Source organism: Barbus barbus, assembly GCF_936440315.1.
Source record: "Barbus barbus genome assembly, chromosome: 42".
Lineage (NCBI taxonomy): Eukaryota > Metazoa > Chordata > Actinopteri > Cypriniformes > Cyprinidae > Barbus > Barbus barbus.
In genome coordinates, this window is record NC_136720.1 from 11,534,504 (window position 1) to 11,606,592 (window position 72,089).

At 36.8% G+C, this 72,089-nt stretch overlaps 3 protein-coding genes across 4 annotated transcripts; 1 reads left to right on the top strand and 2 right to left on the bottom strand.

Annotated features, from left to right (window-relative positions):
- Window positions 1–1,883: 1,883 nt before the first annotated feature.
- Window positions 1,884–46,178, top strand: LOC306861236 (protein lin-7 homolog A-like; the record flags this gene model as incomplete). 2 transcript variants are annotated; one of them, XM_079403393.1, is made up of 6 exons in its annotated part: window positions 1,884–1,985; window positions 19,070–19,188; window positions 29,909–29,980; window positions 37,936–38,145; window positions 40,119–40,334; window positions 43,805–46,178. In XM_079403393.1, 5 exons carry the CDS (start codon window positions 1,946–1,948, stop codon window positions 40,332–40,334), a joined length of 657 nt encoding a protein of 218 aa, XP_079259519.1. In that variant the 3' UTR covers window positions 43,805–46,178. The 2 variants fall into 2 exon arrangements, with proteins under 2 accessions (XP_079259519.1, XP_079259518.1); XM_079403392.1 differs by having other exon boundaries at window positions 1,946–1,985; window positions 40,119–40,330; window positions 43,805–45,775.
- A 3,550-nt stretch (window positions 46,179–49,728) lies between these two features.
- Window positions 49,729–52,034, bottom strand: LOC306861596 (myogenic factor 5-like; the record flags this gene model as incomplete). Its single annotated transcript, XM_079403966.1, has 3 exons — window positions 49,729–49,922; window positions 50,014–50,089; window positions 51,582–52,034. 3 exons carry the CDS (start codon window positions 52,032–52,034, stop codon window positions 49,729–49,731), a joined length of 723 nt encoding a protein of 240 aa, XP_079260092.1.
- A 4,796-nt stretch (window positions 52,035–56,830) lies between these two features.
- On the bottom strand, window positions 56,831–58,782 carry LOC306861917 (myogenic factor 6). Its single transcript, XM_079404403.1, has 3 exons — window positions 58,258–58,782; window positions 58,006–58,099; window positions 56,831–57,440 (listed from the first exon to the last, which is right to left on the bottom strand). The coding sequence occupies exons 1-3, from the start codon at window positions 58,765–58,767 to the stop codon at window positions 57,325–57,327; spliced, it is 720 nt and encodes a 239-aa protein (XP_079260529.1). The 5' UTR covers window positions 58,768–58,782; the 3' UTR covers window positions 56,831–57,324.
- Window positions 58,783–72,089: the final 13,307 nt, after the last annotated feature.

Sequence of the window (72,089 nt, forward strand, 5' to 3'; positions counted from 1 at the left end):
GGTCTTAAAAAGTCTTAAATTTGATCTTAAAAATCCAGCAGTAATAATTTTTTACAATTATGCCAGATTATGATTACAGTAAAACCTGAAAATGACAAATAAACTCTTAAAAAGAGAAGATTTGCAATAAGTATTGTCACTTATTTATTTAAAATATATATATCTGCAGCAAAATGTGTGTGCATGTATGTCTGTGTATGTTGTGTGTGTGTGTGTGTGTGTGTGTGTGTGTGTGTGTGTGTGTGTGTGTGTGTGTGTAAATATGCTTATAGAGTATTAACATACTAGTTAAATCATTTAATGTCTCTCTGAGCCTATTCTCCATTTTGGATGTGTTTAACTGTCAGCCATACATCCAGGTTGGCCAAGACCACCTTAAGTGCTTATTGCTGCTTGCAGCTATATTTATGAATTAGATTTATTAATGTGTAACAAATAGAATGAATACATTTGATTTATTGATTTGCACAACGTTCTACAAGCATTAGAAATGAATCTTTTTGAAAGTCAGATTTAAATTTGCACATTTAATGTTATTTGAGTCAAAATCTGATTTTTGTCAATCATTAAAATTGAATTTACATGTCATTTTAATTTAAACATAATTTCTACTACAGAATGCAAATATATTATTCCACATTCAACTAGTTTATATTTAATTTACATCAAATTTGCATTTAAATTTTAAATGTCTATAATTTTATATGAAGATTGATGAGTAACAGAATTAAAAACTTTATATTTCTGATTATTTATATGTTTGATGAGCCTTAGATTTTAAACATATGAATGATGCATTGTTATTATGTATTGTTCAACAACCATTAAAATATATTTTAAATGTCCAATTTAACCAATGATCCATTCGATAAGAGTTACAACTTATTAATTTGAAGGTTTTATTTATCCAAGAAGGTCTGATCTACACTGCTCATTTAACAAGACTACATTTTAGGTAGATTTTAAACATTGGATTTATTTCTGGTTCAATAAGCATTTCAAAATTATATTTTAACTGTCTGGTTTACTTGTCAATCATTAGAAATTTTAAATTCTAATTAAACTAATGAAACTCTTTATTTAAACATTACTTCTGCTTTTAAATAACTTATTCCACATTCAACAAAGGTTAGAAATGCACATTCATTGCCAATTTGTTCATATTCTAAATGAAATGTCATTTGAAACATCCGAACATTACAGTCAAACCAAAAATTATTCAGACACTAGATATCATTTTTGATATCTTTTTAGGGGTGCAGGACACTAGTTAATTTATGTGTGAGAATAGCAAAATAAAGTAAACTGTGACATATTATACCCACAAATTCTTAATACAGTGGACTGCCAGTAAAAACGATAAAGATTTGGGACCATAAATTATTCAGACACCATGCTTTGCTTAAGTGTTTTTCTTAAATTGCTAATGCGACCTTTTCACACCACAGACTGAATCAAATTAAGCATTGCTTAGTAACTGTTTGACCTTAAGTAGTATTAATTGTGTAGCTACTCAAATTTAACATCTGACAGCTCAGCCAATTTAATTACATACCTTTATCTGACATTATCAAGATGAATTTGTACTGACACAGTTCTTGCCAAATTTGATTACCATTTTCTAAACTATGTGAAGACATGTTGAAGGTGTCTGAATGAATGTATTGTTCAACAGTATTGTTTAAATATCTGATTTAACCAATGCTGCTCAAGCATTCTACGTTCAACAAGCTTACGCAAATTTGCAACTCAATTCTAAACAGACATCTCCATCTGATTCAAAATCGTCCACTACACCAGCAGCGAGTGGTAAATAATCCCGTCCCCCTCCCAACCACTCCCATCATCCGCACAGGCTCCAATCCGCGCTCGCTCGCGCTTTCTCTCTCCAGTGCGCGCTGATGCCGCAGCTCCAGTCTCTCTCCCTGATAATAACAGCACAGCCATGGCGACAGTGACAGTCCAAACGCTCACCCTGGAGCGAGGTGAGTACTGCAAACGCACGTTCATTCAGTCCTCGCTGCTGAAGCGAAGCTTGTGCGCAATTCGTTTGTCGGATTTTTTTGCATTGTTGGACTTGGCTCATGGGCTGTTGATGTTTTGGTGATGTTGCCTTCTCGGCTCGGCTTGATGGTGATGATGACGGTGATGCACAGAACACGCTCTGTGCTTCAGGATCCATTAGTGTGTGTGTGTGATGTTCATTGTGAATTCGGTTTATTTTAATAAAGCACTTTAGGCACTCGTTTCATACATACACTGCGCAGTGTGTTTTCTTTATTTTGTCCTTATTTCACTTTACAGAACTTCCCCGCGTGCGAAAGGCTGAGTTGTTTATATAGGCTACTTCAATCAAATAAAACGAAGCGCTTGAATAATCTACTGCACGCGCGATGCTTCCTACATTACAGCTGAAAGAAGAAATATCATGTGGATAAAAGCTTGCCTTGTGGTTGTAACCTTGTCGTGTCTTTGTTTATTATCTGACCTGTCAGAACAGCCTGAGTGCAACAATGTGGGCCGATATGCGTTTAAACAGCCAACAAATGAATTGCGTTTCATTTATGCACCAGGTCAAATAGTAGCCTAAGGAAACTCAAACCATTTAAAGCGTCCCCCAAGCAAAGCGACGGAGAGATATTTTTAGAGAAATGAGACACCTCTGGCATGTGCGCGCGACGCGCTGTGGATATGTGGAAACTGTATATTGCTTCAAAACTAGTAGCGATGTCCGATTGGTGAACGAATTGTTGTTTCGAGTCGGATCTTTACAACGAATCAACTGAACCGACTCACAAACACTGTCTGAACGATTCGTTCGGTTCTCGAAATATCTCCCTGACTCGTTAAACCGAGAACCAACGAGTGAACTGATAATAAGAGCATTTAGAACTTAAGACAAAATGTAACAAATCAAACATACCGCTTATGAATTGATTGTACGACAGAGAAGTTGTTTTAATAAACAGCTTTTTGTTGAAAAACGCAACTTTTTTAACTTTTTAAGAGAAACAAGTGTACTAGTGTATTGTACATGTAAATGGTATATAACAATATTTATAAACCGAATCTAGCTTGCCTACATAAACGACATGACGCAGAAGAATCACTTAAATAGTTTTTGGTGAAACTGGTTCTTTAAACAAACTCTTTGAAAGAACCAGTTCAGGAAAAGCAGTCTCTCTTCCCATGACTAAAACTAGGCGTATTATAATTAAAGATACTGTTTGAACTACAAGCAATACAACCATGACTTTGACAATCCATTCATGTAGACCATTAATAAGACTGTTGTAGGTTTGTCACGTCACTCAATATGCTTTGATTTGTTTGCAGTGTACATTGTCCAACGTAATAGATCATATAATTGGAGCTAACAGGAGTCCATTGCATTGTTGTATTGCATCAAAATGTGTTCTTATGATTTGTATTTTCTCGTAGATTTAATTTGGACAAAGCAGGGCCCAGTAAACACATCTTTACACTGCTGGGTCTATGGGGGGTTAGCTACCCAATAATTTTGCCCTACGGCCCGGGGAGCACACTTTTGAAAACAACCACCTGCATTTTACACTAGAAAACCAAAGGGGGCCCGGTAGTTCTTATTCATTTATATTATTTAAACAAAACCTCCAAAAGCAATTAAATTTAAGTGGAAACAGATTTATTTTGATGACATATTTTGAGCATTGCCAGAAACCCAAAGTAATTACGCTTAATGATGGCACATTTAAACAGACAGATTTATGACAGCAGAAATCCAAAACACCACAGGCCTCACATTATTCAACATCTCTTGCAATAAGCCTGCTATGCTTGAGGTTATACAAGCATAGTGAGGAGCTTGAATTGTAGCTATAATTTGATCACGGACTAAATAACCTTGTGTGTCCCTTCATTTTGAGTGCAGCCGGTTAACTGAAGGTTGTGAGATTTTCCTGCAATTGTATTTAAATAACAGATGCTCAAAAATAAGAACCACTCGCTGTGAGAGCGTTCATTGAGTAATCCAGGACACGTGGAGGGGTCACTTATGTACAGTATAGAAATGCTAATCTAGCGAACTAAAATCAATAAGATACTTTCTCAACATGTGTAGAGCATCGACTCACAGTCCCATAAGAAACTCTATCCTAAATTATAGATAAGGATGGAATGCTTGCGTTTGGAAAACAGAACTGCACTAGACTTCCTCAGAAGGAGAGATTGAAATTAGGGAATATAGGGATTTTGGAGTTGTAAAACCTGAGGATGACTACTGACCGACCAGGGTGCTGCTCTGGCTTGCTTCACTCCAAGGATGGAAGGGTCATATTAGGCGCTCCACAAATTTTCCTGGTGGGTCGGTCCACTTGTGGGCCAACTGTTGAAACAAATTTAGATATAAAGCAAAAGCATATAAAATTGAGAAAAAAAAGTATTGATGAATTTTTAAAATACTGCTGCATCCTAATATGCCTATTCCTGACTATATCAACCTTTTTACTGAACGTGGAAGTGGAACGATGCTTTACATTTCTGGTCTCTTGTGTTTTTTCTAAGCCAATACTATAACGTTAAACCTATAAAAATGGTTTTAAAGAGCACATGGCGCCTTAGTTTCATTACTTTACAGTGTCGCAATGACCATCTTTTTGCAGTAACTCACCTGTCATAGTTTAATGAGTGGGAAGATGACATGAAGCGACCGGTTTTTAGCTGCATTGAAAACAGAGGAGCGCACATATCCGACATACAGCACCCAAGCGGGACGAAGTTCGTGGGATTGTATCCACAAACTAAGAGCACACATTATTTTAACATTTTATTTTATTATCTCACACAAAGTATTTGAATTTAAGCGGTGCAATCCATGCTCATTTTCTTTTGTCATCGTTTATGCAAGGCATACAGCGCCAAACACGGACGGTTTTGCTGGTACGCAAAATAATTAAATTAAAGGAATTACTTAAGCTTATCTTATTTATAATTACTTAGTTATATTGAAAAAGTTTCAGTTTAATTAATTCAGTTGACATTTTTACCCCGTTTTAACATGGATTTCTATGGAGACAGGAAGATGAGAGCACCCAAACGGAAGTTTGAATCCATCATGGCGGCGTTCATCGGTTACTTAGGAAAAAAGCGGATAGTATGTGAAAAACAGTATGGTAAAAGAGTAGCATGTGCAAATTCATAGATTTGAACAACAGTAGGTGAAAAGCACCTGGATGACCTACTACTTCCGCCAAGGTTTTGGAGTGTGCATTTGGTGGACACTTTACCCCGTGAAGCCACGGGAGAGGAGTTATGAATGGAAGTAAAGTTACACTCTCAAATGACAATGCCAACATGGCGGATGTAGTTAGTACGTCTGATTTACATTCTTACTATACACACATTCACACCCTATAGAACATACTTTTTTAAAGGTTGCAGAGCAGGTTCTTTAACAAAAGTAGTACCTACTCAGACAGTATGCAATTTTTCATGCAGCTTACCTCTTCCATAGTTTTTTCTGACCTTGTGGTTTTCAGAAAACCAATTAATTATGGCACACCATGGGAGAATAAACATTTCAGGAGTTCCTGTATTCCGTACACACATTGAACAATGATTTGGGGGAATCATTGCTGTGTTTAAATGCAGAAATCACTCCTAAAACAATGAGTCTTCTTGGACAAAGCCCTCAGGTTATGCTAATACTGGGGTACAAATCAAATCAGTAAAATCACAAATATATATGCGATCAAATGTGCCTCCAATTCCTAGTCTATTGAAAATGTCAATATAATTATGTGGGATGCAAACATGGTTCTCTGTGATTAGCATTGCTTGACATATTCCTCTCAAACAATTGTTCAATTTAATAGATTTTCCTATGCAATGTAAAAGCATTATTTTTTTAACTAGATAACGCAGAAGGTGATTGTTTTATTAGGCTAACACTGGGCTGTTTTTATGGTCACGTTCCATCTTTGCTTCATAATACTAATGCATTAAACTTGCACAAAATGAATTTATTTGTTTTCAAGATCTTGGAAGACTCGTGTCATATTGATTTTTGTTTTTTTTGAAGTCCTCTTTTTCTATTCAGAAAGACAAAATTCATTCGAGTACTTTGCTAAATTAAACATGAAGGGTTCCTCTTTGACATCCTTGAATTTGAACAAATTTCTTTTGGAAGATTTTCAGAGAATATCGACCCGAAACAATATCAAGACAGTCATGAAAGCTATTCACTGGTACAAAAGCTTTGAAGACCATTGCCAACTATAGGATGGTTATATAACTTGTATAATGTACCATTGAATTATATTGCATAAAATAGCAGTGATATAATCTTTCCTCTAGGCAAAAGCGTTTCTGAACATTTTCTGTCCACTTTAGTCTGTCCATTCGAAGATAAAAGCCCAGACCAGCCTGAGAATGAGATCAAGGGATCATATCTAAGTCTATTTTTATCCGAACAAGACCGTCTGTATCACCAGTAATTGTGTGTATGAAAAAGAGAGTCTAGAAAGACAGACAGTGGTATCAGTCAGACATCAGGGGACAAACGCTCTGTGAGGTCATTTGTGCAGAACTTGCATAGCTTGCCGTCTGAGCTATTACACTGCGAGGTGATTTATGCGCCCTTTGCAGTCGGGAATGTCACAGTTGGGCCAATTACTGATAATTCACAGGGTTTGATAAAGTGAGGTCCTGGGATATGAGCCGGACACCAGAGAAGGGTAGTGCTTTAGCTCCTGCTGTTTTGGCAGGCCTGCTGTCCGGAGACTAGCGTTTTCCTCAGGCTTGCCTGACCCGTAAAGGATGGCCATCTGAATCTGGAAAGCAGCAGATGGCTAGCACTCTCTCAGGCAATTCATTCTGGCATGTAAAATGGTGAAGACAATGCAATCCTCAGGAAAACAGTTCTGTTAGAACTGTATGAAACATAGTGTAGCTGTGTCTTGGCTGACCGTGATGTCAGTCTTGAAGCTCGTTTAGAAACCAAAAATTGTAATGTTATGAATGGCAAATTTTGCTCTGCCTCTGAAACAACTGTCCTTTTTTGAGCACTTATACCACAGGGTTGTTGAATGCTTGAATCTGATTGGTTGAAGAACATGTGTGTGCAATTGTTTTTCAGGAAAAGGATGGCTAAAGGAGTAAATCTTGACCCCATTATAGTTCCATATCACTGCACCAAATGATTTCAGTTACTTCAAAGGTTCTTAAAACACACAACAGCCGACTGCTAGAATCTGATCCACTTTTTTTCTGTTTTGATTACACTCAGATGTCACAATACAAAAATAAACAATGTCGCTACTTTTGTTTCTTCGCAATTTGTAGTTAAGAGCATTTTATGGAACACACGTTTCAATCAATTCCTCATAAAGAAAAGTCTGGCTCTACATTATTTTGTTGTGTAACTTGTTTCACTTGGAAATGTGTCAAATTGCAGTGGTAAAGTGCCAGTTGCCATGCTAACTTAAAACCAAACTATTCTATATACAGTATAATCCTAGATAAACCTGTGTTTCTACAAACTTCAGATTTTCTTGTTTGGTACAACTATTTTTTTTCTTCCATGTTACACTGCGTTCCATTTAAAGTAACAAAATGACATGTAAAAAATAACATTTTGGCTCCTATTAGCTTTGCAGGTGTTCAGTTGTCAACAAGGATGTCTCCTGGCATACTGCACCCATAAACGATGCTGTGCAATGCTAACATTTGCAGGTGTATGGAGATTAGCAGAGAAGTTCATTTAGCTTGTTTTACGCAGCTGTCTATGTAAATTTGCTAAACAGGCTTTATTTTTATGTACTGTAAAGTGGGAACGGTGGATCATTGATATAATTAACTGTGAATCTCTATGTGCCACCACGTTCTTGTGATGTCATACACCTGCATATCAGTGGATCAGAGTTGCAGATTGAGGTTGGAAACTGCTGGAGTAAGACTCTCAGAGTTGAATGGAACATTAGTATTATTATTACTGTGATATTTACCCATGAGACCCTCAACTCTGTGCAGCTAGGTTACATGTGCAAATGATATTGCACTGTATAGACAGAGAAGATTATATGAAAGCAGGGAAATACTCATTCAAATACTATGCACACAATGCCCAGTCACACCCTCAACTGTGTCTTCAACACAGAAAAATCATTTGCTATGGACTCAGTCCTCGATATTGAATTGTGGGCTGGCGATGTGTACGCTTGCCACAATCTTGCCACAGAGATTGATGTCCTTGTTATTAAATCCTGTCTAGAAAAGGAAACCTCAACAGTGCTGAGAGATATGAGTTTTAGTCTCACTTGAAAGACAACACTGAGTTCTCTGCAGAGATCTGGTCAATCCTCTAGACAAACAGCATCTCGCTGCACTTGATTTGCAGTGTTGAGGTTTCTTTGTCCGTTGTAGGTATTAGATTGTGTTTACCAGTATTTATTTATCAGCCTTTCCTCTACCTTTGAAATTACTATAGCATTATACCATTTTTATTATTTAAAAGATTGATTTTTGTTTAAAAACTAGCAGGTTTTTGTCTAATGCATGCAGTATACATATACCAAGATGAATTTATATTCACTTGTCCGTGGTTATCAAGCTAATGGGTTCATATAACTATAAAGTAATTAATAATCATGCAAATTAATTCTTGAAGACTGCACTGTGAATATTGAATATAAATTGGAATGCAAAACCTGGTCTGCTGTCAGCCACATTGAAATTCAAATCCTCACAATGAATTATAGTGGGGAGTGTAAAAGGGTCCCTAGAGTAAAGTGTTATTTCTCTTTCAAAGCTCATGAGACCTAACAGAGTTCTCAGTTGTGTTTCATTGTATTTTACAATTTAAAGCAGTGGTCGGCAACAGGCGGCCCGTGGGCTAAAAGTGTCCCGCCAGCAATAATATCTGGCCTACGCCCGCAGCCAGATTATTTTGATATTGGCTGGTTCTGAAATAGATCTGTCATGACAGCAACAGTTAGCCTACTCACAACCAGAGTAGGCTATGTGAGCGGAGCAATGTGATTTTGAATGGAGCGATGAGCAGATTTTTTAAAAGTCGGAGCTTTTGGTTTTCACTCGCTCCAATAGCGCTCCACCACCGCTCCATCACGAGTACAATTCATGCCAATGACCCGGCCGTAATATAACTGCATATTTAGCAAGAATTCACAAGTTTAAAATATTTGGCTAGCTTGATAGAGAAGGATCACTCAAATCAAAAAGAATGTGAATGACGGCATTGGACATGAGTGGGAAGTTATAATAGTTCTCAAGGAATTTGTTTGTTCCTTCTAGATATTGAATATTTTGAGCTGAAAGCATGATTTAAACAACTACTACAACACTTATTCACACGCAATCACTCTCTCAATAATGCATTTAATCAAATGTAATCTTTCATCTGTATCTGATTTCGAATGAGCAGAAATCTGTAAGAAATGCATCGATGCGTAGGTAAAATAACTGACGAAAACATACTATTTTCATCACAAAAAAAAAAACAATTTCACTGCAAAAATCAGCAATTATGCCTTTTAATGCTGACAACCATGTAATTAGCTTGTCATGTGGTAGGAAAAAAGTTTGCCCACTAGTGTTCCAATAAGCCATGTTGAAACAATCTTTTATTTATAAAATTTTTAAATATAGGCCTATGAACAGAACTGTGATACTGAAATACTTAAGCCACGGAGCGAAGGCAGAGCGGTGTTTCTGATTTCAGTGAGCGCGGAGTGGAGCGGGAAATGGAGCGGAGTTATTAAATGCTCTGCCTGTCACCGCCACACAAATGTGACATTTTGTTAATGACTGTCCTACCACAAGATTTAACACCAAGTAACAGCTCACAGTTACAATACACTGTAACAGTATGTCACAGGCAATTCTAGTTGCATTTTTCATCCATTAATTTCTTAAATTATCCTTTGACTATGTTCTGGCCCGCCATCTATGCAAAACTTACTTGCCGACCCCTGATTTAAAGGGTTAAATTAATTTTGTCAGTAATCACTTACCCCCATGTCGTTCCAAACCTGTAAAAGCTTCGTTGGTCTTCGGAACACAATTTAAGATATTTAAGATTTAAGAGGCTTGTGTCTGTCCCATTGACTGCCAAACAATTAACACGGTCAAGGTCCAGAAAAGTATGAAAGACATCGTCAAAATAGTCCATCTGCCATCAGTGGTTCAACCGTAATTTTACAAAGCTACGAGAATACCCCCCCCCCCCCCCCCCCAATCATTCGGGGGTGCAAATCTGCCTTAAAATCGGCCATAAAATCTTCAACTGTGTGGCCAGCCTAAGACCAGCAAACAAGCTTGTATGGTTTTTTTCAGCAGGGCTAAAAGTACATTTATTTCTCGGGAAGAATGATGAAATCTCTGGCGTTTGATTGGCAAATCTGAACACAGTTTGCCAATCTGTGTCTTTTCTCAGGAAACTATCTCAGAAGGAGATAGTTTCCTGATAGATAGTTTCTTTTCTCAGGAAACTATCTTAGAAGGAGCCTCCATTTGTTGTCCATGAGATGGAGCTGTCTTGGAAAAACAAGTCAAGTTTGTGACACAACAAGTCAAACATAAATCATTAAATCACCCCTTAAAACAGAAAAACTGTGTTCGCAGTGAGAAGTTTGAGATGTCTCACAAATTATTTAATACTTTGTTAACACTGTTGCTGAGTTTTTATTCTTTTGTCAGGTAAACTCAACAAAATGTATCTAAACTTGCCATGATAGAATAACCTAGTTCACTGGTAAAGAGAATCTAACCATGATTCCTGTGAAAACTGGACAAATATCAAAATAATGCTCTCAAAACGTCACATTATTAATTCCTTTTAAAGCATTTTCTGTTGATGTAAAGCAGTCTTCCCTTTCTAAGAAACATACATACTCCCAAAACAGATGAAGCACAGGAAAGAAACAGAAGCCATTCACCTTATTAGATGTAAGTATACCATCAGAATGATTCTGAAACTGATATTGCAAAATAAAAAAAAACAAGAAAATGTTTCTTTAGCGGCTAAAAACTATAGATGCTAGAGAAGCTTTTTTCTTCAGTACATGGTCTAAATACTATAGTTGATTTAAGTGGTTTTTCACTATGTGGTCTGAATCCACAGTGTGTTTGTGGAGAAAATGGGATCATGTTGTCCCCTGCACCATTAGCAGCAATGCTGAAGGCTACAGTGGTTTGAATGGAGAGCCGGGCCACATACACATTCTGTACACAAGGCTGAATGCTTTCTATCTCTGCGCTATCTTTGTCCCCCCCCCCATGCTTACTCACACAGCCATGTGGGCAGGCATCCCCATGTGGGTTTACATTTAAAGGCGCAAAATTATGCAATCACTCTGGCTTTTTTCTTGTTGGAAGACCGCACGTTACGAGAAGAGATACATAATAGTGTACTCTTCCACTCCATTGCCAACGCATTTGCAGCCCCCTCCGCTGTACTTACCAGTCTCCATGGTAATGTAGTTGAATGTACCAATCACAAACCTGGAGTGTGCACACCAGGCCCTTTAAATGTCCTGTTTGTGAGCCAGCGCTAGTAAACGTAACATAAATCCCAGGTTAGATCGACACAGGGCCTTTAGCTGCCACCATGCAAATCCGAATCCCACAAATTTAGCTCTTGAAATAACAATGTGTGCTATGATGTTTCCTTTCCCTGCTAAATTATGCCATGCATCACTCAGATGTGTGAGGAAAGACTTTATTTGGATGAGACCTGTACTAATAAACCAAGCCTAGTTTGGCTGCTCACTGAAAGCCTGAAAAAAACTCGAGGCGCCATGGAGAATTAATCCTATCTGTAAAGCGGTGCATGATGTGGCAGCTTGAAATGCTTTTAGAGGCTTTTTTCATCTTATAACTTTGTTAATGGATGAATATATCTTCGAAATGTTGTTTTGCATTCCCTCAAAGATATAGTCATTAACAATTTCCACGAATGCATTAACCAGTCCATTTATTTTGTATAAATAACTTTGCCCACTAAATGACATTATGGTGATTGACCTTTAGACAGTTAATAAGGCATTAGACATAATTTCCTTCCCTGAGGTTATAGAGTTTCAGCTCAATATTGTTAAAGGTGATGTAAGTGATCTGCTAACTTCCCCTACAATTAGATAAGCCCTTCAACCACACACCCTCTCTCTTAAGGCACTCCATTCCAGCAAACCAATATCTGTAAAAGGTGTTTTCTGAGTAACTAAAAAGGGGTGGGCCGCTTCCTTATACCATTTTTTAGGTTTACAGAGGTAATGATATCAGAAAGTAGGGATATGCAAGATGCTTGCAGTGCCATCAAATATGCGATTAAAAGAAACTTTGGGAACAATTACAATGAGATATGACCACTATTTTGCCAAAGCGGTTTATGTCTCCACTTTTCTGTGATACTGTTAAATTTAAAGGATTTTGTTGTGGAGTAAGGGGAGCTAAACAGGGTACATAGTGTTTATAATGTTTGTAAATGTTTCATTATATTTACTGGTATTTAATATACATATAAATTAATGTAATTGTTTGCAATTACAAGGTTAACAGGTGGTTTTGGATTAATATCCATATCTCTTTCATGAGATTATTTCCTCTTTTTCACCAGGTTACGTTTCTCCATGTCGCAAGGCTTCAAAACCACAATGTTTTTAGGGGCGTGATATTCAAATGACGATGGTTGTCAGCCACCACATTTATCAACGTACAATCATCAGCACAATGAGATTGGTGTCATATGAATGTTTCATGAATCACACCTGAATGCTGTCGTAAGTTGATTTGTGCGTGCAGATCTGCGCTCATTTCTACGTTAAATTGATGCATGAGGCCTACAGTCTTTACAGTGGCATGCACTATATAAAGGTCCTTCAAATTTCAGAAAACACAACATACTTTGAACATTTTTCAAAATGTTTTATATCGACTAAGAGCTTTTTGGTAAGATGTTTCATCAGCTGAGCAACTGGAATGTTTCAAACAACTCTACTTCTATCCGTCACAGCCTCGATGGATACAAAAAGCACGTTACAGCAAATTAACGAGGACTTTTTTTTTCCAATTAAAAATGAGCGACAAATAGGCTATTCATACAGAATATATTCTTGTGTTTATAAACTTGAGTGGAACCACTGATAAATAAAAAGAATGCAAGGGTTCAAGACCTTGCTGAAAAAAACAGTGATGCACAGTGCAGTGGTCAAAGACTCAAGTCTTGTGCATGTTTACATAGAAAAACCGAAAGAAAAACTGCAGTGGTTCTTCTAAATAAACAGACATGATTTTGGACATTTCTAATCGTTATGATAATGTTACAATTTCATTTTTACTTGGCAAATACTCCTCTAGAGAGCTGACTTCTAGATCAATACATCATACAGAAGTATTTATCGAAACAGTAACAGATCATGTTAAATTACATTCATTGCCAAAATATTCCATAACATCATAATCAGCACATCTGTGCACAACCTATCCCCTAACTGTCCCTACCACATTTTAATACAAAGTGACACCCATAGAAAGATCATGATAAACAGGAAGGAAGTTCTTAGGTAATGTGACACAACACATTTGTGCCATTTCAAAGTTGATCTTTAAAGCAGCTTAAATACAAAGACTTTCTAAAATAATGAGCAAGAGAGACCACCGAGACAGAAACATCTGAATCAAGACACAAGAGAAGTATGAGTCACAGAGAGAGACAGGAAGTGAGAAGCAGCAGAAGATCATCCGTGGTCATCCTCTGACCTCCCGGTGATGAGACATAAATGTGAAAAGGAGTGTTCACACAGTTTCCTGTGCTGGCTGAAAGGACACCAGCATGTTCAAGATGGCTCATTACCCCATACACGACTCCAGACCATCCTCACGGCAGAATCCGCCGGTAATGATGGAGCTTCAGCAGAGGATTAATGAAGTAACGGTTGTCACATGCTGTGGCGCTGCCTGTACATATGCGGATCTGTGAAAGTTGCCACAGGACAAGACTGCAAAGGTCACCTTCAATAATCTGATGTACTCTGCACTCTGTAGTTGGGAAAACAGAGCGAACAGGCTTACAGCTTGCATATTTTGCAACCCAGGCTCAGTGGAACATATCGTTCTACAAAATGATATTATGTTGCTTCTTGCACATTTCGCAAAAGATTGAAAGCGAAATGTTCAGTGAGCAGCACTAATAGTATATTTGATTTTATCTGAATGCGAATCTGGCAACCTTTTATTAGATTGGTTGTTAAGTCTCACAGCAGTTCAGAAATGTAATTTCCAGTGGGCGATGCTAAAGGTTAATGCTCTATAAAGTTGGAAAATAATGTATCACCTATTAAAACCAAACTGATAGTGTTAATTAAAGCAAATGTGAGTAAAAAAAAACACATTAGCAGAGTCATCCATGTAATTTTAGCTTGCTTCTACAAGTCTTTAAGCTCTTTTATCATGACTCTTGCTTCACAGGACTCATACCCGAGTGTACCAGGTGAGCTACCGAGCAATTTTACCACATCGGAACAGCCATATGAAGCTGGTCATGTGATCCAAACTTAAAAAATGTATTAGCTTACAAATCATGCACTATGATAAAAGTGTTTTGAGGTCATAGCATAGTACTGTGAAAGAAACCACACAAATTAATCGTTAATCTGCCCCTGTAATCATAATTTGTGTGGAATGGAAAAAAATAATTACTTTAGTGTTCATTTCAGCTGCAGTGAATGGTATATAAGTTTTGCACATTGTTCCAATGAGCCTGTGTTTGTGAATTGAGCTTTAGATCCATGGCATGGCCAGAGATCTCGAAGTTGGCAGATTTTGGTGAAATAGTGCGGAACTTTATTCTGAACGTATGCTCTAATTACAATAGTATTATGAAGTCTACTATTGATCCTATGGCTCTGTCCCTAAACCTATAGAGCAGCTTCTTAAAGCATCATATGCACAACAGAAAGTCTGTTACAAAAAGTTGTATATTATTCTACTGCCTTCTGTTGCCTTGCATAAGTGTCCATCCTATAATGCACTTAAGGTGAGCTGGACATAGAACATGAAATAAAAGGAAGAGTGGAATTCACTTCCAAGGTGTGGCAAAATGGCACAGGAACCACTGGACAGTGCAGTGCAACATTAAATCAGTGGGTGTGATCCACTGAACGTATCCATTTAGTTTTGAGTGTAACCTGCACCAAGTGGGAAATGTACCGCAACCATTTTGAATTGATCATAGACAATGCTTTGTGACGGTAATGTTATAGGTGATCTGTGATTATTCCCAATTCAATTTCCAATTATTCCCAATTCAAGTCCTTTCCCAGTCCCATTTTCTGCTCTTATAAAATATATTTTTCTGGAAGCCGTGACACACTTTTTTCAAGATTCTTTGATGAATAGAAAGTTCAAAAGAAAAAAATATACACGAAACATATATACACACACACATCTGAAACAAAAAGAATGCAACACGTGTAGTTTAGCTATGAGTATTCTAGTTTGAATTCATTCAAATTGAACTTGTCTCTTCATCACTCTACTTAGTTGCTGCAGGAACTATGATTGGTTCATGCCTTCATTACATGCAGAATTGTCTATTACAACTGCATTCTTTATGGCACATCATCCAAAGTCCTGAATATAAACTCCAGAACATCCACTCGGCTGCATGTCTGCTATCATGACCACGTCCCCACTGTCCTTCAAAAGCTTCACTGGCTCCCAGTCTCACAATAGATATCTTTCAAAGAACTTTTCTTCATGCACTAAGCCCTCCATACAAAGACTCCTTCCTCAAAACTCAAGGTCCTTCAGAACTGTTATTGGATTTATTGTATTGCATTTGCCATTTTTATCTCTTGTAAAGCATCACTGAGTACCTTGAAAAGCTATATAAATAAACTGCATTATTAGAAATGTATTAAAAAGTTTGTTTTGTTTTTCTCATTATTTCCAAATCATACTATTCCCATAGCTATGCTTGGGTGGATCAAAATGTATTATTTATTATTTACTCATTCTTGTCTCAATCCAAAATTATATGCTATTACTGTTATTTTTTCCATGCAACATAAAAAAATGGTTTTTTGAAGATATCAGGCATTTCGTTTCTATACACTTGACTGCTTCAGATCTTGCAATCTCACAACTTGGGAATCAACTTCGGCCAGTTGCATAAACACAGCTATTACAGTAGCCAAGGAATAATCAGTCTTACTTTCAATCTCAGTAGACCAATTTGAGTTTTTATGCAACTTATTTTAAGTTATTACAAGTCTCTTTTTTTATTATTTTTTTATTTAAAAAAAAGCCAGTGTTATTTTAGTATTATTTATTGAAGAATTAAAGTATTTATTAATATTTTTTTTATTTTTTTTATTTTAATTTTACTTTTAGTATTTTTTTCTAGCTTTTATTCGTTTTTATGTATATTTAGCTTTTATTTATTTTTATAAATATTATACTTATATTTATTATACTTAAAGAGAAAATCTTTTTGTATTTTATCTTTTATTTTATTTTAACTTTATTTCAATTAATACAAATTATTTTCAATAGTTTTAGTTTACAATGACACTGATCTAAGCATGCAAGAGGCCCCAATTTATGCCCTCGTCTGTGTTAATTTTTCATCAAAAAGGATCAGTCATCAATTTTTACTGACGTGCGCTGGCAACAGAGTGATTAATGTCATGCTGACATTCTTCTGACAGCTCTGTGCCAGAGCCAAGTGGAACATGCCAGGACACTGCTCAGTTATGGATCTAGCTGTCAGGTTTTGATAGAATCTTAACTGCTTTAATAACAGAAGAGCTTTAATTTGGATCCATCGTTTTATCAGCAAAGCTTTCAAATTCAGTGCAATGGGACATATTAATGAAATGTGCCAAATGTGCCAAAACCGCTCATTTGAGGTTTCAAGATTAGTGCAAAAGGTTTCAAGTCTCCTCTCAATGTGACTGACAGAAAGGCCCTCAAACTCCAAGAGATTTTGCTCAGATTGTTGCATCTGTTGTTGTCCCATGAGCCCACAGGCTGTAATAGCTTTTGTGTCTGCTCTTCTAGTCTCGCTGGGTTCGGTTTTATTAGTTCCTGTCAGGGTCTGGCCCACTTTGCTTTGCTGTCTGTGTTCAAACAAAGTTATTATCTAATGAAGGCTACTATGGGACAGAAAGACCCTTGTTTTTGACAATTTGTGAGACAGGTTTGCAGCATTTGTCTAATTTTTCCCCCAAACAGTTGCACATTATGTAAAATGGGTATAATTTTTCATGGTCCAAAGATGAACGAGCACAATTAGCCACATGCCTGCCTAGCACAAAAAACAAATCACCGCGAGTCCTACAGAGCACTAAATATGACCAGAGGCTCAACCATCAGTAACACTCCGATCTTTAGCAACAGGGGTGTGTAAAACTACATACTAGACCTTAAGATATTTATCATATATATACGCTTTTATCATAGTCCTTACAAAAAAAATAAAAAATGATTAGGCCTATGCTAGCAATGTTCACAGCAGGTATTCACAGCATTTGAAGTCAATAATTGACAATCATTTTCTCTAATTTATTGTCAAAGGTTGTGGATTTTTTTTTAGAAAGGTGATTCTTTGATGGTTGTAGCAGTTTAGTTTTAAAGGGGGATGAATTTAAATAAAGTTTTCAGATAAAGTTTTACTGCAGGCAGCCTAACGGCTACTATTAGAGTAGCTGTCAAAATAAAATATAGCATGCTAAAAGTGTAGGGGAAAATGTCTCTAAATCCATCCATCTTAACCACTGCTTGAAGAAAAAGTAAAGCTAAAAAAGAAAACTTATTTAACTTGACTAATCAATCACTCAACTAATCAATCCTTAGCAGAGTTTAGCTAATTAGCATCAGCAGTTAGCCTGTGCTGGGAGATGCCATACAGTAAAAATACCATTATGGGGACATAAAAACTTATTTTACTCCACTGACTCTAAGTTCCAGTATTAGCTGCTAATAAACTTAGCTTGACACTAAATATTGCTAAGAGTAATAGTAGGTTCTATTATGGTTACAAAATGGTTATATGTACACCAAAGTGCATTTTAGTTATTGTCCTTTAAATTAAATGGCAACATCACAACAAAATAACAATAAAAAATCTAAAAGTAGGGTATTGGGGTAAAAAGTGCCTCTACTGCAGGGGCTAAAGGGACAATAATTTATGTGATCATAAATAGCTGACTGATGTTTCCATTTGTTGACATGACATGGTTAGATTAAAAAGGTCAATATCAATTATTAAAAGGATAGTTCACCCAAAAATGAAAACTACCCCATGATTTACTGATCAAGCTATCCTTTGTGTATATGACTTTCTTCTTTCAGACGAGTACATTCGGAGTTATATTAAAAAATGTCATGGCTCTTCCAAGCTTTATAATGGCAGTGAATGGCTGTTGATATTCAATAAGTCCAATAAAGTGCATCCATCCAAGATAAAAAGTACTGCACACGGCTCCAGAGTGTTAATAAGGCCTATTGAAGCGAAATCGATGCTTTTTTGTAAGAAAAATATCCATATTTAAAACTTTATATACCGTAATCTCTAACTTCCGCTAACTGTCATACTCTTGTTCACGAGAGAGTGGTTTTCCAGCAGATGACGTAGGACGTACGTAGGATTACAGCTGTGCAAATACAGTACATCTACTGACTGAATGTGCCAGTCGAACTGCAGTTGAGGTGAATGAGAATGCTCTCTCTAAGTATATTATAACTTCTTGATTAGACAGACTGGATCACATATACCCTGACACTGAAGACACTGAAGGCCCCAGTGAATGTGTGCCCTGTAGGTCTGCTGAACAGAGGAGCTACAGCAGTGTGATGTGTCTTTTGCTTCATGTAAAGAGAGCACTGATTGCTTTCAGTGGCCCCTCTGGCCTTCAGCGAGTCTATTTCCATTATCCTAGCAATCGATTCGCTGCAGCTCCACCATCTCTCTGCCCTTTACTGCAAACTTTACTCTCTCTCTTTCTCTGAATCACATAGTTACTCCTCTGTTACTCAAACACATCTGTGTTTTCTTTCTCTCTTTCCATCTCAGATGTTGCCAGGGCGATTGAGCTGCTGGAAAAATTACAGGAGTCAGGTGACGTTCCGGGTCACAAGCTGCAGTCCCTGAAGAAGGTTCTACAGAGTGAGTTCTGCACGGCCATTAGAGAGGTGAGACCTACATTATGCATTGCCGTCACCTCTAGAGTTTACCACCATAAAGACATCCTCATAGTTATATCACAGGAATAGTTTGCACAAAAATGAAAGTTCTGTCATTGTGAACTCACATCTTACTCGTTATTTTCTGTGGAATATAAGAAAAGATATTTAGCAAAATGTCCAGGCTGCTATTTTCTTATGTTTATAAAAAAATATCCAAGTCTTCTGAAGCCAAACCTTAATTTTGTCCAAGGTACAGCCTGAAATTTGGAATACCTTATTCTGATCGGACAATTGTGGAAATCTATGGGCTTTTTCTGCTCACATACTGAAACTTCAACTGAAACATTAACTTTAAAATTAATCAATTGTGTGTGTGTGGATATGTCAAAGTTGTTGCTCTTAACTAAAAATAAAACTATAAAAATAATTTTCATTAATTGAAATAAATTTGAATAGCTGAATAGAACTGAAAAAAAATTATTTTTACTAAAATGTAAAATTGTATTTTTTTAAATACAGTAAATTTAAGTCGCTTTGGATAAAAGCTTCTGCTAAATGAATAAATGTAAATGTAATCTGAATTACTAAAAATGAAATAAATCTAAACAGAAGTATTAAAAAACAGCATATTAATTAGCTACGAAAAAACTTAAATACTGTATACTGTTTTTATCCTTAATATGTATTGTAATATATATATATATATTATATTTTGTACTTAATATATAATAATAACGCTAAATAATTTTATTATAAATTACACCATGATTCATGGGATAAGTAGATCATTAAAGTATTTAAGTATAGACTTTCCTTTTTCCTGCTTTTCATCATTTCTTCACCTCAATGTTGTAATGTTGTGATTCTTGAATCTAATTAGTTTGCTTCATTGTGCTTAGAACTTAAAAACTGCCTATGGAGAAAATGAATGGGGAAGTCCTTCCAGAATCAAGGACAGTAAAAAAAAACAGGCAGCCACTTTTGCATTTTATTGCAGATGAAGCATCTGAGCATCAGAGGCTGTGGTAGCTATAGTAGCAATTAAATTATGAAATTAGTATCATCAATTATAGGATGGAATCTCAGCGTCATCTGAGTCTGACAGTTGTGACAGACGTGCGTTGTCCCCGTCTGTCAGGCAGAGATAGTGGCGACTGGTGCCTGTTTTACTCAGCTCCTCCTGTAAACTTGCAGAAATACAATTATTCAGAGAATGAGGTAGACCTGGGCCACCGAGGTTTTAAGTGAAGCACCAGGGCAACATCCTCACCACTTTAAGAAGTCTCCTTCATTCATTTCCATGCTCAACCACCGGAACCGCACTAGTAAACAACTACAAAACAACTACTTTATCTCACAGACAGACACATTTAAGTACTATGGCCTGAGCAGGGTACAGTTTTATCGTGAGAAATGCCTTTTCCCATTTAGTATTGTATGTATGAGCTGTACAACACAGGGCGAGAAAAGAAACCCATTATGTTAATTTGTTTGTTTATTTAATTAATTATTACAAGGATGATTATATGCTGCCTTTTAGTATGACACCACAGCTGTGCTTTCTGTCACTAGTGAACTGAGCACATATAATCATGAGCTTGTTTATTTTGAAACAGTATGGGAGGTTTGTGACCAGCTAAACAACAAAACGAAAAACAATGAAAAATATATTCACAAAACAAATATTTAGGACATCAATTTTATTTATGTATTGAAATTTTTGCCACTACTGTCAATGTCAGGTGAATTGAGAAAATGATACTTGATTTGGCATTTTTATTTTAACACAAGTGAAAAACCACTGTAAGACAAAGAGTTCACACAAAGTGAACAGTAGAAGTGAAATATGGCATTACTTTGCATACAAAACAGATGACAAAGGTGAACGAACTGACCTTAGTGCACCTGTATGAAAGCGTTGCTATAAATCATGTGTTGATACAGGAAGCAACACATCAAAACTTTTTAAGCATTTGCCACTTGCTCATCCTGATCTTTTCAGAGAATTAAGAGATCAACAGGTGGGTGCATCATTCATAAATTCAGATTTAATTTGAACTCTTTTTTACAACTGATCTACAACTATGTTCCCGGTAGGTTTTTTGTTACATTTTGAGACATTTTGTTTACATTATGTGTTTGCACTGAAACGATTTGAATATATTTTCATTGTATTACTTCAGTTATATATATTGTTTTCTCCAACATCAAAATGTAACCTATGTTCCCTGTAGGTTTTTTGTTACAGTTTGATACAAAGGTATTAAGATATGAATCTGTTTTTATTATTATTATTTTAATAAAATTGTTTTCCATTCACTTATCTTTTGAAGCTGGCTGTTTGTCACCTATGGTATCGATTTAGTATCGATACCGATGTATTACATTCTGGTATCGTACCGAAGCCAAAATTATGGTATCGAGCCATCCCTAGTGGGTAAAATGCATCAGATGGTCCATAAACGGTTTGCTTAAGTGCAGTATGTGGCTGAGATTAATGTGGCTATATCTATGCATGAGGAAATGTGCCAAAACCGGACGTGGAACATCTGTAGAGACTTGCCTCAGACTGTATATGAGATTCAGCTTATAGGTAGCAGATGACACAACAGATGAATCGTTAATTACAGTTTCATTTTGTAGCAAAGTTTCTCATCAATCAAAGAGAACATTAGTGTGTTAAAAAAATTGGTAGGACATCAAATCACACTCCCAGCATCCATCAGGTCGAGTTTCACCGAGCCGCACATGGATGCCCTATGAGCTCATTTCATGGTCTGGCAATTGCTCGAGGTATCATATGGCGCAATCTGTCTCTTACATTCCCGTAATGAGGGTGTGAAAGGACACTCGCGTGTCACAACGTCAACTCAATTTACAGCGCCAAAAACAAGGCTCGCGTGGTAGGGACAATGTCAGTATGACAAAATATGCCACAAAAATGTCCTCAACCACAAAATCTAAATAACAGAAAAATTAGATGCCACAAACACGGAGCACATCGAGATCAGTAACTATGGTGCCTAATGACAAGAGGTCTCACTCCGGTCTATTCAGATGAGTCATCAGGCTCACTTAGCCATGTGAAATCATTGCCAAAATGAGAACAACTAAAGACAGTGTCCAAAACATACCCTCTCAAAATCACTTGTGCGTCATCTCTCATGTGTCATCAAAACGCTCGTCAAGAAATGTTTCAGATTCAGTATAACTTTAGCTACAGTGCCCTCCATAAGTACTGTAACAGTAAAGACAAAATTGCTCTGCTGGCTGTGGAGTCAAGACATTTGCAAATATGATTAAAAGATGAATATGAGACAAAACTACAGAATGTCACATTTTATTATTATCGTTTCAACACATACATGTTTTACCAAATAAAAAGAACAGCACTTTTAGAGTTCATCCCACTCATTGATGTGAGCATAAGTATTGGGACAGTTGAACATAAGGCAGATATAAAAGATTAAAAGCTATAATTTAGTTGCAGATCCCTTGCGCACAATCACAGCAGTGAGTCTGTGACCCATAGACATCACCAGACTCTTGGTCTCATCCTTTGAAATACTTTTCCCAGCCTTTAATGCAGCCAATTCCAATTGTTGCTTGTTTTGGGGAGTTTCTGCCTTTACTCTCCTCTCCAGCTGGTGAAATTCATGTTCAATCGGATTTAAATCTGGAGATTGACTTGAGCAATCTAAGACTTTCCATTTCTTTGCCCTTATAAATTCCTTGACTGAACTGGCGTGGTGTTTTGGGTCATTGTCCTGATGCAATATGAAGCACTTCCCAATGAATCTGGTGGCATTTTCTTGAATATTGGTAGGCAAGATGGTTTTGTACCCTTCCAAATTCATTCTGCTACTGTTTAAGTCATCAGTAAAGTTGAGAGGGCCTCAACTTAGATAAAGGCTCATCTTTGTCTCATCGGTCCATAAACACAGTTCCAAAACTCTTCTGGCTCACCTTTGTGCTTTTTTACTTTAATCTTGCCTTTCTATTTTTGGTGCTGGTCAGAGGTTTGCATCTTGCTGTGTAGCATCTGTAATTCTGTGTCAAAGTCTCCTGAGGACAGTAGATTGTCAGAGCATCACCCCAGCTTTCTGGAAGTTGTTGGTGATTTTACAGACATGTCTTTTAGGATTAATTTTCACAGCTTTTATGATTTGTCTGTCATCAACTACTGTTGTATACTCAGCCGATCAGGTCATTGTTGGTTGCTGGTGGTTTCCAAACTCTTGATTTCTCCATGCCCTTTGTTTTTGCTAGAGCTCTAACTGACTTCCTCTTTTCTTTTAGCATCCAAATTGCTTGCTTTTCTCTCAAAGTCAGCTCCCTCATCTTCATCCTGGTTTGTGTGTGTCATCATCGAATGCAAGATTCAGAATACAGAAGTAATGGATATAACTGATACGACACATTCCCTGCTTTTAATATCTGAAGAATTAATGCAACAGGACACAGCTGATCACATAGAAAGATCTGTGAGGCAACTGCTCCAATACTTATGCTCACATCAGATAGAGCGATGAAACTCTAAAAGTGCTGAACTTCTTAGCTGGTAAAACATCTATGTGTTGAATCACCCAATAATAAAATGTGACATTCTGTAGTTTTGTCTCATATTCATCTTTTAATCATATTTGTAAATGTCTTGACTCCACAGCCAACAGAGCAATTTTGTCTTTACTGTTCCAATACTTTTGGAGGGCACTGTATATGATCAGCATGCTGCTGATTACCACAGGAAATATTTTTACACTTAAAAAGTGTGTTTACAGTAAAGTGATATGTGACGTTTATATGTTTCTGTCTGAAAATATGACAGTATATATTTTTTCTATCCACTATTAGGGAAAAAACTACTGTCAGGATTTACTGAAGACAGTGAAAAATTAGCGATGGCCAGTTATTATTGCGGCTGACTTTATTGCATATGCATTTGTAGGGGTTTCCCTTTCAGATGCAAAATTTATGGGAGGAGAGGATTTAAATGAATCATGCAACGTGATTTGCTAATGTTTGCGGTAGTCAATTTACTGGAATTTGCAGCATTATTTAACGCCCCAAAAAAGCATGTCTCAATCAGTTTGTGCCTGTGTTGTTGATTACATGTGCATGATTATCATCGGCTCTGCTTGTTTGTGACCCTATGCTCATTTGCGCTGCTCTTGGATTGTGTTGGTCATTATGGATATAAGCTGGCTCTATTTCACCCGCAGAACATTATTCGCTCATTGGTGCTTTTATGAGATTGCGCTCTCATGCTAATTTGCCCTGTTTAGTAAATCTGACCCTTAATGTTAGATATATATTAGCCTGAATTCAATTCTCATTTATAACTTCAAAAGACCTTAATTGTGATTCCTTTAAAATATGCATAATTTTTTTTATAAAGCTCATAATCATTTTTGCAGTCAGTAAAGCTAGTATGTGTTCTGCACATCAACACATATCTTATCAAAACTATTTCTTTTCATTTTTAAGTTATATACTTTTAGACAAGGTTTAAACCAGAAACCATGATTTTCAATTAGACCAATAGAAAAATACACTTTGACACAATTTGGCACATAATTTCACTGTATTTCACTTTTCACAATAAATATAAAAAAAAAATCTTCACATAATTATAAATGCAGATGTTTTTATTTGTATAAATATTACAGCTGTCAATAGAATAAAATAAATGCAATTAATCTTATGGAAAATTGAAAATGAAAAATGTGATCAAATATTGTGTTAAACATTTATTGAATACAATAAATATATGATATATATGAATATGATACATATAATTTAATATTTTAAAATTATAAGTGTGTAAAAATAATAATCTTAACCACATGTAATATACAATATAAAAAGTGAACTTAGACATAAATTAAAATGATTAATTTCCCGCCAAGTTTCTAGAAGACCCTCTAGTACACCTGCTTGCCCCCCTGATCTAAGGGCCAAATGTAAATTATTTTCTGTGGTAATCAAAGTTGTGAATAAGGCTTAATTAAACCTTGAACATTTATTTAAAACAAATATCAACCAAATGCTTTTTTACCTATTCAAGACCACTGTCAGTCCTATATATTGATCCAGTCCTAATCGCCTGCTAAGAGAAAATTAGATATTTTCATTCTTTCTGGTATCTGATCACGTTGTGGTACTGTAATGCATTTTTCAATGTCAGAAAAACAACTGGCCTGACCTACAATGATCTCTTCCAGCAACGAGAATGCAGATGTTTTTATGTTGTGAGAATGATATCCCACAGTCCAGTCTGTCAGAGAGAGCATCACAACCACAGACATGTGTATGATTTCATATGCAGCTCTCAGAGGAATACAACAACAGAGCCATTATCAACAGAGAGCTTAGTCAATCAATGCCTACGCCGCTGCTACGGGGTCAGAGATGCCAGCCTCTGTCCTTATTAATTGTGTGTGTTTATGTGGAATAGCCTCTTTGTGCTTGGTGGGATGGATCTGCAAATGAGAAGCTCTGCTGTGAATCAGGCTTCACTTAACTGCTTGACTGACTCTCAGCAGTGAGAGAAGATGGAAAGATTTAACAGAGAGGAGGGAGAACATGGTTTCAAATGAGAACAACTGAAATCATATTTCTCTTTAAAGACAGGGCACCATGGTTACACAAAGTACCTCACTGCGGCCTGTGGGTGGGTTTTTCCATCGGCGAGAGTAGTGAGAAGTCAGAGTGATACACCTGTCTGTGTTTGTGTTTGTGTGTGTGTGTGTCGAACTCACTGGAGGTAAAACAGATCTGGGTTAATAGAAGCCAAGTGAACACCCAGCTGAGAGGAAACAGAGTGATCCCTCGAGACATGGGAGACAGGAAGACAGAGAAACAAGGACTGAGCTGAGACATGATTGTAGGTAGACACAGAAAAACTGGAAGAACGACACTGTACATCTCACAAAGAACATTATTTTCATGACAATTCAGTATATTTTTTTTTTTTTTTTTACCACAAATTCTCATGTCAAAATGTGTCAAAATGACATTTTCATTATTAAAATCACCATAATAAGAGCAAATACTACCATGAGGTATGAGGTACTTAATGTAATATATCATAAATGTTTCCAATTTTGATTTTATTTGCATTGTGATGATGAGAATTGGTGGGCCAATGACATGAAAATAATGTCACAAGTAATGATAAGTCAATAGACCTCCTATAAGTGCACATTTTCTATTGTCAGATGTGATTTTTGTGGAATTTGATGTAAATATTCTCTAAAAGAAAGTATTGTTTCATTTTATTTTGCATCTACTCTATTAAATTATTTCATACTCTACCATTCAAATGTTTTTCAATGTATCTGAAAGAACCATTAATTTGATTAAAAAATACAGTAAAAGCAGTAATATTTTGAATATACAGTATATATATAAAAAAGTGGTTTAATAAAACCCCAACCCTTGCTGCCTTCCTCATAAATCAAATTACCAACCACAAATATAATGCCTTCAATAAATCATGGCATAGAATAGTTCCCAAGCTTTTCTTAATCTCGGATCACAAATAGATGTTGATGAGCAACAATCGGCTGGATTATCAGCATCAGAAACAGTATCAGAAAAAGAAAGTATGGTTTTAAGAGTTATTAGATCAAAACTAAAATAAATCTGATTTGCACTTCAAGCACTAGCTGTTTTTGTACAGAGCGTATAAATTACATGCTGAAATAGCCTGACCTTTTTTGATATTCATGCATTTCTAAGACGCAATTGCAAAACACACAATCCCCCATCTGTTGGGACACACACGTATGGCTTCTGAAAGATTTACTAAGGTCCTAAATCTATTGATTTGTTCTGTCTGGTTGCATTGATCCTTCACACATCTATTGAAGTTCAGTCATTAAAGGTTAACTAATTCAAGTTTCTTCATTGGCACTAAACATAATAAGCAGCTAAAAAAGGATGGAACTATAGAAGATTATGATTGAATAACATGATTGGTTGTTCCATGATGAAGAAAGTCATACATGTTCGAAGTTATTGATGACAGACTTTTCATTTTTAGGAGAACTATTCCTTTTACATGAGCAAACATTACTACACTTGGTGCAGAGGCTTCAAGAGGTTTCCCAAACATGCTGTATTTTTAAAAAGACGACAAGTCAGACATAAAAAAATAACAACTGAGGTAAATAAATAAGGTGTACAACATGCTGTGCTGAAAACTATTATAGTGCAGCTTTCAGTGTGAAACATATTTGACATGTAGAATGTCACCTCTCAGTAACATACTCTATTTTTTAATTGTAGACACTTAGCAGCCTCTTTTATTTTTCTCAAGCAATTCTAAAGGCCATCTGATAGTTCTTGCCTGTTGAGAAGATTTAAAGTGTGTTTTAAAGTCAGTCGGCAGAGCAACAGACATAGAAAGAGAAGGTTTTTTATCACACTAATCTCTCAGTAGGAGGTTAGTAAAACAGCTAAAGATTCTGCCCAAGGTGCAGGAGGACAGATTAAAGAGAAACTTGTTATTTAGGGGAGAGAGAACGAAAGAGAGCTGGAGCTTCCTGTAGCACCAGCTGCGTTTCAGAAGCGCTGGTTAATGAGATAAACATAGGTTCTTCAAATCCTCAAAGGACCTCAAGCTAATAGTCTCATCCCTGGGTGGTGTGAATGCAGATATGGGCTCTGTACACGCACCTGCTTGTGAAAATATAGAATCGGTGATGAAAGACATGTTGCATTTTAGAATGGAGTCTGTGGCTCGAGCTGAATTAAGCTCTCTTTACAAACTATAAAAAAGTGTAAAGGTAGAAATTGGATAAAGCATAAATCTAAAAGTAATTTATGCCAGAATGACAAACAAACTTGGTCATTTAGACCAGTGACGCTTTAGCTTTTTTTTAAATTCTCATTGTCGCCATATATTTGAACACCACACTGCAGCCATTTCTTATTCTAGAAAAAAATTAGTGCAAGTACATAAACACAGGAGATCTCAGGCATTTTTTTGTACCATTAAATGTGCCATTAAAGGACTAGTTCACCCAAAAATGGAAATGAAATTAAAAGATTCAATTTCAGGCCATTAAAGATTTAGATGAGTTTGTTTCTTCATCAGAAAAGATTTTAGCATTTCAACACTTGTTCAACAATGGATCCTCTCTAGTGAATGGGGGCCGTCAGAATGAGTTCAAACAGCTGATAAAAACATCACAATAATCCACACTCCAGTCCAATCAATCATCTAACATCTTGGGATATGAAAAGCTGTGTATAGATAAGAAACAACCCCATCATAATCTATAAAATAATGCTTCATCTAGTCGAAAAAGTCCATCCCTTGTTGTCCTCTCACATCAAAATCCACAGACGTATTTTAGACGTTTGATCAGTGTATATTTCTCTCCTGATTTTCACTGGAGAATGCTATATTATTAATAGAGGACTCATATTTTAGCCAGACGCCATAGTTTGAAGTAAAAATGCCTTAAAAGGGATAGTTCATCCAAAAATTTTGTAATCATTTTTTCACCCTCATGTCGTTCCAAACCTGTATGAGTTTGTGAAACTTAAAAGAAGATATTTAGAAAAATGCTGGTAATCAAACAGTTGATGGTCCCCATTGACTTCCATAGTATTTATTTCCCTACTACGGAAGTCAGTGGGGACAGACAACTGCTTTTTTCTCCCAAATTCTTCAAAATATCTTCTTTTATGTTCAACATAAGAAAGAAACTTACACAGCTTTGGACATGAGGGTCAGTAAATGATGACAAAATGTTCAATTTTGGGTGAACTATTCCTTTAATCATGAATTTGTTTATAACAAACACACTTCACTGGAGTGTGGATAATTGTGGTTTATTGTGCTACTTTTATCTTTTTTATCACTGTGGAGGATTCATTGGTGAACAAGTGATGTAATGCTGAATTTCTCCAAATCTGTTCCAAAAGAAAAAAAAACTAATTCATCTACAGTATATCTTGGATGAGGTTGAGTAAATTTTCAGAAAATGTTTATTTTGGGGTGAACTACTACTTTGTGTTCACATTTACCTTTGTATGGCGAAATGGAGTCATCTCAATAAGAATCCACAAGTTAAGGAATTTTGTTTTAGGGCTGATGAAAAAGTTCCCCATGCCAGATTTAAGTTTCCTGCACATGAAATTCACTGCTTATACAAGTATAAAGCTGCTTGATTTAGAAGTTACCTCTGAGCAAGCGGTGCTTCATACATCGCTACAGTGGACCTTCTTTGCAAACAAAACTTCACCAAAGTTTTGCTAATATGACCTTTAAACCAGATTCTTTCAGGTAGATCATTCAGGTAGCTAGACCGTATAACTGTTTCTTTTCCAAGATAGATGTTGACCTAAAAGAAAAAAACTGACCATAGGAAAAGTAACTTCACCCTATTGCCCACTATAGCACTGTGGCCACATTGAGAATGCAACATGTTCTTGTTTTGCACATTATGGCATTCTAACGAATTTCACTTCAATGTGTTAAATCAAGCTTTGTTTTAGGCTTTTATCTTAGAGCAAGGTAAAATATTGAACCATTTCCTTACAAATGGGTGCTGTTTTGCTTTTTAATTACATAAATGCCACTGAATCACCAGTTTATCTGCAATCTATTACATATTCTACAAATAAACCTGGCTGACTTGAATTTGTAATGCCTACTATTGCAGAAATGTAGAAGAACTGAAACAGATTTTTTGTTCTCTTTTTTTAATAGGTCTATCAATATATGCATGAAACAATAACAGTGAATGGCTGTCCAGAGTATCAAGCACGTGCCACAGCAAAGGTAGGTCTGACTTCATTCATTTTAAAAAATCACCTACCCTAATGCCTCTATATTACACATATAATTATATATATATAAGCTAGACTAATAATAAAAACCCTTTTCTGTCATCTAATGAGCAATAAGATGAAACCGTATTCGGTTACTATCGTAACCTCGGTTTCCTGAGATATGGGAACGAGTACTGTATCTGTAAGATGCTTATATGGGAAAAACTATTTTTTCCTCTTCAACTGAAGCCTTTTCAATCACGCAGTGAAACTGCACATCCATTGGTTCGTGCAATGCTATAAAATCGAACCAATGGCTCAGCGGAGGCACTGAGCGAGCCTATGGCTTGCCTATGTGGCCCATCCAGTACTGGCTGAAGCAGAGGGTTCCATCTGCGGCTTGGCGTCACGGTCGCCATCGATCACGGTGGACCGGGCCTGTGTATCAGCCCTGACCTGTTGGAAGGACCCCCTCTGGCTGAATCTGAGATGCGGCGGCGAAGCTTATGTAGCCAGAGGCCCCACCCATTCTGGCAGGCTATAGCGGGCTGCATAGCCATAGGCTCGCTCAGCACATTTTATAGCACTACACGAACCAATGGACGTGCAGTTTCACTGCGTGATTGAAAAGGCTTCAGTTGAAGAGGAAAAAATAGCTTTTCCCATACAAGCATCTTAAAGACGCAGTACGAGTGGAATATCGAAAGGGAACTATTACATAAGAACATTTTCAAATGTGTTTCTCCGCAAACTGCCTTGATTTGATAAACACAGTAAGCAATTAGCCAGACCTGCATGCAAACACTTGCCAGTTGCTCTTCAGACACTGTTACTGAAACAGCATTCATTTAGATTCATACTGTGTGAAGAGTGCACTCTTGTGAGAAAGAGAGGAGACATAAAAATGAGAGGGGGAGGGGGGAATAGAATTGCTGAGTACTGGATGAGCAGAAATGCCTTGCTGAATCTTTAGTGGGAGAATTTCAGCCACACTAGAAAACTAGTTTCTTTTGGGATGTGTCACAATCCCCAATCAAATGTGGTAATTTTCTATCAGTCTATCTATCAGTCACTGCAGCTTGCAGATATTTCAGTTTGACTTTAATTATATTTTGAGGAATAGACACTTTGCACACCTGAATGGTTGCAGGCAGGTGCGTTTGACAGATAATGAATAAAAGAATAGGCCAAAGCTTGCAAATAACTCTCTTAATTCAATGCTTTAAAACTTTCTCACATACAAGAGTTATATATATAATATATATATATAATTTTATAACTTATTTTATATTTAGTTATATATAAAATAAGATATAGTAATATAATATATATATATATATATATATATAGATATAATCACACATGTAAGTTATTTTTATATACACTACCGTAAGATAAAAAAAAAATGTTTTCAAAAGAAATCTCTTCTGTTCAGCCTAGTAAAAAATAAATATACTAAAGTGTATTTGAAATACATTTATTTCATGCTAAGTATACTACAAATACATTTACATATTTATGTACTTAATCAAAATACCCTGCAATTCTACTGTTAGTATACTAAACTGGTATACTTAAATTCTGCTAAATTGTAACAACTAATGTTGTGCTTAAGATACTTTATCTGGGTAGAAGTAGTGCTGAAGTCCAACTAAAGAAGTATATTTGGGCCCAATCCCATTTCTACCCCTTAGCCCTTTCCCCTCTGTTTTGTGCGTTCACGTGAAGGGGTAGGGGTGTCTCGATTCTCTTTTGGTTGGAGGGGTAGGGGTAAGGGAAAGGGCCAGATAACCCTTCAAACAAAGATTTTTCGGGACCACACTTCAAACGAAGGGGTATGACAATTATGGACATTAACCGGCTACAGCGCCAACATGGCTGTCCAAGAGAACAAAAAGACATAAATTTAAGCATTTTTGGCATTAATAATGATTTTAATAAAAAGTAATAATTTGTTTTATGTTACATTCAATCGTTTGTACATATTTGTGGTCATGTTATTCAAAGAGCTGTTTGCAAAAAATTGCTAAAGTTTGCTAACGTCATATCATTACTGACTGCATGATAGTGCCACAACATGTTTTCATGTCTGATCGGGGGCGATAACCACCATAGACACTGAGGGGGCTACTCCCCCAATTAGAAATCACTAAACCTTTTTCTCAAATATGGCCAAATTGAGAGAGAGAGAGAGAGAGAGAGAGAGAGAGAGAGAGAGAGATGAAAGTTGGAAAATATAATGTAGCGATTCAGTATGTAAACTGTTATTAATAAAAGTCGTGGGGCAGCGTTGATAAGTTTATTTGCTCCTGGATGTGTGAGCTGCGCGATATATGTGTGTGTATATGTATGTATGTGTGTGTATGTAAATATAGAACGGTAAGGCTCTAATGCACACCAGCACACCAGTATAGGTGTATGTATTGTAGGAGCTAGATGACGTATGATGACGTGTAACGGTATAGTAGTGGTGTCCCAATTCTTATTTTCAACGCTACTCCTTGACACTCTCTTTCAAGGGACAAGGGGAAGGGGTAGGCATAGGGGTAGGGGTAGGTGAAGGAGTATAAAATAGAATTGGGATTGGGCCTTGATTGTGGAACTATTGCTAGTACGCTTCAGGTTCACTTGAAATATCTTGCATTTAAAGACCAATATTACTCATCATACAAGCCTCATCAATAGTGTCATTAAAACACATTTTAGGCTTAATATTAAGAAATGTGCATTATGCACAGTTAGTACTTTAATTAAAGTTTAATTATAACTTTTATACGATATGTCAGTGAATATGTTAATACATTTGAACTATATTTAGTAAGAAATAAATTAATTTGAACTATATTGCTTTTTTACTTGGACACAAAGGCTGTCAAAGTATCAAAAAAACAATTTCACTTTTAAAACGTGTTTTGAGACTCCTGTTCTGTTTCATTCTTGCTCCGTTGTTTGAATAAAATATTAAAATAATCTTGACCCTGATTGGACAATCCTGAAACTAGCCTAATTATAGAGGGCTCTTAAAGACTGATTAGTCGACTAGTCATTCAAGCAACCCACCTACTGCTTGATTATGAAACTATGTACTTAGTCACATCCCTACATCACAAACAGGGACATGCACCAATCGGCCAAATGTGAGAGCCCTGTCAGTTAAAGGCCACACTGCCGTCCTGAGAGTTCCACCCACCATCTCTCTCCGCGTGGGTGCACAGACCAGCAGACTCGTGCACAGTTACACTGTTAGACACAAAGAACAAAGAAAGACAGAAAGCACGCTTGAATGCTATACAAAGGATGCTGAGCGGTCCCTTGCAATACCTTTTTTAAATAGCTCAATCGGCCGCACGTGTGGGTGGTGTTGTAATTGTGTTTTGATCCCAATTAGGCTTGAGTTTATTGTAATAGTCTATTAATTATGCAAATCCAAGTGAAGACTTTCCTAGTTATTGATGGTGTCCTTTGCATTTCAATATCTGGAATGTTAAAATGTCTCCTGACATACGCTAATAATTGTGTTTTAAGTGGTCATATTATAAGAAATCAAAGGTAACACTTTAGTATAGGGGAACAATTCTCACTATTAACTAGTTGCTTATTAGCATGCATATTATTAACATAATGGCTGTTTATTAGTATTTATAAAGCACATATTCTGCATGACTATATTCTACATCCCTAATCCTACCCAATACCTAAACTTAAAAACTACCTTACAAACTAAGCAGCAAATTAGGAGTTTATTGAGGCAAAAGTCATAGTTAATAGTTTGTTAAAGTGAGAACTGGACCTTAAAATAAAGTGTGACCAAATAAAATGTTCAAAACCTAGACCAAAAAGACCATTGTTGAACATGGTCATTGAACCATTTTTACACATCAAGCATGCCTATTCAGTGATCAGTAACTTTGCCCACCCAGTCACAGCAAAGTGCTAAGGAGGAAGCAGGATAGATACTATTCATTAAAGCCAGGAGAAGATGTTTTTATTCCAGTTGGTATATAAGTAAGAATAATGTGCCCTTCAAGTGCAGTTGGAAATATCATAATTTCGAATTACACACATGAATGACCAAAGAAAGTCGTACAAGTGGGAAACTCAGCATTCTAGATGACACATGAGTTGCCTAGTTGTGATGTTGAAAGGGGTGTGTGGAAACACTGATCTAAAATACACATAGTATCATATATCTATAATATATTTATTAGTGTTGTCAAAAGTATCGACTGCGATACCATTCGGTACTGAAATTTTTAAAATGTCCATTTCCCGCAAACATTTGAGCGCTGTTGAGCAGATTGTTAAACAGCGCTGATTGGTCATTGTGTTCATGTGCTCAACAGATACGTCTGTGATTGGCTTCAATGATCATCGCTTCACACTTTTCACCAAGCGTGACCAATCAGTGCTGTTTAAGAATCAGCTCAACAGTGCTCAGATCTTTACGGGAAATAGACATTTTTAGAATTTCAGTACCGAATGGTATCGTGGACGATACTTTTGACAACACTACTATATATAGGGGTCAGTGAGTGGAAAGCAGATCTGTAGTAAATTGTAATGAATAATTTAGCAAGTTATTTGAATTTTCCAGGTGCACTTGAGGGCACCATGAGAGTAAGATGTGTGGAGAAACATTGTGCTGTTCCTGGCTCTGCATAATGTGTCGAGTGATTGACTAAATCTTATTTTTAAAAAGTAGAAGTAATGATGTTATTGCATAATTTAACAATTTCATCATGAAATTGGCAGATGCTTAACAATGTCACACTTCGTTCCAGCCCACTTAAGGATCTACTCAAATTTTGAGCACATTTTACTAAAAAACATGTTGGAAATCTTACATTCATTCCTCTAGGACATTCTTTAAAGCTTGTGTTAGCGAACATCAGTAAGCAATGAGGGTGGAGCTTATCGAAGGGTCAACTATGAGTTTTTGAGCACAAAACATTCTTGACTAACATTATAAGTGGGCCTCAGGGGGAAAATCAAATGAAAAACAAATTTATGACCTTAATATTTAATTAGGCCCTCATCCTATCATCGCAGAAGGACAAATTTTAGAGGTGACTTATATTTTGGCATTAACGGTTTTATGATCTAAAATGACTTTCCTCTGTCTAATCTCTTGATTGGTTGGCAATTCATGCACAGCATACGCTTTCGGAAATTTTTATGATTTTTTTTATGAGTCTTTGTCATTGATTCAGTGTTATAATACATTTTTAATGATACTTGCTGCTTTTTAGACACTGGTGCAGTTATCGTCTGTGACATATAGGCTTTTGGCTTCAACATAATGAAAACAAAGCAATCATTTTAACTAACAGTTTGACTCATTCGAGTGGTGTTGTAATAATATGGAACTATACTATGGCAATGACAATTATACAGAAAACAGCAGTACTTAGTGTAATTAGTATGCTCAGCAAGCAGGTCTCGCTAGATGAGCAGAATTAGCATATCAATTAAAGTTCTAATGCAGGATGTAAATTACAAAAGTCTTAGAGTGCCTCATAGCACCTCGCTTGGTCACTTTGAAAAGTTACTGCAGGTTTCAGAAAGCATACTGGACTCAAATCACTAGCAAAAGGGCAATTAGCATGTGTGAGCAGCTTGCATCTGCATGCCGTTGGGACAGTTTTCAATCGACAGCACATAAATAGGATGAAGAACAGCTTTAAAAGCCCCAGTCATGCTTTGGGATCCCCTGCAGCAAGTGTCAATGAGCTCCAGTTGGCTATTCCGGCATGAATTGTTTCCATACGCCAAGTGCATTGCTGATGTAAATGTTAAAATCCAATATTCATTACCATTGAACATTCTTTGTGAAGACTGTGTAATTATTTAAGATGCAATTTGTAAGACATACAATGAGCTTGAATGGGCCATTGCTCAGAATAATGTGAGTACTACTGGATCATCTGATGTCCTACAATTCTTTCAGGTGGTATTAAATGGATAGTTCACCCAAATTACAATTGTGTCATTTTTACTTACCCTTGTGTCAACCCATATGTTGTTATTTTTCTGTGGAAAATAAGAGGAGAAATTCAGAAAAATGCTCATGCAGCTGAATTGACAGAGTCACATGAATATTCTTCAACTTCTTTCAATGGAAAAAAATAAATAAATCCAGACAGGTTTGAGATGACACAAGAGTGTGTAAACAATGGCGATTTTCATTTTTTCGGTGGACTTTCAGGAACATTCCAGTACCTCGCAGTAGAGCATGGCACTATCATCGCCACGGTCATGGGCTCTATTCACAGGGAATGCAGCATACTGATGAAATGTATAAGTTGAACGCAATGTATGTTGCTTTAGACAAAATGTAAATGTTAAACTATTCATTTAATAAGCATGTCATTTTTTAAATCTTTTAATCATCGGCAACCTCATGATTTACAATTCAACGAAGCAAATTAAAGAGTCCAGGCTTCAAAAATGTTTGCTATATATCTACTTCTTTTTTCCTCAGAGAGGATGTAGCTGTGAAGGTTGAGGAACTGGGAAGAGGGTGTCGTGCATGCAGAGCACTTTCAAACAGCATTTCTTTCAGTGTGACACCAAACACTCAGACAGGGAAGGTGCTGTTCTTTCAGTTTCAGGAATCAGAAAACTGCTTGGTTTGCCATTTGGGAATCTGGCACCTTGCAAAGTTTCAAAAAATCCTTGGCGTTTTTATTCCTCACTGTTTTGTGTGTGAATGCCTTAATAATGAGAGGAGCCCCACAGTGCTGCACGTGTAGCTATACAGTGTGGATCAGCGGGAAGTGCTTTTGTCTTCCTTCACATTCTCTGTCTCCTGGTGGTTGCGCTTGGCTAACATGCTCTGAAGTCTGAGGAATTCAGACGACAATGCAGGCAGCAGTGCAGGTTATCAGATGCAGTTTCTCTTTCTGCTGAATTTACAGCACAAACAGAACATGTTGACAAAATCTCACAGGCTGTGGAAAAAATTTGTGGGATGTACTACCTGACCAAAAAGTATGAGGACATCTGAACACCTTCCTTTTGCTAATACTGTATATCCGCTTTTGACTAGACCAAAGTCTAAGAGAGTCCATCTAAAGGTAAAGCCTCTATAAAGCCAAAGTGGAGCTGTTAATTTGTCTTTTAAGAATGTAGGATTGAAAGTGTATATTGAGGCTGACGGTTCTTGAATATCAATCCATCTTAATGTGTTTCAAGAGAAAGGGGTCTCATGCCATCAGCTAATAAAAATGACTTGACAAATATCTTGAATGCGAAGAAGATCCTTTGTTCTTAGTAATTTCAACTGTTATGTTTTTTTAAGTGCTCGAAACTGGTATCTAGAGAGCAGGTTTGTATATATTAGCCAATACATAAGGTGCAATGCACAATTGCTCACAAAACCATCCATGCTGAAATGTCCCTCAGTGTTATATTTTAAAGACAAAGTATGTGACTCCATTGGTTAAGCCAATGTTGCTGTGTTAGACTGGTTAAGATTTTCAGACAAAAGAAGCAATGAATTAATAGTACCACAGAGTTTGTTGATATATCACAACAGACTCACCTTCATGTTGTTCCTTTTAGGAACACAAATTAATATTTTTTAAATATTCTCATCATTTCTGTCTGGCCATTTAAAGTCTATCTGTCAACATTTTCAAGCTTCAAAAAATTAATAAAGACATTGTAAAATGAATCAAGCCATTTAATCCAGTGTCTACATTAATAAGATTCCATTTACCACATATCATATCATATCATATCATGTGATTGTATCTCTTCAGAAAATCTCAATTAAACTGTGCAATTTACCCCTTGTTGTTCACCCCCAAACTGTTTGTAGATACTTCAATCAAAAGGCAATCAGAAATTTCATCATCTCAAAATATTATTTTGTTAATCAGCCTTGACAATTTACTGGTCTATCAATATTTCTCAGTCGTGTTTTACATTCACTGATATTTTGAACTGTTTGGTTTCTACTAGGCCACAGTGGCGGCATTTGCAGCAAGTGAGGGTCATTCTCACCCGCGGGTGGTGGAACTGCCCAAGACAGATGAGGGGCTAGGCTTCAATGTGATGGGTGGAAAAGAACAGAACTCACCGATCTACATCTCCCGCATCATCCCAGGGGGCGTGGCTGAAAGGCATGGAGGTCTTAAGAGAGGCGACCAACTACTTTCCGTCAATGGAGTGGTGAGTTGCCAGGGATGTTTCTGTTATGCAGGACCTTGCATGTATGCGTGTAATTTAAGGATGCATTTCTATGAAAATCTACAAGACATAAAGCTCAAGCAATTAAACTTTACTAATTAAAATGTGGTTATTTGCAAACTAGTAATAGGATTCATAATTGGATGGAACCTAACAGGATGAAAATAAAGCAAAAGTCATGAGGGTGTTAACTCAAAATTAACTGAAGTTAGGTTATTTAAAAATAATATATATATATATATATATATATATATATATATATATAATTGTTCTTTAATGATTAAAGATGAAATGAGACAAACTAATCTAATACCACAAATCATTCCAAAATTTGCCAATGCATTGTTAGTACTCACTGATAATTGTGGTTATCAAACATAATCACTTCCTAGAGGATGGTATCAGTACTAGAATAGTTCACCCAAAAAAAAACTTCTTTCATCATTTACTCATTTTCAATTTGATCCAAACCTGCATGAATTTCTTTCTTCTGTTGAACATAAACTGTAATTAAACAGTTGATAAGTCAATAGGGCCATCAAATGTTCTTCAAAACATCTTCTTTTGTGTTGTTCAGCTGAAGGAAGAAAGTTATACAGTGGAGAAGTAAATCATGACAGGACTTTAATTTTTGGTTGAACTATCCATTAAGTAACAGGTTTTTGTTAGTTAAAAGGGCATGGGGAAAACCTACATAAGCATTAATTTCTTAATAAGTTTCAAACTGTCCAAATTAGAAGCCAGGGAAATGGCAACATCCCCTTAAACTAAAATCATTTCTATTTTTACTTATCTAATATATTTAGACATACATAATGGGGACATAAAAAGTTACTGCATTGTAGGACTGACCTGTCAGCGCATAGCTCACTTATCACTAAAGGTACAAAGGAAGGATCTTCATCTGTATTTTTTTATATATTTTTTTATATTTTTTTGGGTGAGCTATCCCTTTAAGTGTTTGTGCAATAAAATGAAATTATAATGTTTAGGGGATGAATTTTTCAGCTTTGTAGAGCTCTCACATAAGATGCCTTCATGCTAGAGGGCCCACTGGCTTTTTAATCGATACAGATAATTTTGGGCTGTAGTGAGATTATTACATCAGAAGGATTTTTACATTGATCTCAATGAACAAACATTTCCAAGTCTACAAGGCTGATTGCATCAAGGCGTAATATGCTAATAAATCAATTTTGCAGCTCAGACCCATTAGAGGCTGAATTCTCTAATCTTTCATTTTACTTAGGCTAAGCTTGACATTTTAAAATAATAAATCTGGACAAACGAGACAGAAAACTTACAGCAGGACTGTATCTAAAACTGAAAAAGACATTTGTCAAAAGACTTTATCTTTTCATAATTCACTGTAAATGTTTTAAATGTGTCAGACTGGAGCCAGATGAAAATGAATCTTTGACTGAATCCGAATGAATCTTTCAGTAAAAAAGCTGTCTGCTCTTATAAAGTCACTGCTGCAGTGCAAGCCTTTTGCTTTTCTCTTCTCTGCCATCATTCAAGTTTGTTACAATTCTATTACATGAAGGAGTAATTTGAGTTTATAGAAACTAATGTCCACTGTTTTCTCACTAAAAGATGACAGAAGAGTTCAGAAAGGATCCATTTGATTTAATTTACGTCAAAGACTGTAATAGGAAAGTGTTTTGTGACAGCATTTGAGAAGCAATTTCTCATTAAACCAAACATGTTACGGTTCCTGAGCTAATAGGAAATTAATGGCTCTTTTGTGCCAAAATGTAATTGGATGTTCATCACCGTGGAGCATTTTCTAGTGCATTTTTGAGCTGACAAAGCTATGAGTTTGGATACAATAAAGTTGCAGCAGTTATTAACAAACTATTGAACTTAGAGATACGCGTTTGGTCCTTTGAATTAGATGTCATGAACAACCACAGATTGCACTGAAAAACCAACTACTGAATTATTTTTCTCAGAGCGTCGAGGGTGAACATCACGAAAAAGCAGTGGAGCTACTGAAAGCAGCCAAGGACAGTGTCAAACTGGTGGTGCGTTACACCCCTAAAGTCCTGGAGGAGATGGAGGCGAGGTTCGAGAAGCTCCGCACCGCCCGCAGACGCCAGCAGCAGCAGCTCCTCATGCAGCAACAGCAGCAGCAAAACCTGGCCACCCAGCAGAACCACATGTCGTAGGTGAGGCTTTTCATTGCTTTAAGGGTAACAGGACCTCAAGCAGGGCAGCTCACGGAGAGGTTAGCTGCCCCGTCACCTCTTGGGGCCTGTGGGAGGTACAGTACTACATGCTGCCTGTCACCAGTGGAACTTTGTTCTGAAAACAGACCACTATTGTGTCAGAAATGTCAACTGTAATGTCATAATGTCAAATAATGAATCAATTGAAGCAGCTATGCTGATGACATCACAGATTGAGCTCAATAAGTGCGATTCGCTTATAAATCAGGCAGTTGTCTAGACATTGAAGGATCACACTTAAGGGACTTTAAAGGCAAAACTAAGAACTATTTAGATGGGAAATCGATCATTATTTAATTACAGGCTTATTTAGTCTGCAAATCTCACAGATGGAAAATTTGTTTTGCTAATGCTTTACATTAAAGGGTTAGTTTACCCCCCAAAAAATTCTGGCATCATTTATTCACTTTTATGTTGTTCTAAATATGTATGACATTCTTTCTGCTATGGAACACAAAAGAAGATATTTTAAAAACGTGTATACATTCAAATAAATGTCACTGGAGTCCAATGTGGTTTGGATCGCAGCGATCCTCAAAATATAGCCTATTCTTTTGTGTTCCACATACAAAAGCATCAGGTTTGTAACAACATTAGGGTGAATAAATGAAGACAGAATTTTTATTAAACTACCCCTTCATATAAGAATACAATTCAGCCAACAATGAAAATTCTAAATTTGCTCACCCTCGTGTTACTGAAACCTGTATGGAACACTAAAGGAGAGGTTTTGCAGAATGCCAATGCTGCTATTTTCCATTCAACAAAAGAAAATAGGGAGTTAAAATAACCAAAACAGGAAGCAATAGTATTTAACATCAAATCTCGGACAAAGTGTCCTCCTGACACACCATTTCTGAAAGTACATCGAAATTGTGAATGAGGTCTGAGAGCTATGACGGACAAGGCTGCTTTCAAAAACTGAAAATAACTTCAATTTCAGTCTAGCCATCACAAGCTGTCGTATGGCTTTAGAAGACTTGAAATAAAACACATCATATAAACTACTTTTATGATTCATGTTTTTTTTTTTTTGGCTTTTTGAAATGCGTTCACTTTCATTGGGAAAGTGTAGCATGAGCATTCTAAACATCTCCTTTTGTGTTAAACAGAAGAAAGAAAGACATATAGGCTAGGTTTGGAACAACATGAAGGGCAGTAAATAATAACTGAATTTTTATTTTTGTGTGAGCTATCCGTTTAATGCTTTATAGTGCATTACCAATGCCGCATACTCATTACAATCAGTTCTCATAAACAACAATGGCAATCATGATTATACGTTGTAAATGAAACAGCTTGGGTTCAAGGTCACACTTTATTTTAAGGTCCAATTCTTAGCTATTAACAAACCATTAACTACGCCTTTTGTTCAATAAACTACTAATTTGCTGCTTATTAATAGTTAGAAGGGTAGTAGTTAAGTTTATGTATTAGGTAGGAATAGTGATGTAGAATATGCTCATGCAGCATATGTGCCTTATAAGTATTAATAAACAGCCAATATGTTATTAATAGGCATGCTAGTAATCAACTTGTTAATATTGAGAATTGGTCCCTATACTAAATTGTTATCAAATTCATATATCCTAATTTCAATGCATTAAAATGCATTATGAAAAGGTAGGTCAGATTTTGTAAGGACTACATACCGTATAATGCACAATTGGACTATGTAAAAAGTCATTATGAATTCCCTTTTTTATTTATAACATATCTTTCATGAATTGTATGTATTATATATAACACATACATTACATATGTATTATTACATACAGGCTTCTTGTATTCTTGTACTGCCATTTTTTCATTTTGGTGCTAATTGATATGTCATTGTCACACCCCATAGAAGCTTCTGAAACAGTGCCTCCCCTTCTATATTAAAAATAGAAAGTATGTCATCCTTAATCACTTCAATTATCACTGTTCTGAAATAACAGCACTCTCATTTCCTCATGACTTCTTTTGTCTTTGCAAATGCAATACAATCTGAGAGAATTCTATTAGTCAGAGTCTTTTCCAGACCGACCAAAGCTCATCTCCTTGTATTAATGATACTCGGCCCATCTCTCACCTCATTGCCTCCTCACACCACACTTAGCTCTGAGCAGCAGTATAGTTGGCAGCGTTGTAACCTCGCAATAGAAACAAGCCAAGCCTAAAATGAAGCTATAAGCAGCGCCGACTCAAAAGTACATCCGTGTGGATACACCTCTAACAGAGGCGCTGGCCTCTGTACACTTATCACCAAAGGCCAAATGGAATTCCTTATGTATCTCTTGCTTGTGGCTAAATCCTTGGCTGTAAAATCATATGCGCTTGTGAGCTGCTGAGTATTTTTGGGACATTATGTCTGGGCAAGAGGATCATGGAGAGAGAGCTGAGCCCAGATCATCCCCGATCAAGACTGGCATGCCAACTATACAGCAAAGCCTCAGTGACCAGAGAGCACTCTGCCAAAACTAAACTAAACCACACCAAACACACACACATCTGAAAAACAAATAAGACTAGTTGTCCAATTGTAGATGGGGAAAGAGGGACGAAATTAATGAAATGTCTTCCAAACAAAACTCCCACGCACAGCTCACAGCTGAGCTTTTTTACAACTCTGGAAAAAAATTGACAATTTAATGCAAAATTGATAAATTAAGCACTTGTTTTTTTACTCTTCAATGAGTGAAATGCAGACAAGTATACTCTCAACTGTGGTTTCTGTTAATAAAAATGTCCAATGTCTAAAATAAACTTGACTAGACACCACTCTAAAAATATCCAGTTGGAACCATCCAAAATGTGATTTTTCCTAGCTTAAAAACGGCTGATATGTGAAAAGATCTCTGTGAAATAAATACAAAGCACATGGCAAAAATAATATGAAATGTGCCAATAAGTAGGTAATCTTTATATAACCTGACAGCAAATAAATATGGAACTTTATCAGCAGAAACGTACAATATATTCAAGCCTTTAAGGTTTGTCATAATGCATTCAGGAAACGCCTTGTCTGCGAAGGATACACCTTTAGTGCAAAGATTAAGCATCTCAACTTTGGACTTTCTTTGTGTTGCATTACTGGAGTCTCAAGTCCGAGTCCAAGACCAGATTTTTATGGTCTTGGTCTTGTCATTGACTCTATAGCATTTGGTCTTGACTCGTATATCTCTTGAATCAGATTCAACCTTCTGTACTCAGTTCTTGGCCTGGTCTTGACTCAAATTAGTTAGTCTTAAATACAACAGTGGTACTTGCCCTTGAAACATTGGGCCATAGTGGTCACACTGGACCAAAGGTTCAAGTCCAGCCTGCTACTTTACATGTTATAAAGGAAATAGCCCAAAATACCAACCAACATTTTGACTGCCCCTTTCAACTTGTCTCTCAGCTTTTGTCCTTCTTGTTTTTTACAGGCTGTTCCAAAAGAAGAAAAAGTAGAGGACACTGGGTGAAACTGGCATACTCTCACAGTCGTGATGTAAGGAGGTCCAAGAGATCTCAGAAGAGGACTCTTACTGTTCTCCAGTGAAGACTATCCTCTTTCAGTCAACTACCTACAACTCAAAAAGGTTGAAAACTCCATGATCTGTGTTCCAAACTGGTGCTTGGAAAAATGTACATGATGGCATAAATGAAGGCTAGCACTAAGTCCATGGTTTTACACTTACTTGTTCATATTTCAGTTGTCTGGAACCAATCGCAAGTTGTGACCCTCTTTAAAAGTCCCTCTTGTTGTTTTGTGATAATGTGTTTTCTCAACATGTATTTTTTAAGCATTCAATGATTTGTTTTTACTCTCATTATATTTATGTTGCCACAGCGCTGTACAGTAACTTTTCGAAGGGTTCTTTTGTTGCCGGTGTCTCTGTGAACAGAAAGCGCTTTTTATGTCAGTCATCCTTGATTGGATAACACTGAGGTATTTTATACCATACTGTAGCAAGGAATATTTTGTAAAGATAAAATAGATTTAGCAATAACACTTGTTTTGTCACATACTACTGTCAAATTCTGGTTAAAAAATCCATTTTAGGCATGGAAATAAATCTTATGAGGGTAAAGTTGCTACAGAACTGTATCTTATGCACCATGTGACATAAGTCAGACTAAACCATAAACATCATTTGCACAGAATGTTCTTATGAGATCACTGTATCACAGTGCCATTGACAGAGATTATCTTGTACATTTGGCATATTGTATCGGCAGACATTTAAAGGTAAAGTGTGTCATTTTTTCAAATACTTTCTCAGATTTCGCCTTAATATACAAATTAAAGTAAACACTGCATTGATGTATCAAAACACTGCACAGTTTGTTTGTGCATCCATCCAGTAGCATGAGTTTGAGACAGGACTATTGATAAACCAATATCAGAAATGTTTGGAAACGGTCCTCATTTTTGCCATTTGGTTTTGTGGCACAGTAATGACACACTACACCTTTAACAGGTCATGCATTCATGAGAGCTGTACAGTTTTAATGCGGTTTTATGGTTGTGATGTTACTACTGAAATTAGTTCCAAATATCATAAATATTCTATTTAAGTTCAGACATTTCTAGTTGAGATTTTGAAATAATTTACTATGAGGACAAATGGAATGTCAAACACATATATGATATCTACAAATGAAGGTAAATCATTGCATAGTATTTTGTTATTTTAAAGTTCTATTTTCAAGTTTATTATCTCAGAGGTTTGAAAGATTATTAATTGTGGTGTTATTTATTGTCATATTTCACAGAACCAACCACCTCATTCACTAGAAACATTGCAACATTGTCCTATTTTGACAATCAATTTAAAAAGCAAGCATTAAGCCATTGCATTTTGTTTTTATTTATAAAATTGCATTTTTATTTCACGGCTTCATTCCCTCAACACAAACTGTCAAAAGCTGGCAAACTGTCTATCCGTTGCAGTGCTGTAGTCGTACTGTTAGTTAAAGTCTTATAGAAGCAAAACTGTAAATCAGCAAGTAGTTGAAGACCACCAGTAATCAAAGGTAATATTGTAATTGTGTTATTGTAATTTGATTTGATGGTTTTCTGACGTAGGACTTTGGTAGATACTTAAATTAGTTCCTTTGTTGGTTGGTTTTTGAGTAATCTCAGACTGTGGGTAACATGTAAGCGTGTCAACCTAATAGACAAAATCACTCCAAGCTGGGAAGGTGATTTGTTCCTTGATTGTCAATCAATTAATTTCAATGGATTCTCTTCCCTTTTGTATGTTTACTTACAGACTTTCTTATTAATGACTTGCATTTTTGAGGCTGGACAAGCTGATATTATTATACAGCGAAAAAAATACCAAGTGATATGCAATTGTTATACATATTATATTTGTATAAATAAATATATGTGCGTGTGTGCAAAGCTTAGAATCTATGTTTCTGATATGAACTACCTCCATTCAGAACACCCAAGCAAATGCATAGGAACATTCTACTTAGAACACCTTAGGAACTGCATATTGCAATAATTCATCAACATAATTCAATAAACAAGAAGCTAATATCAAGTAACTTACATTTTAAACACATACCGTGTTAGCGGTAGCTCTGCCAGCCAAAATAGTTGCAAATTTAACCAAAGCAGACTGTTTCTTGGTATTAGTGGTGCGTCATTCCTGAATGAATCAATACATTTAAACAAAGTGAACAATTCAAAGACACAAAAAGCCACTAATCATCGCCTACTTGCACAGTGATGTAACCTGCTTTCTTTGTTCATTGTGCTTTGCGTCAAGTTTTCAGAAAATGTTATTAAAGTTTTGCATACATAAACTGATGCAAAAGTAAGTTTTTATATATATATATACATATATATATTAATTAACCCAGCAGCTCATCAGACCTTAGTGTGTTTTGTATTGATATTAGTGGTATAATTAGTTGTCGTATTATTTTCTCATGAGTATTATTGTTGGATTTTAAAAATATTAATTTACCATGTATAATCTGGCAAGTCAGCTAAAAAATGTACTACAGTATTGCTGATGTGTGCATAGAGGGTTAAGCCAGTAATATATTTTTCTACATTTCCACTGTAGCCTATATGTTTCCTGAAATAACATTTGACTAATGAAACTACATGGGAGACGTTTATAGAAAAGGGCAGCAGGATAAGTGCACATTACTAATGAGATCCAGTTGTTAAATGTGCTTTTTAATTTCTCAAAATCTGTACTAAAAGAGTAAACAAACATAATGCTCATAAATACTGGCGATGAAACATTCTCTGGCAGAAAATCCACACAGCTGAGCAAAATCCTGACAGCAATAGATTAAATCCATTGGAAAAACCTCTAGCTAGGACCTTTTTTAAATATTTTATGTATCACTGAGAAAAGCACCTACTGTTGTAAACTTGTAACCTGCAGAAATTGTCTGGAACTGGAACTTATCTTGGAATAGCTGTTTTGTGTACATATAATTAAATATATATTTAGCCCTATGCCACGGGGGCAGATTACTATTTTTTCTCTCTTCTAGAAAAAAATTTGATTGTTACCACAGAATGTATCTGTAAAATAAGTGCTAAATAAGTGATATATGCTAGGCTTACTCATCAACTCGAGAACAGGTGAATTACTGCTTCAGATAACCTGTTGATATCTGCTTATCACTACTTAACAGATGCCACACTAATATATTGATAAAAGGAAATCTTAATTTAAAAACTTTTCTTCCACACAAACTATAATTAATACAGTGTTTTGATTTCTAAAGCATGAGATATTGAAAGCTGACAGCACATAGGAGGTCTTTGGCTACCAGGGAGTCAGTTATAAAGCTTTGTATATGCATCTGAGAAAGTACTGCACTCTGGTGGCCAAAGGTTACTAGTGCATTGTTGTCAAAAAAAGGTCAAGGTGGGTTCAATGAACTATTTCTTTTTCCTAGGGAAACAGTGTAATGTTCAATATTTTTTTTTTTTGTCAAAATATTAAGATATGTGTCAATACAGTAAATGACTTTAACAATTAAATGCACACTAAAAGAAATAAAAAAGTGAAAAAGTCTCCTTTTATGGCCTACAGTGAAAAGCTTTGAACATGTGCAGTCAGAGCATACTATGCTATTCAATCCACGGAGGTTCAAACCTTTTAAAGGGTTAATAATAAATCCAATATATGAGTCATTTAATGGATTATAGTAGAGCTTTAGCCAAGGATATTTCCTGCATTGCATTTGGAGTTATAGCCAGGTGGGCGACAGGATTGCTTACTGAAATTGAATCTACTGTACTTAAAGTGTTTGAAAGACTCTCAGTGAAAGATTTTCTAATGCATTACTGAATCTCTTCACAAGAGCAAAATTGGCTCCACGTCTGAATAGGCACCTTTTAAAATGTGAAAGTAACTACTTAATGAGGGTTCTAGGAATTTTTTTTTTTACTTCAAGGTTAAATGTTTGATTTACTAACAAGAACATAAATAAAAGTAGAAGCGAGCAGGAATGACTGAAATGATCAAAAAATGTTATTGCTAATAGCGCAATGCGCATTACACTCATATTTCATATAAATGAGGATGAAGATAGATAGATGAAGGTAGATCTAATCTACTGTTGTATTTGACTAGTTATAATTAAATTAAATGTAATTTACTTTTCACAGATTTAAAAATCATCTCTCTGGAATTTATAGTTAAAGATGTATTTTCCCTATTTTACAGTTCATTTACATATAATCTCACGTCACTATTGAAGTCTGAGAATTTTGTAGTGTTTCATGATGGGTTTTTTCAACTGAATAGCAATAACGTACAGATAAAATGCAAAAATTCAAACTATAAATATTTTATTTGTTTTTAATTAATTGTTTAAGTGTAATGTATTTCAGTCTCTGAGTACTAATTGTTTAATTGCATCAAATTAGATAAAGTTTTACATCATACATGATGGGGCCATAAATATATATTGACATGACAAAAATATTGTAAAGTTTGCATAGATGAACCACTGAAACATCTTATCCCACTCAATATTGCGAGCTTTAAATGAAACTAAACTAATGCAACTAATGTGCAAATGTTCTCTTGCTCGCTTTTACACACGCACACACACACACACACACACACACACACACACACACACACACACACACACACACATGTTGGTTTTTGTGGTTTATGGGGACTCTCCATAGGCGTAATGGTTTTTATACTGAACAAACTGTGTGTGCTATTGCCCTACACCAACCCTACACCTAAACTTAGCCCTCACAGGAGACTTTGTGCATTTTTAGATTTTCCAAAAAACACCATTTAGTATGTTTTTTAAGCCTTTTGAATTACGGGGACATAGGCAGTGTCCTCATAAACCACCTTCATATTGTAATACCTCTGTCATACCCATGTCATTATACAAATTTGTGTCCTCATAAACCACATAAACATGCACACACACACACACACACACACACACAAGCAGCACCTTGGAGTGTCAGCATGTGGCCATTTGGTCATGACAATGGTATTAAGAAGGTGTGAATGATGTGTAACATTTGTTACATTAAGCAAACATGCACACAGAGCTCATTTCCTCTCTTTCTCTCTATTTTTCAACATCCAACTCATCACACTATCAACTGTCCTCCTCCGACCCCCATGATTTTCTAGCAGCTGACAAATGGCGTATGATTGGGACCAAGCTGCAGTCAATATTTACTAAGAGATGCATTTCAAAAAGCACCCGAGGATTTAATTCCTCATTTCAAGTCAAATAGTGACAAATGGTATCATTAAATACAACTTTTTGAAATTTATAATTGAAGAAAAAGTCATTTTATGTAAGAATGTTCATTAAATATGACACAAACAACATTACATGAATACAATAACAGTAATTTAAATTATGTACAATCTTATTTACAACACAGAGAATGGTAGGTTGTGGAAAACATTAAGTTGGCTAATATTACAAAACAGCATTTACTAAGTACCTCAATGATTATTATTGATAAATAAAACCAATTTCAATGTAGTTCCACTGTACAATCAGTCAACATGGTAAAAGGTTCCACTGTCTATACAATGACATATTTTTTTATGGATAGTATGGCTTTTTTAAAGCATGATCACATATTATAACCAAGCCTAGACAGAACTAAAGATTTGTTTTGCATTTTTAGCCATGATTTTGAGGGTAAATCTTTGTCATTGTGCTGTATGGAGGATTGTAATTACTACATTCTTATTGGTATCTGAAAGCATTATCAAATCATCCAAAATACTTCATAAATGAGCATGCAATGTGAATGGCAGACATTCAGATTCTGCAGAGTGTTCTGTGGAAGCAGATATCCAGGCTGGAATGTCTTGCTCATTTCTCACAGGACATGGTAGACTGGTCTGTTGCTGGGACTGTCTGGAGAACTGCACTGGGAATCACTTCCAGTTGGAGAGAGAGTAACCATGTTCCTCATTCCCATTGCAACTCCTGTATCTACAGAGGACAGCCTGTCCACAATGCTGGACAGACACTGCAAACTGGATGCTCCTGGAGCTCTGTCTACTGCGCTAGCTGCAATCATGAAGAGGAAATGGCATAATTAGTGACAAACAATATGTGACACAAAGAAATTTACTAATATGAAAAGGATCTTGTTTCTTACCATTTTGTGCTTCAAAGTTGTAGTTGTTCGCAAAGTTGGGATTCATCTGAGGCCATACAGGACTATTGCAGTCAATCTAAAATGAAAAACATAAAAGTTCCATCAGCATACAAAAATATAAATCATTAAACACGATATGAATGTGACATGCATCGGATTCTTCCTCTACAGCAACTTGTGCAGCACTGCATAGTCTGTGCACTTCACTGTATCTCTTTCTTTCACAAGCTGGTTACTTCGTGAGGGACTCCCACGCTATGCTGCGCTGCTTCAGGCGTGGCGAATTGATTGAGTCAGTGGAAGCCACACCAGTTTGTGCAAGATGACACTTTCTCTGAGTAAATCTGCAGAAAATCCTGGCAGCAGCGCAGCTCATGCAGTCAGTCAGGAATGCGGCACGGCCGTCACTTTCCTGCCAGTCTCTGTTGGCTGGATTTACTGAGGCTTTATTAGGCTATAAAGAGTCCAGTGGGAAGGCTATTACTATATCCTCCATTCTTAAACCCTGTACTGAGATTTTGTAGGAACTATCATCTCACATTGTTTGTAGTATTGCTGTTTGACTTCTGCAGAGTTCTGGACCAGGTCACACTTGTAAAAGACATTTTAATCTCAATGAATGTTCTACCTGATTAAAAGTAAACTAACTCACTCAGAACAATTACAGCTGAAAACAGTCTTGTCCTTGTCAACAAATGGTTCAAAGTCTCTAATATAAATGGCAATGTCATTCTTGCAATAGAGATTTTAATCCCAGTGAGTCTTTTTCCTGGTTACATAAAAGTGAGTTAACAAAAATCAGTTAACCTAAAAATGTGCTTGATGTGGTAACATCTCAATTACTATTTGTTTCATAGCTAATTCAGAACAACTGAGTCTAGAAGACCTCCCTGGTCTACAAATGATTAGCACGAAGCTAAATTAGCAAAACTATGCAGATTTTTCTAAATAGAAGGTCCAAATCAAAGAATATGCCCAAATTTACGTAAATCATGATAATATCACAATATGAATGCAAAATGCATCTTAGTGTCATGTTTTGAGAAGGAAACTCATAGTAAACAGTGACAATTTGGGTGTCTTCAATACATATATAGCATATTGCAGGTCGACTGAGCATTGAAACAGACACAACTAAGATTATTTAATATTTTTTTTAGCCCAAAATCAACTTTGAGTGTCACAATGTGTGCCACATATACTGTAGAAGTTCCCTGGCAAACAGCAGTAAGCTTATATCTTAGCGTATAAAAAGAGCCAGATGTAGGCAGCAATTTATTGATGTCATGCTGAGACTGAGGCATCCCTGACTCCATTTGATGGATAGAATGCTCTGTGTGCTATTGAGATAAAGCATGAAGATGAAAACATAGACAGACAAAGACAAGGCCCTTACAATAAGATGAAAATCGAACAAATCCACATTCAAGTGGATTTTTCCATGCATTTGGGCCCTAATCTTTAGAACTCTCCCTCTAGGCGTATTTCAGTTTTGACAGATCTTCAGTATGATGTCAATCAATCTAAACCGCACAGTTTGACTTGAAGAGTAAGAAAGTAATATTTACCATGCTTTCAGAACAGCTTGAGGAGGGGCTGGATGGCTCAGAGCTGCTTTCCATAGGCAAGCTGTAGTAGTTCTCCACCTGTTCCCTGAGGAGCTCCTGAAGGCTTTCGATGTACTGGATGGCGTTCCTCAGAATCTCCACCTTGGGAAGACGCTGACTGGGGTTCGCCGAGGTGCAGCGGCGTAGTGCCTCAAACGCATGGTTCACCTTTTTCAGCCTGCGGCGCTCCCTCATAGTGGCGGCTCTCCGGCGGTCCACCGTGCTGGCTTTGCGCTTACAAGCTTTGCAGGCCCATTGCAGACAGTGACCTGGCTGGTGCGGGGCCCCGGGGGCCCGGACGTGCTCGTCCTCTTCAGACTCGGCCAGTTCCGCTCCGGGGCCGAACTCCAAAGCTTCAGGCGACGAAGCGCAAGTGCTATCGTAGAATATCTGGGATGTAGAGAATACGTCCATGATTGGTTGGATTTTTGTGGTTTTAGGAGATCTGTGAGGGGGCGACCTCTGAGTAATGTGGTTTCTCTGGTGTCATACGGCCTATCTTATATGCCGGGGCCAACACTGGTCAGCCCTGATGACCGTGCCCCATTGGCCAATGCAGGGCTCAGCGACCCCCCTTCTTCACCACCCAGATCCCCACCCAAACCCAACACCCCTACTGAGTTTCCCACATCTGTGTGGAGGGGTGGTTTCTCACTCAGTTCAACAGTGTGACGGTCATTACAAGAGGGAATTATCATCAGTAAACATTCATGTGAAGAAACTCTTGCTTCAGATGTCTACTTTAGATCTTACTATACTTACTTCAGGGTTTTTTGTACTTTAATTGTAAAACGTTGAGATTCTTAGCTGTAGCCATTCCCATTTTGTCTTCAACTGTGCCCAAGAATTTGTATTGAATTTGTATTATTAAAAGTCTTTATTGATTGCATATATAGTTTAGTCCCTCAGATATACATATGCATGGGCCTCCTGAATGTTGAAGAGATGAGTTTCATTTTTTTTTTTTATAAAGATGCATTAAAATACAGAACCAAACAAATATATGTAACTTCTATTATCTTAAAACAAAGTGGTCAAGAATGACTCCATGTTTAAGAGTTTGCTGGCTAATTTTACGCTTGAGGAAAGAGCAGCGTTGCAGATGCGGCCCAGCTGTAAGGGCTGGTAGCATTTCAGAGGCACACACTCACGCAGATACACAGCTCAAGATCCGGACTGTGGATGAAGGTGTCAGAAGTAGCGTGTCCTCATTAGTTAAGTTAAAGCTTATAAGTAGCTCATTAGCAACTGTGTGGCAAGATCTCTGCTAAATTGTTTTGTAACATTATATGTATGTTTTAATATATGTATATGTGTTGTTCTTCAATTATGGTAAGTTTTCTATTTCGAAGGATGATATTTAAAAGAAAAATCATTCTGTTTTTGAAGGCTATAAATTTAATAAATGATTGTAGTTTCTATAATTATTTTTACTTTATTTTTAGGACTTTCTCTATTTTGGGCTTGTCAACACTTTTTAACTCCCCCTCTGTAATAAATGATTTGTGAAAATAAGTTTGACAATAGAATGAATTTGAAAAAGCATTTAAAATATTATTTTATTAAAAGACATTTTTTGGTCCCCATAAGGAACAAGCTTATAAATCACACAGAAAGTTTTCAGTGAGGTGTTAAAGGTTAGGGTAAGGGGACAGAAAATACAGTTTGTACTATATAAAAACCATCATGCCTATGGAATGTCCCCATAAAACATGGAAACCAGTGTGTGTGTGTGTGTGTGTGTGTGTGTGTGTGTGTGAAATTAACAATAATAACTGCAAATAATTTACATAACTTTTTCTCTGAAAACTGAAAAAAGTCATTTATCACACACAATCAGAAATCTACACCATTGGAATTTTTACACATTTTTTTAGAGGCTGTTCAAGGCCATGATCACATGCCTGCTAGTAGCTAGATTTATATTTTTGAGGATAATTGAAATTTGAGTAGCCTATATTTTCATATCCTTTTGGATAACATTTAAACAATTAAACACTTAATCAAATGTATTAGTACTTACAAATGGTGCATAAAGGCAGTTGTGCAATAAACACACACACACAGGCTTTTTTATAACCGCAACACTTATGAAGTGCTTTAAAACCGTCTATTGCTGTATAGAGGTCATTACTCGAGCCATCAGTGTTGACGGCTAATAAAGATACAATGCGGATATTTCTCACAACGTGCTAAAACGTTTGGCCTCTGCAGTGTCTGGGAACCGCGCGCACCTAAGAAAACACGGATAGCCGGTGTAGTTTGTATTGCGCACAGCTGAAGAAGACATTGGCCAGGGATAATCCTGCTTAGCTGTCGTACAGATCAAAGACAATTGACTGTTAACAACATGGACAACGAGAAAACCTGACAACAGTCCATAACTGAGTCCAACTCAGATTGCGTAAGCATATGGTGAACGCGCAAGGGTCCCGCGACGGCTGTGATGAGTGAGCGCACAAACCTGCTCTGAGATTTGGGAACATTGCAGTGTCTCAGGGGAACTCCGGGGCTTTTCTGAGGGCTGTTGTCAAGGGTCAGGGACTGTGTTAAGTGTAGGGCAGAGGGTGAGCGTTAATGTTTCTTTCACTGTGCAGGCTCTCAGTTTTGTTTTCTCTTATAAATTTGTGAGGTGTAAACATGCGATTTAAATTCCCCTTCGCACCTTTTTCATCAATTTTCCATCGATATTGAACATATATGAAATGTTTTTTTATTTTATTTAAAGAAAAACAATGAAAGACATGCTTTTCGTCCACCCACTTGTTTTTTCTCCGTCCTTCTTTTGCTTTAGACCAGCCATTGGCTGCACTTTTTCCATCAGCAATAACAGTATCATATTTGATCACATGGTCAGATGGTGTGATTGGCAACAGCATTTGTCTGGCAGCTAGAGGAAGTGTTTCCTCAGCTCCAGTGATGTGGGACATCAGAATGGCTCCATAACTGGATATTCAAAGGAATGTGTTTTCTTCATCTTTATTAAGCTTTAGCTCTGTGTATCTTACCAGCATTTCCGGACATCATCACTTAATCCTGGATATTTTTAAATAATCATAAGGACTTTGCTTTGTAGGATGCATAGATAGATAGATAGATAGATAGATAGATAGATAGATAGATAGATAGATAGATAGATAGATAGATAGATAGATAGATAGACAGACTGATTGATTTCAATATAATTACCATCTAAGCTATACTATACTATCCATACTTAGAATTTTATACAACAATAAAATAAACTCTATTTATGTACTTTATGCTGTTTAATTTATATCTGTATTTTTCTTAAGGAATTTGATGCTTAAAAGATACTTCCATTAAGTCTTTTGTGGCCTTTGAGCAATAAAATGTTGCTATAATCACATTCACTGTGCCTCCCTTTGATGGAAACTAATGACACATTTGTAGTTATTATGTACTTTCGAGTATGTTCATATGCAAATCAAGCAATGAATCTGTCAAGACCTCTCGATTGTGATTTTTCTCTCTCTGCTAAAGGAGTCAGGCATCATGACTATAAAAAACACAATAAAACTGCACCATCTCTACATCTGAGATCCTATTAAAACAACACTGTAGACAGAGCTATCTGGTTACAGTCTGGCTCACTAAGAGGAGAGCAATGAATGTCTTTGAAGTGCCCTGCTCTTAATACCATATAACTTATCAGACAATTACTCCAAGTGTGTAGTTGCCCACACAGAGGATTTAGTTTTGTTTTTACTTTTAGTTAAGTTTTATTATTGTTATCAGAAACATGCTGATGTATTTCTATAAAAGACACTTCCTTCAAAAACATTTAAAAATCGTACTGACCCCAGTTTTTTGTAACAGCAAAATATTCAATATTTCATTTTAATTTGTGTTTGAGTTATTTTTTTTTAAAACAATAACAGCAGCAGTTGTGAAATAGAGAAGCCAAAATAATCAGAAAGTGGAACGGAATATAAATAATATTATTTATTTCGTCAATGCTTTTTGGCACACATGCCTTCCTCAGGGCTAAAATATTGCAAGTGCAAAAAGACTCATTTAAATACAAACAAAGACAGATTCAAACTTACAATTAACTAATAGGAAAGTCAAATGGTACAGCATCCACCAATCACATCAAATAAACAATCATGTATCAGACCAGCAGGCTCTAGTTTTATGGTGAGCTTTTAATCAACATCGGATTCAAAAGACATTGTGAAAAAGACAAGTGTATACAATATATAAGTTATACATCTACAGTAATTCTAACATAATAAGTTTGCATATTTTTTCTTATTTCTGGAAGTTTTAATGAAACATGAATTTCCCCCTTAAAGCATTGTTTCCCAGATGTGTGCTGTGCAGGTCACTGGTCATTCCGAGTCATTTGAGAGTTTGAGTACATAAGTTAACTTGTGTCTGTGATGAGGTCAAAGGTGGCAGTATGTTAAATGGAAAGATCAGAGAGCCGGTCCTGACAGACAGCACGCTGTGCGAGATGAAAACGCTGCAGAGGAACTTGGGAGCACCAACAAATCAGCTCTACCGATTGATAATAGCCAAGCTCATACCATTCACACTCGCAAATTAAACCCGACCACTAAATGCAATGCAACCCCACGATTCAATCTAGGGGAAAACCCTCACAGCCTGTCATGTTGCTTACAGCTTTGCAATATTTTCCTCTGACCAACCTTCTACTTCAGATCATGAGACAGATACGACGGGTTTCATTGCAGCCAATCCTGAGTCCTGCCCTGCCAGCTGGAACTAACAGACAAGGCCAGGGCTATTTCAGGGCGAGTCATACTTTACACTCCGTTAATACTCGTAATTCTGAGAGAGCTGCTGGCTTGACTGGTCAAGGCTGGTGAAATACAGAGGGCTCTTAATTCAATGGCTTTAATGAGGACATTTGGTGGCTGGACATCCTTGAGAGCCATAGATGCCTGTTACCTTCAGCTTGGGACCTTTATGTTAATGTTACAACTCAAAATAGATTCAACCGAACAAGTATGACGATCTTACATAGGTGCTAAATTAATTTAAAGCTTAACAAGATTGAATGTCTTCATTGTTTAATGCCATGATTCAATTTTATAAGACAATAGGCAGGTATGCTTTGACATCATAAGATGCAGGCATATCAAAACCTCAAAATCACCAGTAAAATCCTTCAAATTTTAAATAAATTAAATAAAAATGCAGAGGACATTTTTGATATTTTTAATGTTGGAAAGATATCCGGTAGTGATCAAGTGCTCTATTTTTCTGGCTAATTTATAAAATAATTTAAGTAACAGCAATATATTACAAAATATGTACATTTTAGAAAGACTACATAAATTGACAGAAATCATTTTGCTGATATTAATGACCCTGAAATAAACCTGGAATTAGCTGCAGCAACTACACTGAATGGTCATTTATGAAAAAAAAATCGAAATATTACATTGGAACACTTCATAATAATATCTTGCAATGCAATAACATTATTTACTTATACAGTGCTTAACAGATCACACAGCTACATTCAGAAAGCCATGAATGAACATATATTTTCATATATATTAATTTGTTGAATTGAAAATGATCTGTTATGCATTTTTTTATGCATGGTTTTTAAAATGTTATTGCAAAGTGTTACCTATTACATTTAGAACATTCACACTAGCTCATGGAAATAAATATACGTAGGAAATGTGAGGTGGATGCTTGAGCTTCACTTTTCTGTGATCTGGTCGGGACAGCGAGCTTTCGTCTCTTCAGTGGAAATACTGTCAACGATCGAGGAGAGCCGACGAAGGCTGCTGGACGTTGAAGACTCCACTGCGTCTTCTGGAACACACATTACGCACAGAGAAGTTCGCATGGATCAGTGTGCATCGAGAAACACACGTGGGGAATATTACAGGGAACTGTGCACAGACACTTATGCAACACGAATTACGCAGCGAGATGTACGGAATGAACAAATGACAGTTACACACAATGAATTAGCCTATGTGCGGAAAACTTCACACAGAATATTACGCGCAGACACGTAGGAAAAGTCAATTACGCAAAAAGAAATACACTAATATAACTATGCACAGACAATTCTGCCCTGTAAATTTCAAATGAAAAATCATAGTTTCTGGAAACCATAGACACTGGAAACCTATAGTTTCTATATTCAAATGATTTTCTTTTCTAGCAGTTTTCAAGGTTAAACCAACACGAGGTTGTCACGGGGCAGATCATAGTCTATAGCTGCGTTTTTGTCTTTGTAAGGCACAATCAACTACGCGCAGACCATTACGCACATTACCAAAGCATGAAACATCAACAGACAGCGTACTATACTCCTTAATGATTAAACACCTCTATGTTAAAACTTAAAACGTTGTTTCTCTGTACCAACCTTCTCGGTGATCGGCCATCTGGGAGTTGGAATGATCTGGAATCCCCTGCCAGTTTTGGCAGGTCTTTTTCCAGTTATACTCATTGGGAGCCACCTGAACAGGCAATCGTGATGGAAAGCATTAATACTGCTCTTAATTTAATTTTAGCACATAATAAAAATTGATAATCATTAGTTGCAAATATGGCACCACGTGGATCCAGCTGCTGTCAGAGCGCATGGATCGGTTGTAGGCTACTATTATGTTCTTACATGGTTTTCTTTCACGTTGTATGTGTAAGGGTTACTGTCAGAGTTCTGTTCTTGCTCATCCAGCGAATGCAACAGGTCCTGAAGTTTCTCGATGTAGTTTATCGCGCTGCGTAAAATCTCCACTTTGGGCAGCCTCTGGTTCGGATTGGGCACCGTCTTTTTCTTTAACGCGTCAAATGCTTCGTTGATCTTTTTAAGCCGCCTCCTTTCTCGCAGAGTAGCGGCCTTTCGCCGGTCGGTCGGCGCGGATTTTCTTTTACAGATCTTACAAGCCCACATCAGACACTGACCCTCGCAGTGAGGCTGCAGCCCCGGCGGCGCGAGGACGTGTTCCTCTCCGCTGCTCTCGCACCCTGTCTCGGACGGGACCGGATCCTGTCCCGGAGACAGAGGGCTGCCATTCCCCTCATAGAGTGGGGACACTCCAGGCATATCCAAGGTCCCATGGTCCGCCTCGAGATAACGCAAATCGTTGAAAAAATAAGTGTTGGTCTCAAACAGGTCCATCATGTTGTAGGCTGTTTTGACAGTAAGACTGTTGGCATTTAAATAGCCATGTGACACAAGTCAGGGGACTTAAATATAGAATGTGAAATTCTATCCAGCGCTTAGCTGTTGCAGGGCTTCAGACACATTTCAATAGGCCTTCAGGACCACAGGAGTCCGAGTGAAAAATAAAAGGGACACTTTACATTAGAGTACATGTTACACAACGTAAATGTTACTATACTTATAATAAGTAGCCTATGCATAGGCTACAGGTAGTTCTAGAAATGGCTAGGGGACACTGGTGCTAGTTGTCAATCTATATGTCTGCAGATACAAAGGTTTTGAGCCAGACGTCCAATGACAAAAATGTTGGGTTTTTATTTGAAGTGGTTTTCTATGTGCTACGTTCTTCTTAGTTGAAAATACATAAGGTTAAATTATTTATTTATTTATTTTGGAACTTTCTCTCTCATTTGCTATATACTAAAATAGCCTAAATTCATTAATTTAACCATCAATCTATGCCAACAAAGCTAAGTTGTATTGGTTAAGTCGGTTAAAAATAGCTCTTTATGGAAACAATTGCATGTTTTGACAGTGTATTGTAAAGCACTCAGCACATACACTTTTTACATTTTACACAATATCTGTATGTTGTATACAAAAGGGATGGTTTCCCCCAAAACGAAAAGTCTGCCTATGAATGGGTTTCTTTCTCCTGTTGAGCCCAAAAGATATTCTGAAAAATGTCAGTTTTTGAAAAGTATTATAAATTAGGTATTTTTTAAAGTAATTTCCTATCGTGACAACTTACTTCATATTATGTGAAAACATGCCCCACTATTGTCAATATGCTTTTTTCTTTATTCAAAGTATTTGTCTGTTGACTTTCAAAATAAACCCACATTGAGAAATATTCTGTGTAAAAAGAACAAGAACTAGCCTCATCTGTTATATTTACAACTTTTTATATTGTAATTTACTCCACATATACATTATTTGTATACTCTATATTAATGTGCGTATTTATTGCATATCTAAAATGCATAGTGTATTCTGTACTTTTTTATACATTTAAAAGATGTTTTTATCCAAAGCAACTTAAGATATTAGCATTATAAACACACACACACACACACACACACACACACAGACACACACACACACATATGTTGGATTTTGTGGTTTATGGGGACTCTCCATAGGCGTAATGGTTTTTATACTGAACAAACTGTGTGTGCTATTGCCTTACACCAACCCTACACCTAAACTTAGCCCTCACAGGAGACTTTGTGCATTTTTAGATGTTCAAAAAAAACACCATTTAGTATGTTTTTTAAGCTTTTTGAATTACGGGGACATAGGCAGTGTCCTCATAAACCACCTTCATATTGTAATACCTCTGTCATACCCATGTCATTATACAAATTTGTGTCCTCATAAACCACAGACACACACACACACACACACGCTTGCTGTTGCTAATGTCATGCTACTGTTTGAGGAAGACTACTGTTCTACTGTCAATACACGACTGGCTCACTCTTGTATATGTGAAAATAAATCCAGTGACAATAAAACGGATTTGATATACAAGTTATTTAGCAAGAAAAATACATGACAGAACATGGCCAGCGGGCATTTATACTGCAAATTGAATTATGGACTGACTTCATGAAAATGGTCTTAGTTTCTGAAACACGCTGGACACTGAAAAAGCGAGTTTTATTTTCATGCCCCATAAAAATAGCCTGGAATGTGTGCAGGCAAAATGGCTTTTGAAAAGCTCACACATGTGAAGTAAAAATAGCTATAAGAACCATTTATCTTAAATCCATAAACACATGAAAGGCCTTTCCGAAGTGTTATGTGTCCTCTGACATTTTTGTACAAGATCAGTATGAGATGCTTTATTGAAGGGTGCGAGTTGTTGACGGCTCATATTGCTCTCAGGCAGATAATTTCAGTGTAGACTACTGTATATACTTCTTAGTACAAACAGAGCAAATGGGATGATAAGGGAAAAATAAACACCCCTCATGCTTTATACTTGATTTTGATCCACTTGATCTCCTTGAATCGATCAAATTGTATTCACATCAAAGGAATAAGATAAATAGCCTATAATGGATAAGCGTGCTTGTTTACCTTTTAGTAAGTGCTGAAAATGTAAGTCAACTCGTTTCATGCTCTTGTGCAATGCAAGGGTTAAATCATTCAGGTGATGTCTCTCGTAGTGGACACATCTCCCGTTACCATGGCCTCTAGGCTGAATACTGTCATAAATCTCACAGTTTGTGATAAAGGTGATGATCTTCTGCAATGTCACTGATGTTCATTCTCTACTGCGTACCACTTAATGATATGCAAATGCTTCTTATGCAAACACTAGAGTGTTATTTGTATTCCCAAACATGTATATTTGTGCAAACAAATCAGTATAAGAATTGTTATATCGCTACCATTTCCAACATCACGACTGCTGTCTTCAATCAAGCTTTACAGAGCATATCTAATCAGCACAACTTCACTGCCAGTGTCCAAAAGTCCATCAGCTGGTCATTCAGCACTCAGGGAAGGAACATAGTTTTCTTTTACAAGGCTTTTCATAGGAAGAGCAGCCCACGCATGTTCACTTGATCTCAAGGGATTAGCCATAGAGACCATGTGCCCAAGAGTGATGAATGCTTTTAATTGCTTTTACACTTTTAAAGGTATTATTTGAACAAACAGGTACAAATGAAACTATGATAAAGTGATTCTGAATGAAGTTAAAAATGTTACCAGGCCCTTTGGGCTATTACAAAGGATTTGTGTCATTTAGGGAGACCAGATGTCCCAGTTTTTGGTGACATGTCCTTGGATGGGTCTGTCCTTATACTTGTGTTATACTTTGCTTTCAACACAGTCTGAATTTTTAGTTTTTATCTCTATTTAGTTAATTAGGTCCCACTTAATATCAGGTGACCTTAACTACTATGTACTTACGTAAAAAAATAAGTACAATGTATAAGTACAATGTGTGTTCATATTGTATTGAAAAACACTTTTGCTGCTATTGAGGTGGGATATGGGTAAAGATGGGCCAACAGTGTAATTATAAATGTAATTACAGCAATTAATTACAGATGTAATTACATGCATGTATGTTTAAAATGTAAGGACAATGTAAAACAAGTATGTACACAATAAGTGCATTGTATCAAAGGATTACATTATGTAAGCAGTTAAGGCCACATAATATAAAGTGGGACCGTTAATTAATATGACCAAAGGAAACTTAATATAGAGTATTATGCCATATCCCAAGGATATACCAAGGCACATATTACCTCCTTTTAAATTAACATTTAATAAAATTTTCATATCAAAACATTTTCATGTAAAATTATATTTTCTATTAAATAAAACATGTTTGCATTGTTTTTAATAGGCAATCCAAAGCAGTCATCTTAATTCAGTCATATCCATTCTTGTAAACCACATCCTATTGGTGTAAAAAGCTAGCCACATAAAACGTGTTGCAGTAAACATATCTTGCATTCTATGAATTCCTCCATGTAGTGTGATACGTGCTGATTCCTTTTGTTTATTGCCGGTTAGGATGTGGGGATATATTTGGGTTATATTAGTTTCCTGTGGATAGATCCAGTTAAAACCTGTACTTGGTTTTAAGCTTCTTCGGTAACACTTTAGTACAGGGACCAATTCTCACAATTAACTAGTTACTTATTAGCATGCCTATTAATAATATATTGATTCAAGATTCAAGATTTTTTCAAGATTGCCTGTTTATTAGTACTTATAAAGCGCATATTCTGCATGACTATATTCTACATCCCTAATCCTACCCAACACCTAAACTGAACAACTACTTTACTAACTGTTAATAAGCAAATTAGTAGTTTATTGAGGCAAAAGTAGTATGGTTAATACTGGCTTAATGTATTTACTATGCATGGGATTTGTTTACCAAGTGTAAGTGGGGAAAGATATTAAAAATGGCTTGTATCACTGGAGCCATAATTGTGGGCAGAGTGCTAATATTAGATACAAGAGTGCCTTGAGTGATATGAATTTGGGTCAGAGTTTCCCTTTCTTATATCATCTTATCTCTTTACTTCACTGCATTAATGAATGCAAAAAAAATCAATAAAATAAATTGAAAAGGCCTATGGGAGAATGAAGTGCAGCTGGAGTAGAATATCTGATCTCCAAAACCTAACAATGGGCATTTGTCTGTGAAAATCATTGTAGTAGCATTCACATTGCACAACATGAGCATAAATGAAGGGCACTCAAATATATGCCAAGAACTTCCCCACGGATGCCCACGACTGATGGATGAGAACATATAATCCCACATTGGCAGCTTTCCACATATTTCTTAGAACTACCTATTCTGAGGGATATCTATGTATTTGACTGGATAGTACTTTTGTTTTATTCTTTTCTATCTATCTATCTATCTATCTATCTATCTATCTATCTATCTATCTATCTATCTATCTATCTATCTATCTATCTATCTATCTATCTATCTGTCTATCTATCTATCTATCTATCTATCTATCTATCTATCTATCTATCTATCTATCTATCTATCTATCTATCTATCTATCTATCTATCTATCTATATCTATCTATCTATCCATCTATCTCATTGTTAAATTGTTAAATTACGTTGCTGCCACAAATTCACCTAAAAAAACACATGTCCCATGTCTGGGACACTGTATGTGACTTGAGACATATGATTATGACCACATATTAAGATAGAACTGCTGAATATGAAATGGAAACAGGTCCTATTTAGGGCACAACCCCACAGAACAAATATATGAAAACTTCCAGAAATGTACTTAGTAGGTTCCCAAAGGATGCCTGCGATGCAATCATATGTTTCTTCAATTTCTCATGGCATCTCTGGGTTGCTTCCTGAGATGCCTTTGGAAAGTGATGGAGGTCATCATGCTGAATAACACTTTTTTTTTTTATTGTAGCAACCAGAAACCAGTATTGTTGGCTGTAGCATTTAAAGATCCTCGAAGAGGCCTTGGGTCTCTTAATTTGGACACCCACTGCATTATGTATAACTTGGAAATCAATGTCATGTTTTCCACCAGTTGATTCTTCAGTGTTAGTTTTGTAACATGAGAGTGAGTAAATTATGACAATTTTCATTTTTGGATGAACTAAGACCTTAAGGTTTTTTCCCAAAGCTGACCACTTTTGCTGATCAATCTGCACTTAATCAGTTGCTGAGACATTTGTCATTACAAAAAATAATTCAGTTATCATAAATATTAGGCTAATCTGTACTCTCACGAAACCTGAAATAACTGCTTGTTGGATCATCAACTGTACATTGAATAGCTTCAATAGTTTCCTCATTTCAACTTGGAAATTCAGGACTCAAATAAAATCCAGAGAATAAATACAACAGAGCACTGGGATCAATTTGTTCAGGAAGAAGTATAGCCATTCATTGAAGTGATTAGCACAGACTTAAAAGGTTACGTTTTATTAGCAGTGAATAGAGAACGCTGTTTGTTCCTTCATTCTCATGTATGTCTCTCCAGAGGACTCCAGAGTGTCACGCCTCTGCTGATAAATCTCTCCACGTGTCCATGAGCTGGTGCTTCAGCTGTCAGAGAGAATCATGGGATATCCTGCCAAGGGGCATAAAGCTCTAGGGACGTGTTGTTAGAGAGCTCATCTACATTTGTGGCGGAGATGAGAGTCGGTCTGACCTGCATCCCAGGTTTAGGGTACCTCATGTTTTGAAATGCTCATCTGCTCATAAGAAATATTGAAAATATGCTGCATTTATGAAAATACTGACGGTAATTAAAATTACATTTGGAGGAGCATAAAGTGCAAAATTATTCGTTCTGAGTTCTAAATTGTAATAATTACAGCACATAGAAAGTTCATCTTTAATACAGTCCAAATAAATGTAAAATAGATGATTAATAGATGAGTGTTTTTAAGATGATACAAAATTAACCCATAAGGATCTGGCATTAACATATTAACATATTAAAATATGTACTGGCACCATTGCATTTTATGGCAACTTCCATTATGTAACACTTATAATATGCTCAGGACTAGTGTCGTTTTTTGCATTCGAGATATAAATAAATACTCATGACAATACTCCTAGTGAGGGTCATACTAATGTGGAAATTTTGTGATCTTTCTTAAGTTAGGGTGCTTTTATCTTCTAGGCTTTGAATTCCTAAACAAAAATAAACACATTTTTATACATTATATATATTTTTCAAAATGATAACCAACACTTTTGCTCCTAATAAAGTTTAAGCAAAAGTAAGTTAATTATCACTTGTGAACACAATATGTTTTTAAAAATATTGGTCACACTTTATTTTAAGGTCCAATTCTCGCTATTGCCTAATCATTAACTACGAATTTTGCCTCAATATACTCCTAATTTGATGCTTATTAATAGTTAGTAAGGTAGTTGTTAAGTTTAGGTATTGGGTAGGATTAGGGATGTAGAATATGGTCTTGCAGAATATATGCTTTATAAGTACTAATAAACAGCCGATATGTTATTAACAGGCAAGCTAATAAGCAACATACTGAAGTGTTTGCAAAATATTTTCAATCAAGCTGTAATTTTGTTACTACACTAGGACCTTTTCACTTTTCAAGTCTCTGTTCATCAGTCATAATATTTGTCTCTCATTCGATGTGATTCATTATTGTAACTTTGCAGTGCTTGTTTAATAATGAGTCACGGATGTTGTCAGACTGCATCACTGATGACACACACAGCTATAAAGGGACAGTGAGTGAAGCCAAACTCTGAACTCCTCCTCAAAGTGAGCTTTCAGGTCAAACTCATCATCTGGAAGCTCCAAGCTACAACTTGATGGGCCGATTTCAATGAAAAGTTAATTCGGCATGACGGACAACTCATATATTAGCTCTGTTCACACCTGGAAATCCAACCGGCCAATTGGAGGTTAAGTTGCCACGTCACGGCAGTGATGACAATGCCCCACCTGGGTTGTGACCTCGTTCACCCGCAAGATCAAAGGTCAAGTCCCCCTATGAGTAAAATATTGCTCTGCCCCAATTTGCCATGATGAAGTGGAAACAAGGTCATTCAGCATATGTACAATCAGGAAACAGACAATATATTAACAGCTACCGTAGCTAATCCAAACCCTTCAACGCTCTAGGACATCTACATCATAGTCATCCTGTAGATGCCTTCAGAAACACTAAATGGTTTAGTGGACTCTGAGATCTAATTATTGTTACTTTTTAGGATGAAAAGTAAGCCAAGTTAGCATCATGACTATGTTTGATTAACATCCCATCTCCACAAGGTTTTCTCTCCTTGCTACTGTAATTGCTGTAAATGAAAGTGGCAAGAACTGAAAACAGGCTAGAATTTCACTCAGAACCTGCTTGAATGCTACCATCTTTTATCCATCCACAAAGGCCTTGGCTACATTTCAGCATTGCCAAACCCTTTGTCCTTCAAGAGGCATTAGGAGCTCAATCAGTTCCTGATATAGTATTTCTTCAGAGGCTATCTCTAGTCACAGTGCAAAGCCTGACCCTTTTCTCTACCCTTCGGACTTAAGCCTGCACAAACATGGTCCCCCTGGCCTTCTCGTACCCATCCAGGACTCAAGTCCCTGATGACCATTCTGGCTCCATTCCTTGGCGTGATAGCATCTCCTCCTTTACACTTTGGCCTCCAGTGGCTGAAACTAGCCCCCAGTCTGGCTCAAAAGCCCAGAGAGAAGCTCCACTACACTAAAGCAAAGCAAACAGACGCCATCTCTCACTGTCATCATCACCAGGCTCCGATGTGCAGGTCAGAGATGAGGGGGTTTGAGTTTCAAAGCTAGCCAGGAAAATAATGATGGCATCTGCATTTTCCTGATGGGATAGGGCTTTGAAGGGGGTTGGTTCAAAGGCACAACGGCTGAAGTGCATCAGTTAGCGCTGGAGCGAGGTTAGCGTCTCAATGTCCAGCTAACTTACGATGACCTCACATCAGATTAGAGGCCAAAAGAAACTATCAGTGAAGGACGGATAGAGTCCTTGCTGGAGTAACATAAGCATGGTTCCCAATTAGTAAGTGGGAAACTCTGAAATTATGGAGTATAACTATTAATGGGGATAGTTTCTACCTACCTTTCCACCTTCATTAAGTGACCTTGACCTTGACCTTCCTTATGCTAGTGTCATCAACTCCCTGACCAATGACCCCTATCCAGTCTGCATCCTATCCACTGTGTTCCCTTAGGCTGATGATACACAGGGCAACTTTTTGAGCAATGTTGCCTGGCAACTTTGGTTAATGTTGGCATCAATTTTTTTTTTAGATGTGTTACCCATTCTCAGTGGGAAAGTGCCCAAGCAACATTGCTTAAAAAAGTTGCCTGGAAAAATCGCTCAATAAGTTGCCCAGTGTATCATCAGCCTTACATCTTTGGCAAAATTGACTCTTGGTTTGTTCTTTCTGATATTCACCATATCTTAAGGGGATCCCCCTCAATGACTTCCAACAAAACAATTCATGCAACCAAATCATTTGGCCTTTCTTCTATGCTTGTTCTTTGATGTAAAACCCTGTAAAAGATCATTAGAATCTTGCGCGCCTCAGGGAGCGTATGATTCAACTGACGATAAGGCACCATAAAACCAATTAGCCACCAGAGTGTGACCATTCCCATAACAGCAATGCAGGGAACAGTCTCCTAATATGAGCAGTGTGGAAATATGGTAACTCAGTACACTAAATCTGTGTTATAACAAAGATTACCAGAATTAAGTAATGGAACAGAAACAACAACAGACATCTGAGGGACACATTTGTTGCTTCCAAAAGAAACTAAAAGGATATTGATGAATGACAGTGTTCTATACTGAGATTATAAAGAGACAGCCACTGCTGGCATGGGTTATTAGGTCTGCCTGCTTTATGCTGTTGAAATAACATAAAGCAGCTTTGGCCTAATGGCTTGTTGAAAGTTATCCCCACTAAACCCCAGTAGGTAAAATATACAGTCATGTCCCATAAAGCAGTGTGGATATTAAACAAAACACTACTTCTCTTGCTCCACCATGGCACAGGGGACCTACTCAGCAAGTCAAGAAATGAATTCCTTGTTTTCCTATTGAAGGTGGAAATTAACTACTAAACAACATCAGAACAGCCAATTTGCCAACTCTAAGAAATAATGCACTTACTAACCTTGTCTCAAATGACCTTTTTCCACAGTTGGAATTGTAATTTCATGTCTTTTTTCTTGGCGTTGTTCTTGAGATGTGATTGTTAGGTCCAGAGGATTGTAACTTTTAACTTATTTCTAGGGTGTTTTTGTTCTTGTTGTTGGGACTTAGCAGAGAGCAGAGAGGATACAGGAAAGTAGGTGTGAGAGTGGGATGACCCAGTTCAGATTCACACCAGGGGGACCATACAGCACTTGTGTGTTCTGAGCATTGCACAGTCCACTGTATCACAGCTGTGATGCAAGGGTGTTGCTGTATATTTACTAAGGTGCACTATGTTGCACCTTTTTGCTGAGGAAATTCATGCCACTTAAAGATGGAATTAACTCATAGACACTATCAAAACAAAACGTTGTATTGATGACCTGGTGACCCAACTCTTGAAAGACCAGGTGCTTTGGCACCGGAGGAACCTTTTCATAGTTCCTAGAACTATTGGTGCAAGTTCCTGCTTTTTGGCGTGTTCGCACCGCAGGAACTAGGAACGGTTTTAGTTCTAGGAACTCCATTTGAGGGAAGCCTAAATTGGCTCCTACTTCAGAGTAGGGTCTAAAACAGTTCTATAGGAACTACCAGTGACTTAAGTGTCCGCTGATTGGCCAAACGCATATGACACACTGACTACCATGTAAAAATAACCCATAAAAAATATTTGGTCACACTTTATTTTAAGGTTTAATTCTCGCTATTAACAAACCATTAACTACGACTTTTGCCTCAATAAAGTACTAATTTGCTGCTCATTAATAGTTAGTAAGGTAGTTTTTAAGTTTATGTATTTGTTGGATTAGGGATGTAGAATATGGTCATGCAGAATATGTGCTTTATAAGTACTAATAAACAGCCAATATGTTAATAATAGGCATGCTAATAAACAACTAGTTAATAGTGAGAATTGGTCCCTATACGACATTGTTAACAATTGTTTTCTCCACAAACAGCAATAACAGCATTTACCTGTTGTCTGCAGCATTGTGTTACTTTCTCAGCCTCGATGATAACACTGCAAGTTGTTATAGGAGATTTAGTCAGATTTTCTTCCTCTTTCAATCGTGTAAATTGTGCGTTTACATTCCATCTCCATTATCATGAAACGCATGACACACAACAAAAACAGCTCTGAGCACAGCTGTTGATGTTTGTAAATGGCGCGAATAAAGACATTGCTGTCAGGCACTTCAGAGTTTCTTCTGCCAGTGCGAATGCAACCAGGAAAATGTCCCGAGGGAGAAACTGGTTCTAGGAACGACTCTGTTGCCTAGTTCCTAGAACGATGTGAAAACCCCTACTGGCCTCCAAAAGTACTGCACTTTACTAAACATGTCTGAAATCAGTATTTTCCAGAATTGGAATCATACTTTCTTATTTTATTCCTGGTGGTGTTCTTCACTCTTTAGATGCGATTCTGAGGTACATGGCCAGGTGATTGCTAGGGATTTTGGGATTTTATTTTATAAGAGAGTGGGATCAAGACATATCCCAGCTCAGATTTACCAGGGGTCCCCATGATTTTCATGCACAGTCCACTGTACTGCAGCTCAGATTGCTGTGTTAGGTTGTTGTTGCAAAGTCCTGGATGTATGCCTGCTTAAAATGGCTCACTCTGACAGGCCATGCATTGCTGTGCTGGGTTGTTGCTGAGGGGTTCTCTTCCAACAACCTGCTCAGTTTGAGGTATCATTTATGTCCAAAGCACAGAGTTTAGTACTTTGGGTTGCATACTAAGCATACATCATATTAGTTCTCCCATTCTCTGGGAATTTAAGATCGTGGTATTAGTACTACTATGCACTGCAGTTTCAGTTACAAGAATGCTTGTTGGGATGGTGCAGATATATCAGTTGCACCGTGCTGCAAGCGCTGTGTTGACAAAGTGCTATGAGCTGGCCATCAAGCTGCAGTGCCTGTCTGTTCAGCAATGTATGTGTCTAGTCTTGGCCATAAATGAAATTTGAGTTCCATCTAGTCTCCGTAATCGTGACAAACAGGATCTTCTTTATGTCCAACCATTCAGGTGACGGAATTTACAATTGTAAGAGTATCCCGTGGTTCTTAGTTTCGAAAATATGTGAATTATTCTCAACAGGTTTACTCGAGTCTAAATTTACTGTGTAAACCTAGATTATGGATTGGGTGGTGTGTGTTGGGGACGAGCGTAAATTAAGGGGTGTGAGAGCAACGATTATCTGTCAGTGCCAACTGCAGCCCGCATTCTATGAATTCCTGCCAGACGACAGCGTGGTTGGACCTCGTCCGTGTACTACTGGGGTGGTTCTTGTAAACAAGACTGAAAACAAACAACAAACATGTTGAGGACTTGGACAAGAGAGATCAGCTGTTTACCCTCACATGAACACATCACACTTTAACTCCTAGTCTCTTGGTGGTCAAGCCCACCTGCTCAGACACAGTAAAGATCGTAGTGATACTGTGAGGTTAAGTGTTATGAGGTATTATATGACATAGGTGACAGTAGTCATAGTGTGGGAAGATGGGGAGGAAAATAGAGAATCTAGACTACAATACTGCCTGAGAATGATTTTTTTTTTTTTTTTTTTTGACAAATCACATTACTACCAAAACAGTAAGAAGTGATCAATTTTAATATTACACCTGTGACCCTACAGAGGAAAAGCGATTGCAAATGCAGAAGTTGTTGCCATGATCCTAAGGTTTTCTGGGTGGATGCAGAAGTGTTGCTGTGCGGTTGCTAAGATGTTCTGAAAGATTAACCCCTACTACAGGTTTCTTGTGTCCCACCATAAGTGTAAGGGTAACACTTTAGATTGAGGAGCACTATTCACTATTAACTCATTTCTTAGCATGCATAGTACTAGTATATTAGTTGTTTATTAGTCCTTATAAAGCACATATTAATGCCTTATTCTACATGACCATATTCTAGATCCCTTAACTCTACCCCAAACCTAAACATAATTACTAACTTACTATCAAGAGACTGCAAATTAATACTTTATTAAGTCTTAATAGTTAATAATGAATATGTGTTCGCTAATCTAAGGTGTGTCCAGTGTAAATTTAACAGGTGTTTTCACTTCATCATCTGACAGGTGAAATATTTATGCTCAGTAAAAATAAAATAAAACACTTCTTCTTAACAAGCTACACAAATTAAGCAATAACTGCATAAACTGTGTAGGATAAGTTACAGTAACACTTTAGAATAGGGAACACTTATTCACTATTAACTATGACTTTTCCCTCAAGAAATTCCTAATTTGCTGGTTATTAAGAGTTAGTAAGGTAATTGTTAAATTTAGGGATTAGGGATGTAGAATAAGGTCTTGTAGAATAAGGCATTAATATGTGCTTAATTAGTAGTAATAACTGGCTAATATTCTAGTAATATGCATGCTAATAAGTAACTAGTTAAAATTTTGGTCAGGCTTTATTTTAAGGTCCAGTTCTCACTATTAACTAACTACTAACTGCGACTTTTCCCTCAATAAACTCCTAATTACTCCTTATTACTAGTTAGTAAGGTAGGATTAGGGATATAGAATATGGGCATGAAGAATATGTGTTTTAAACGTACTAATAAACAGCCAATATGTTAAGAATAGACATGCTAATAAACAACTGGTTAATAGAATCAATTGGTCCCTATACTAAAGTGTTACCAAAATTTCAATACCTAATTATATATTGTTCATGACATTTGATGATGCAGCGGTAAATACAACTAAACATGGAGGCAATGAACAGTGATGTTTGCTTTTCTTCTTAGCGTGTCTTTGGTTCTTAACCTTCCATCCATCATTGGATCTCGCAGAGGGTCCCCAGTGCAGATTTCAGGTGATGTCTGTCTCTAATGGCTTTAATGGCTTTATCGGAGTCTAGGTCCCGGTGTCAGTGCGTGTTTGTGCTTTGCGAGCGGGGTCCAAGTCTGACCTCAGTGTTTGGGTTAGCGGTGTGTGCTGAGGTTGGAGGCAGGGGCTGAGGGTTCAGCGTGCTCACACAATGATGTGCACTGCGGGGTCCGGGGGGACCACAGCTCCGGCTCCTGTTACCGGGGATTTAGTCACGCTCTGCTGATT

Excerpts from the sequence above, each read along its gene's own strand:
- LOC306861917 (XM_079404403.1), bottom strand. The coding sequence starts at position 58,767 with ATGATGGACCTGTTTGAGACCAACACTTATTTTTTCAACGATTTGCGT. Across the intron at positions 58,100-58,257 it reads ACAACGTGAAAGAAAACCAT|GTGGCTCCCAATGAGTATAA; the intron begins GTAAGAACATAA and ends TTGCCTGTTCAG. Across the intron at positions 57,441-58,005 it reads GATGGCCGATCACCGAGAAG|AAGACGCAGTGGAGTCTTCA; the intron begins GTTGGTACAGAG and ends TGTGTGTTCCAG.